Consider the following 70,301-nt stretch of genomic DNA (forward strand, 5'->3'; position numbering starts at 1 on the left):
CTTGTTTAAATATTGGCTAAAGTTAGCACTACAGCACAGCTAGCTAAAACAGGAAGTTAGAAAGGTAGATGTAATTATTTTGCTTAATCATGGCGTGTTCAGGAATTTTTCATTTTAGTTGCTCTTAGGAGGCTGGTATAATGTTAACAATGAATAAATACCAAGAATAATATTTTCTTACATTTTATTACTAGCAGATTTTTCTGACTCCAACCTGCGGTTAGCTTGAACCTTACTAGGTATTATTCTGCCTTGGATCACTGGTAATTAGACGGCCAATACCTGGTACTTTGACATCGACAAACTGTTAGGTTGAGCATTACAAGCTATAGACTGACTATGACTAATTGAATGTCATTGTTGTTGCTTAATTTGACAATGAAAAGACATGAACAGAAGCAAGTCTGCCTCCACCACGACCCAAGACAGCTACAGTACTCCCAGGTAATGCTAGACCTGCTTTGATCACCGCGGAGCAGATTAGCTGAACCATTTCAATTTTGGCTATTCTTTATTCCATATGAATGGTAGTTTCCCATTTTCTTCCTCATTTTTCTGATTTTGGTGTGCATTTAGCTTTTGATATGGTTTCCCTTTCCAAAATAAGTATGCTGCTACTCTGAACAATGTCTATAATCACCCATTTTACTCAGGCTTTCATAGAGGAATACACTATATTTCATCATATACAATACTTGCTTGCTTCATCCTGATATAAGGACCACCTGTTTGACACCTGTGTTTTTTCCACTCTGTTATTTTAAACACATCTCTCTTAATTAATAATTAAGTTACAGAGCTGAATCGTTCAGCAGCATACACTTCTTGTCTGTTGGTTTTCTGGTACTCTACAACACCTGCTAGAAAATTATTTGCCATGTAGAAATATAGTTTCTCTCAAACACAGTGACTGATCTGGCTACTGATGTTGGACCGCTGTTGTTTTGAGCTGTATGTACTATTATAAGGACTCTAAGAAAGCTTCAATCCTCTCAATTGTCCAGGTATAAAAGCTTCATCTTCTTTTTATGAAGCAGAGAAAGCTCCACCTATCAATGGCGTTGCCCTGCCCCACCTGCCAGATCTTGGATATTTAAAGGCCAACATGCACTTTGTACATTGCCCTTTAGTTGACACCCCCTGAAAGGGCGGTAGTTTCATGTTTGAGGAAGTGAAACTCACACGGTCGTTGTTACTGAGAGCTAAAATGGCGCAGAGAGGACTTCATCTGGACAGAAATAACTTATTTTGTTCTATCTGTTTGGATCTACTGAAGGATCCAGTGACTATTCCCTGTGGACACAGCTACTGTATGAACTGTATTAAAGAACACTGGGATGGAGAAGATCAGAGGAGAATCCACAGCTGCCCTCAGTGCAGGAAAACGTTCAGACAAAGGCCTGCCCTGTTGAAGAATATCATGTTACCAGAGTTGGTGGAGGATCTGAAGAAGACTGTACTCCAAGCTGCTCCAACTTATCACTGCTATGCCAAACCTAAAGATGTGGCCTGTGATGTCTGCACTGGCAGGAAGCGGAAAGCTGTCAAGTTCTGTTTGATCTGTTTGGCCTCTTATTGTGATAGTCACCTCCAAACTCATTACAGTGCTCCTCCTTTAAAGAAGCACAAGCTGGTGAACCCTTCCAAGGACCTCCAGGAGAACATCTGCTCTCGTCATGATGAGGTGATGATGATCTTCTGTCGTACTGATCAGCAGTGTATCTGTTATCTCTGCTCTATGGATGAACATAAAGGTCATGAAACAGTCTCAGCTGCAGCAGAAAAGACTGAGAAGCAGAAGGAGCTCCAGGTGAGTCGACAACAAATCCAGCAGAGAATCCAGGACCAAGAGAAAGATCTGAAGCTGCTTCAACAGGAGGTGGAGGCCATCAATGTTTCTGCTGATAGAGCAGTGAAGGACAGTGAGAAGATCTTCACTGAGATGATTAGTCTCATCCAGAAAAGAAGGTCTGATGTGAAGCAGCAGATCGGATCCCAGCAGAAAACTGAAGTGAGTCGAGTCAAAGATCTTCAGGAGAAGCTGGAGCAGGAGATCACTGAGCTGAAGAGAAAAGATGCTGAGATGAAGCAGCTCTCAAAGACAGAGGATCACAACCAGTTTCTCTCAACTACCCCTCACTGTCAGCACTCAGTGAGTCTACACACTCATCCAGCATCAATATTCGTCCTCTGAGATACTTTGAGGATGTGACAGCAGCTGTGTCAGAGCTCAGAGATAAACTACAGGACATCCTGAGAGACACATGGACAAACATCTCACTGACAATCACTGAAGTTGATGTCTTGCTGTTAAGACCAAAACCAAAAACCAGAGCTGACTTCTTGAAATATTTTCAACACATCACTCTGGATCCACATACAGCATATAAACATCTATTTCTGTCTGAGGAGAACAGAAGAGCTGCATTGATGAAACAACAACAGTCTTATCCTGATCACCCAGAAAGATTCATTGATTCTAAACAGGTTCTGAGTAGAGAGAGTCTGACTGGACGTTGTTACTGGGAAGTGGAGTGGAAAGGGGGAGGCGTCAAAGTGGCAGTTTCATATCACAATATCAGCAGAGCAGGTAACTCGCACAAATGTGCATTTGGATTCAATGACAAATCCTGGGCATTACATTGTGATAGCAACAGTTACACATTTTATCACAACAACATTAAAACCCCAGTATCAGGTCCAGTTTCCTCCAGAATAGGAGTGTATCTGGACCACAGAGCAGGTATTCTGTCTTTCTACAGCGTCTCTGAAACCATGACTCTCCTCCACAGAGTCCAGACCACATTCACTCAGCCTCTACATGCTGGGATTCAGTTCTTTTACTACTTTTACTACTATTTTTACTATTCAGGAGGAGACACAGCTGAGTTCATCAAACTTTAATAGGACTAGTTGGTTTAATTGTGTAATTAGTTCCATATGTTTTGCTGTGAGATCATTGTTTTACTATGTCCTCATTACTGAAAGTTCAACTGTCAATCATTCTTCATGGGAGGTACTTTGAAATTTGATTTATTTTGTTTTTGTTTAGGTTTATTTATGGAACAGGATGCTAGGCTATAGATACTGTAAAATAACATATATCCACATGAACTAATTACTTTTGTAAATTTTACCAGACCAATGCAATGTTTGATTTATTGATTCGTGTAACCTAAATTGATTTTATGTCGTTTTACTTTGTACATAAATTACATTAATAAAGCTGTTTTACCTTGGCCAAACCTCTGTATTATATAACATTATGCATCTATATCTCTGCAACACACTAAAATAGAAAAATTGCTACAACTGCCACATAAAGATTAGCACATTTGTTGGAAAATAACTCAAAATAAAATGTAAAAAGCATTATTATTATTATTATTATTATTATTGAGCAAAAATGAAAAGAATTAAAATGGCTGGAGGAAAAAAATCAGTTGAATGTCCTTGTTTAAATATTGGCTAAAGTTAGCACTACAGCACAGCTAGCTAAAACAGGAAGTTAGAAAGGTAGATGTAATTATTTTGCTTAATCATGGCGTGTTCAGGAATTTTTCATTTTAGTTGCTCTTAGGAGGCTGGTATAATGTTAACAATGAATAAATACCAAGAATAATATTTTCTTACATTTTATTACTAGCAGATTTTTCTGACTCCAACCTGCGGTTAGCTTGAACCTTACTAGGTATTATTCTGCCTTGGATCACTGGTAATTAGACGGCCAATACCTGGTACTTTGACATCGACAAACTGTTAGGTTGAGCATTACAAGCTATAGACTGACTATGACTAATTGAATGTCATTGTTGTTGCTTAATTTGACAATGAAAAGACATGAACAGAAGCAAGTCTGCCTCCACCACGACCCAAGACAGCTACAGTACTCCCAGGTAATGCTAGACCTGCTTTGATCACCGCGGAGCAGATTAGCTGAACCATTTCAATTTTGGCTATTCTTTATTCCATATGAATGGTAGTTTCCCATTTTCTTCCTCATTTTTCTGATTTTGGTGTGCATTTAGCTTTTGATATGGTTTCCCTTTCCAAAATAAGTATGCTGCTACTCTGAACAATGTCTATAATCACCCATTTTACTCAGGCTTTCATAGAGGAATACACTATATTTCATCATATACAATACTTGCTTGCTTCATCCTGATATAAGGACCACCTGTTTGACACCTGTGTTTTTTCCACTCTGTTATTTTAAACACATCTCTCTTAATTAATAATTAAGTTACAGAGCTGAATCGTTCAGCAGCATACACTTCTTGTCTGTTGGTTTTCTGGTACTCTACAACACCTGCTAGAAAATTATTTGCCATGTAGAAATATAGTTTCTCTCAAACACAGTGACTGATCTGGCTACTGATGTTGGACCGCTGTTGTTTTGAGCTGTATGTACTATTATAAGGACTCTAAGAAAGCTTCAATCCTCTCAATTGTCCAGGTATAAAGCTTCATCTTCTTTTATGAAGCAGAGAAAGCTCCACCTATCAATGGCGTTGCCCTGCCCCACCTGCCAGATCTTGGATATTTAAAGGCCAACATGCACTTTGTACATTGCCCTTTAGTTGACACCCCTTGAAAGGGCGGTAGTTTCATGTTTGAGGAAGTGAAACTCACACGGTCGTTGTTACTGAGAGCTAAAATGGCGCAGAGAGGACTTCATCTGGACAGAAATAACTTATTTTGTTCTATCTGTTTGGATCTACTGAAGGATCCAGTGACTATTCCCTGTGGACACAGCTACTGTATGAACTGTATTAAAGAACACTGGGATGGAGAAGATCAGAGGAGAATCCAAAGCTGCCCTCAGTGCAGGAAAACGTTCAGACAAAGGCCTGCCCTGTTGAAGAATATCATGTTACCAGAGTTGGTGGAGGATCTGAAGAAGACTGTACTCCAAGCTGCTCCAACTTATCACTGCTATGCCAAACCTAAAGATGTGGCCTGTGATGTCTGCACTGGCAGGAAGCGGAAAGCTGTCAAGTTCTGTTTGATCTGTTTGGCCTCTTATTGTGATAGTCACCTCCAAACTCATTACAGTGCTCCTCCTTTAAAGAAGCACAAGCTGGTGAACCCTTCCAAGGACCTCCAGGAGAACATCTGCTCTCGTCATGATGAGGTGATGAAGATCTTCTGTCGTACTGATCAGCAGTGTATCTGTTATCTCTGCTCTATGGATGAACATAAAGGTCATGAAACAGTCCCAGCTGCAGCAGAAAAGACTGAGAAGCAGAAGGAGCTCCAGGTGAGTCGACAACAAATCCAGCAGAGAATCCAGGACCAAGAGAAAGATCTGAAGCTGCTTCAACAGGAGGTGGAGGCCATCAATGTTTCTGCTGATAGAGCAGTGAAGGACAGTGAGAAGATCTTCACTGAGATGATTCGTCTCATCCAGAAAAGAAGGTCTGATGTGAAGCAGCAGATCAGATCCCAGCAGGAAACTGAAGTGAGTCGAGTCAAAGATCTTCAGGAGAAGCTGGAGCAGGAGATCACTGAGCTGAAGAGAAAAGATGCTGAGATGAAGCAGCTCTCAAAGACAGAGGATCACAACCAGTTTTTCCACAACTACCCCTCACTGTCAGCACTCAGTGAGTCTACACACTCATCCAGCATCAATATTCGTCCTCTGAGATACTTTGAGGATGTGACAGCAGCTGTGTCAGAGCTCAGAGATAAACTACAGGACATCCTGAGAGACACATGGACAAACATCTCACTGACAATCACTGAAGTTGATGTCTTGCTGTTAAGACCAAAACCAAAAACCAGAGCTGACTTCTTGAAATATTTTCAACACATCACTCTGGATCCACATACAGCATATAAACATCTATTTCTGTCTGAGGAGAACAGAAGAGCTAGCATTGATGAAACAACAACAGTCTTATCCTGATCACCCAGAAAGATTCATTGATTCTAAACAGGTTCTGAGTAGAGAGAGTCTGACTGGACGTTGTTACTGGGAAGTGGAGTGGAAAGGGGGAGGCGTCAAAGTGGCAGTTTCATATCACAATATCAGCAGAGCAGGTAACTCGCACAAATGTGCATTTGGATTCAATGACAAATCCTGGGCATTACATTGTGATAGCAACAGTTACACATTTTATCACAACAACATTAAAACCCCAGTATCAGGTCCAGTTTCCTCCAGAATAGGAGTGTATCTGGACCACAGAGCAGGTATTCTGTCTTTCTACAGCGTCTCTGAAACCATGACTCTCCTCCACAGAGTCCAGACCACATTCACTCAGCCTCTACATGCTGGGATTCAGTTCTTTTACTACTACTATTTTTACTATTCAGGAGGAGACACAGCTGAGTTCATCAAACTTTAATAGGACTAGTTGGTTTAATTGTGTAATTAGTTCCATATGTTTTGCTGTGAGATCATTGTTTTACTATGTCCTCATTACTGAAAGTTCAACTGTCAATCATTCTTCATGGGAGGTACTTTGAAATTTGATTTATCTTGTTTTTGTTTAGGTTTATTTATGGAACAGGATGCTAGGCTATAGATACTGTAAAATAACATATATCCACATGAACTAATTCATTTTGTAAATTTTACCAGACCAATGCAATGTTTGATTTATTGATTTGTGTAACCTAAATTGATTTTATGTCATTTTACTTTGTACATAAGTTACATTAATAAAGCTGTTTTACCTTGGCCAAACCTCTGTATTATATAACATTATGCATCTATATCTCTGCAACACACTAAAATAGAAAAATTGCTACAACTGCCACGTAAAGATTAGCACATTTGTTGGAAAATAACTCAAAATAAAATGTAAAAAGCATTATTATTATTATTATTATTATTATTGAGCAAAAATGAAAAGAATTAAAATGGCTGGAGGAAAAAAATCAGTTGAATGTCCTTGTTTAAATATTGGCTAAAGTTAGCACTACAGCACAGCTAGCTAAAACAGGAAGTTAGAAAGGTAGATGTAATTATTTTGCTTAATCATGGCGTGTTCAGGAATTTTTCATTTTAGTTGCTCTTAGGAGGCTGGTATAATGTTAACAATGAATAAATACCAAGAATAATATTTTCTTACATTTTATTACTAGCAGATTTTTCTGACTCCAACCTGCGGTTAGCTTGAACCTTACTAGGTATTATTCTGCCTTGGATCACTGGTAATTAGACGGCCAATACCTGGTACTTTGACATCGACAAACTGTTAGGTTGAGCATTACAAGCTATAGACTGACTATGACTAATTGAATGTCATTGTTGTTGCTTAATTTGACAATGAAAAGACATGAACAGAAGCAAGTCTGCCTCCACCACGACCCAAGACAGCTACAGTACTCCCAGGTAATGCTAGACCTGCTTTGATCACCGCGGAGCAGATTAGCTGAACCATTTCAATTTTGGCTATTCTTTATTCCATATGAATGGTAGTTTCCCATTTTCTTCCTCATTTTTCTGATTTTGGTGTGCATTTAGCTTTTGATATGGTTTCCCTTTCCAAAATAAGTATGCTGCTACTCTGAACAATGTCTATAATCACCCATTTTACTCAGGCTTTCATAGAGGAATACACTATATTTCATCATATACAATACTTGCTTGCTTCAGTCCTGATATAAGGACCACCTGTTTGACACCTGTGTTTTTTCCACTCTGTTATTTTAAACACATCTCTCTTAATTAATAATTAAGTTACAGAGCTGAATCGTTCAGCAGCATACACTTCTTGTCTGTTGGTTTTCTGGTACTCTACAACACCTGCTAGAAAATTATTTGCCATGTAGAAATATAGTTTCTCTCAAACACAGTGACTGATCTGGCTACTGATGTTGGACCGCTGTTGTTTTGAGCTGTATGTACTATTATAAGGACTCTAAGAAAGCTTCAATCCTCTCAATTGTCCAGGTATAAAAGCTTCATCTTCTTTTTATGAAGCAGAGAAAGCTCCACCTATCAATGGCGTTGCCCTGCCCCACCTGCCAGATCTTGGATATTTAAAGGCCAACATGCACTTTGTACATTGCCCTTTAGTTGACACCCCCTGAAAGGGCGGTAGTTTCATGTTTGAGGAAGTGAAACTCACACGGTCGTTGTTACTGAGAGCTAAAATGGCGCAGAGAGGACTTCATCTGGACAGAAATAACTTATTTTGTTCTATCTGTTTGGATCTACTGAAGGATCCAGTGACTATTCCCTGTGGACACAGCTACTGTATGAACTGTATTAAAGAACACTGGGATGGAGAAGATCAGAGGAGAATCCAAAGCTGCCCTCAGTGCAGGAAAACGTTCAGACAAAGGCCTGCCCTGTTGAAGAACATCATGTTACCAGAATTGGTGGAGGATCTGAAGAAGACTGTACTCCAAGCTGCTCCAACTTATCACTGCTATGCCAAACCTAAAGATGTGGCCTGTGATGTCTGCACTGGCAGGAAGCGGAAAGCTGTCAAGTTCTGTTTGATCTGTTTGGCCTCTTATTGTGATAGTCACCTCCAAACTCATTACAGTGCTCCTCCTTTAAAGAAGCACAAGCTGGTGAACCCTTCCAAGGACCTCCAGGAGAACATCTGCTCTCGTCATGATGAGGTGATGAAGATCTTCTGTCGTACTGATCAGCAGTGTATCTGTTATCTCTGCTCTATGGATGAACATAAAGGTCATGAAACAGTCCCAGCTGCAGCAGAAAAGACTGAGAAGCAGAAGGAGCTCCAGGTGAGTCGACAACAAATCCAGCAGAGAATCCAGGACCAAGAGAAAGATCTGAAGCTGCTTCAACAGGAGGTGGAGGCCATCAATGTTTCTGCTGATAGAGCAGTGAAGGACAGTGAGAAGATCTTCACTGAGATGATTCGTCTCATCCAGAAAAGAAGGTCTGATGTGAAGCAGCAGATCAGATCCCAGCAGGAAACTGAAGTGAGTCGAGTCAAAGATCTTCAGGAGAAGCTGGAGCAGGAGATCACTGAGCTGAAGAGAAAAGATGCTGAGATGAAGCAGCTCTCAAAGACAGAGGATCACAACCAGTTTTTCCACAACTACCCCTCACTGTCAGCACTCAGTGAGTCTACACACTCATCCAGCATCAATATTCGTCCTCTGAGATACTTTGAGGATGTGACAGCAGCTGTGTCAGAGCTCAGAGATAAACTACAGGACATCCTGAGAGACACATGGACAAACATCTCACTGACAATCACTGAAGTTGATGTCTTGCTGTTAAGACCAAAACCAAAAACCAGAGCTGACTTCTTGAAATATTTTCAACACATCACTCTGGATCCACATACAGCATATAAACATCTATTTCTGTCTGAGGAGAACAGAAGAGCTGCATTGATGAAACAACAACAGTCTTATCCTGATCACCCAGAAAGATTCATTGATTCTAAACAGGTTCTGAGTAGAGAGAGTCTGACTGGACGTTGTTACTGGGAAGTGGAGTGGAAAGGGGGAGGCGTCAAAGTGGCAGTTTCATATCACAATATCAGCAGAGCAGGTAACTCGCACAAATGTGCATTTGGATTCAATGACAAATCCTGGGCATTACATTGTGATAGCAACAGTTACACATTTTATCACAACAACATTAAAACCCCAGTATCAGGTCCAGTTTCCTCCAGAATAGGAGTGTATCTGGACCACAGAGCAGGTATTCTGTCTTTCTACAGCGTCTCTGAAACCATGACTCTCCTCCACAGAGTCCAGACTACATTCACTCAGCCTCTACATGCTGGGATTCAGTTCTTTTACTACTATTTTTACTATTCAGGAGGAGACACAGCTGAGTTCATCAAACTTTAATAGGACTAGTTGGTTTAATTGTGTAATTAGTTCCATATGTTTTGCTGTGAGATCATTGTTTTACTATGTCCTCATTACTGAAAGTTCAACTGTCAATCATTCTTCATGGGAGGTACTTTGAAATTTGATTTATCTTGTTTTTGTTTAGGTTTATTTATGGAACAGGATGCTAGGCTATAGATACTGTAAAATAACATATATCCACATGAACTAATTCATTTTGTAAATTTTACCAGACCAATGCAATGTTTGATTTATTGATTTGTGTAACCTAAATTGATTTTATGTCATTTTACTTTGTACATAAGTTACATTAATAAAGCTGTTTTACCTTGGCCAAACCTCTGTATTATATAACATTATGCATCTATATCTCTGCAACACACTAAAATAGAAAAATTGCTACAACTGCCACGTAAAGATTAGCACATTTGTTGGAAAATAACTCAAAATAAAATGTAAAAAGCATTATTATTATTATTATTATTATTATTGAGCAAAAATGAAAAGAATTAAAATGGCTGGAGGAAAAAAATCAGTTGAATGTCCGTGTTTAAATATTGGCTAAAGTTAGCACTACAGCACAGCTAGCTAAAACAGGAAGTTAGAAAGGTAGGTGTAATTATTTTGCTTAATCATGGCGTGTTCAGGAATTTTCTGTATCTGAGGAAACTGGTGTAATGTTAACAGTTAATGAACCAGGAATATTTCCCTAATTACTATTACGTTCTGATTCTAACAAGCTGTTAGCTTGACCCTTACTAGCTTTTATCTTGCATTGGACTCACTGGTAATTAGACGGTCAATACCTGGTACTTGACAAGCTGTTAGCTTAACTCTCATTAGCTGTTAGTCCCATGAGTAGCTGTTAACTTGACTGAGTAATTAATTTACTATTGTTAGTGCTCAATTTGACCATGAACAGACAAGCTGTTAGCATGATTCTTACATGCTGTTAGTTGACAATTGACTTGCTGTTAGCTTGAGCTTTGACAATGACTTTGACTCTGAGTCATTGTAAGCTTGACTCAGACTACCTGCTAACTATACTCTGTTCTGTTAGCATGGTTCAGAGTAGCTCTTAGCATGACTTAATAGTAGTTAGTCCTACTTTTACAGAATCACTGATCAGAAATGTATTATGCATTTTCGCCGCTACGTCTATGCGTGTAAGTCCTAAATCAACTTTGCCCTTTATATTTAATTTACTTTTACAGAAAAAACAGTCTAAAGCCTATACATTTTTTACTTTTCGGGAAAGACCATCCAATATGAAGCTCAATTTGTCCTTTAATCCTTTTTTAAAACATGTTATGCTGGTGTTCTTGATGTGGTATTGCGTTGCGTTGTAAATATATTAGTGTGTATCAGATGTATAATTTAAAACAGAACCACCTATTGAAGATACAGATAAAAGAAACACAAAAAAGGCTTCATAAAAAGCATTGCCTTCGATGTGTTGTTTTCCTGTGTACTGCTTAGGCTCAGAGGTTTTCCTTATTTTATTTTCATCCCATATAGAAATACACACCAGCCTGCCCCACTATGCTGTGTGCAACCCATATTTTATATTTCTAGTGCATACTGAGGGCTGATTGATTATGTATGTTGAAGTCATAGCACTGCGCTGTGTTTATCTTGGCCCGTTTCATCTCCTCCATCTCTTCAAACCTCAAAGAAAACACTATGTAGGCTGGTCTGTAAATATGTAACAAATGATAAAATAAACACCTGCTCTGTGTAAGGAAGCACACCCAACTGTGTGAGTCCCTCCAGAGCTTTGTGCTGAACAAAATCCTGATATGTTGTGATCGTAAAACCAAGCAGAGCCGTGCTTTTAGTCAGATGAAACTTGGTGTGCGTTTTACAGCAATCACATTAACAGGATAAAAACACAAACGCAGCTAATTGTGTGAGGAGCCTTTGTGATATAAAACATCTACCGTCCGTGATCTGATCTGCTGTGAATCTAAATCTAAAGCAAGGAAATTGAAGTAATTAAACCCATCGTGGTTCTCTTAGTGCTTGAAGTTGATACGTTTGTTGTTCTGTGTTGTTCGCCTGATTTTAAAGAACTAACCACTGGTTCTCAATGAGACATTGTGAAGTGGTACTCCATTGTGCTGGAAAAAACACAGATAATCACCAAATTGTTCCATGATTGCTGGAAGAAGTTGGTCCTGGAGGACATTGTAATCCCAGTCTTGTATTTATGCCATTGTTTTTGAATTTTATCAGGATGCTTTCATATCAGGGAAATACTTGACTTATGCTGGCTCTCATAGTTTTTTCCTCTGGACAAATGGTTTCCCAGATATCTCTAGTAAACAATCAAAATAAGAGTTCATCCAAGAAAACTATTTTGTGCCAGCCCATCTTTTCACACAAGGGCTCTTGACTTCATTTTGCACCCAAATGTTGTCATATTCATTTTCTACTGATTTCGAGCAAGCTCTGCAATGGTGGCATCATGAATAGGTTGCACATTACTCATGAAGAAATAGCCTTCTTCACTGCATCTGAACCGCTCTCCTTGAAGTTCTTGGTGATTCAGAAAATGGTTCTCTCAGTTATAGTATTGTTTGTTGCAGTTTTCCTGGATGTGAGGCTGTTTCGATATAAAGAGATGCTGGTTACCACTGGGAAAACACAAGAAGACCACACATTCAAGCACATCTATCCTTTTTCTATATAAATCTTTCTTAATTAGATTAAATTGGTGATTTCAGCTTGACTCTGCCTCACCTTTACATTTATACTGCAATGGGGCTAGTAGATCAGTTTTATTAGCTTTGAGCTAATAATGCTGCTAGCAATGACTTAATATGCATCTGATAATTGCATAATAATATGAAACAAAAAGAGATCTATTTATACAAAACCACAAACACTAGGCGTTTACTTCCCAGCTGCCCTTTTCCTTGTTGATGCACAGGACACAAACAAAAACAGGGACTCATTTAGAACTGGGATGTGTCATGATTGTGGGTTTGGTGGCAGGACCAGAATGCAGAACACGGCGAGCAGGTCGCATGGTGAGTAGATTAAGTATTTAATATGAAGGTAGAAGGACTTACAGGCAGGTAAGCAGTGTACAAAGTTCAGGCAGGTGGTCCAAAGCATATATTCGGGAGGCAAACAGAAACTAAACCACAAGGAGGAACTCGGGAGGTCAACAAGGGTAGCGAGGTAAAATAACATGAGGAACCAGTGAGGAACAATGAAAACTAGAGAGCTTATAAGCTGAGGGAAGTGGAGTATCGTTCAATGAGACAGGGAGGCAGGTAATCAGAGGAAACATGAAACAGGTTGGACCAGGCTGCAGGGAACTGAGGGAAAATGTTACTATGGAAACGGGAGCTAGAAAATGCAGAGACTGGAAGAGAGAACTAAACTAAACTAGAGACAACTAGGGAAAAGAAACCTAAACATTAAACTAACATAAATAATAATTCTAGGAAGAACTAAATAGGGGGGGAAAGCTAAACTAATGGAAAACAGACCTAAGGAAACCTATATAAATAAAAACCCTCACATAAAACACAAAACTAAATCCGGAAGAAGCACCAACTAGACAAAGCAGGGACATGAAGAACTATACTAAAGAGCAAGGATGGGAAAGAACAACTAATCTTAAGGGGAACAAGCAACTGGGTAAATAATAACAAAAAGGGGTCTTAGGCCAAAGGGGAACTAATAAACTAGAAGAATGCAGCAAGAACAAATAACCTAACAGTAAACAAGCACAGAAACACTAACCGAGAAACTAAACTAGAAAAACCCAAAGAAGCAAAGAGAACTGTTCTAATAATAATAATAATAATAAAAATAATAATAATAACCAGAGGAGAAAAACATTCTAAGTAATGAATAAATGAGAAAGCAACCACCAAGGGAACTATGGGCGAGGGGAGAAAGAACTACTAAAACTAGGGGACAGGAGAGAGAACAAAACTATCAGGATGACAGAAGGAATAAACAAACATAACTACTAAACCCAAAGGAATAGAAACACCTGAGAAAGTAAACAAACCCAAAACCCAAAATGGCAAATCCTGACAGGATATACTCATGATATTTTGGGATACGGAGGACAACGGTTAAGCTTCTGGTGGCTCTTCATTTTCATTTCTAAGGTATAATGTAGAATGAACCATTTTTCTAATACAAGAATATCTGAACCTTTTTTATTTTCATTCTACTGTTTTATACATGTTGGATATCCTGTATGCACATTATTTCTAGGTAGTTTTGAGCCTCTGAGTTAAGTTAATGGAGACTCACACATCAGTGCAATTCAATATGGAGCAACGTTCCTGGTTGTGACAAACCCAGTAAGCTCAGAAAACGGACCCGTCAGACCAAACCCAGAGAGAGAAGCCTAGAGAGACTGGTGGTCTCTCTAGGCTTCTCTGGCTCTCTCTAGTGGACAAATGGCAGTAATCAGAGGTATTTTAACTTCACAGCCACTCGGACATGAACCCTAAAGAAAAAGTATTCAGCAACATGTGGTTATTTTATGACTTCCTTCAGGGTAAGACTTTCTTGTAATCAATTAAAGTGGTCTAGATCAATTGGTGTTGAAGCTGAATTGAAAATGAGTTCTAAAGCAGATGACATCCTAAGAAAAACTTTGAAAGACCTACAGAAATACTTGAGGACCAACAATGAAAACCATTTTAAGAAATTACAAGAAAGTCTGGCTGCTTGAAAGCACAATGTGAAGCATGAAGGCTGAATCAAGGCATTTTCACAGCACTGAATGTATCATGTTTGATTCTTCTTGCACGTACTGCTTTAAGTAACTTGTTGAAGCCTTGCAGGGACCAAATAAAGGTTCCCTGCTTTGTTTGGTCCTCCCTGACAACCATTCTCCTGATTTAACACATTGGCCCCAACTTACTCCTCCAGTTTTCATGGATTAATGTACAGGCAATCCTCTAGAACCTGAACCACGAACAGAAGACTCGAGGTCCCTTAAAAGTTTCGATCTATTCTCTGCTTATCTGAGACCGGGTCACTGAAGGTTGGAGAGTAAAGCCCAAACATTGTCCGCTACACTCTCCAGTTTGATTTATGTGATTCCACGGTGCTCCAAAGCTAGAAAGATATATACAGTATGGTAAATCCTGCAAGTTCTGGGTCTGTTCTGGGGTTTCCTCCTACTGGACCAAGCCTGAATGGGAGACATCTTAACTGACTCCTTTCAATGCAGAGGAGCAGTGGTCCACCCCGGATTGTAGAGGTCTTCATCTCTTCACTGAGCCCACCCCCACGGAGAAGCAAATTTGAGCTGCTTGTGTCAGGTTGTTCTTCTGGTCATGATCCAGATCACATGACCACAGGTGAGGGTCAGACATAGATACAGAGATACTTGAACTGCTCCGACTGAGGAAGACAGTGACAATTTAAACTAATAAGTGTATATTACTGATGAATGCTAGGACCACGTTCAGGCTTTTGTTGCATGTATCGCAACAACAAAAAAATAAGAATTCAAAATTGACGAGGAAAGGAAAACACATCTGTAAATCCCAAGAAAGCATGTTCCAAGGAATTTAATTAGATTAAGCACAGCATTTGAATCGTCATTTAAACATTTGTATGACAAACTATATTACTGCTTTGTCCTTAATAATGTTAAAACAAATTCCCTATTTAAGGTTGCACAAAAACCCGGAAACCTGGAGGACCTTTCTGGCGAGAAGGAACACAGTGTGTCAGGAATTATACGTCTGGCTATGTGAATTGTTATATACAGGGTTTGGACAATGAAACTGAAACACCTGGTTTTAGACCACAATAATTATTAGTATGGTGTAGGGCCTCCTTTTGTGGCCATTACAGCATCAATTTGTCTTGGGAATGACATATACAAGTCCTGCACAGTGGTCAGAGGGATTTTAAGCCATTCTTCTTGCAGGATAGTGGCCAGGTCACTACGTGATACTGGTGGAGGAAAACGTTTCCTGACTCGCTCCTCCAAAACACCCCAAAGTGACTCAATAATATTTAGATATGGTGACTGTGCAGGCCATGGGAGATGTTCAACTTCACTTTCATGTTCATCAAACCAATCTTTCACCAGTCTTGCTGTGTTTATTGGTGCATTGTCATCCTGATACACAGCACCGCCTTCAGGATACAATGTTTGAACCATTGGATGCACATGGTCCTCAAGAATGGTTCGGTAGTCCTTGGCAGTGACGCGCCCATCTAGCACAAGTATTGGGCCAAGGGAATGCCATGATATGGCAGCCCAAACCATCACTGATCCACTCCCATGCTTCACTCTGGGCATGCAACAGTCTGGGTGGTACGCTTCTTTGGGGCTTCTCCACACCGTAACTCTCCTGGATGTGGGGAAAACAGTAAAGGTGGACTCATCAGAGAACAATACATGTTTCACATTGTCCACAGCCCAAGATTTGCGCTCCTTGCACCATTGAAACTGACGTTTGGCATTGGCATGAGTGACCAAAGGTTTGGCTATAGCAGCCCGGCCGTGTATATTGACCCTGTGGAGCTCCTGACGGACAGTTCTGGTGGAAACAGGAGAGTTGAGGTGCACATTTAATTCTGCCGTGATTTGGGCAGCCGTGGTTTTATGTTTTTTGGATACAATCCAGGTTAGCACCCGAACATCCCTTTCAGACAGCTTCCTCTTGCGTCCACAGTTAATCCTGTTGGATGTGGTTCGTCCTTCTTGGTGGTATGCTGACATTACCCTGGATACCGTGGCTCTTGATACATCACAAAGACTTGCTGTCTTGGTCACAGATGCGCCAGCAAGACGTGCACCAACAATTTGTCCTCTTTTGAACTCTGGTAAGTCACCCATAATGTTGTGTGCATTTCAATATTTTGAGCAAAACTGTGCTCTTACCCTGCTAATAGAACCTTCACACTCTGCTCTTACTGGTGCAATGTGCAATCAATGAAGACTGGCTACCAGGCTGGTCCAATTTAGCCATGAAACCTCCCACATTAAAATGACAGGTGTTTCAGTTTCATTGTCCAACCCCTGTAGTTGAATCTGAACTGTCTAGCAAAGGTATTTATGCCTCTTTTTCCATATTTTGTCATATTGCTAGCACAGACTTCAATGTATTTTAGTGGGATTCTTTGTGACAGACCAACAAACAGTAACACATAATTGTGAAGTGGAAGGAGAATGCATGCACATTTTTTCAGCCCCAAGTCTTTTAAAATGTTGACAACCAACCATGATTTTCACTGGTGATCTGCTCAGGATCTACTGATCTCACCCACTGACTGCAGAAGAAAAGAACTGACCTTCCTGTGAAACACCAAGGATTAAGTGGGTTTAGAAAATGGACGGGGAATCTTCCTTCCGCTTCACAATTATGCGCCCTTATTTATCACATATAATAAAGTTTTGCAGTTTCAACATGACAAATTAATTAAGTTTCAAAGGCATGAATGCTTTTGCAAAGTAATATAAATCATGTCGTAGCTTACTAACTCAACTGGATCAGAGAATTGGACCTGTGGACTGGTTCTGTGACTTCCCAGAAAAGGAACCAAACCTATTCTCTGTTGATCTGACACCTGAGGGTATAAACCTCAAAATAATTCACTTATTAAAGAGTCACATTTTGTTTTGAAAATATTTATTTCACAGTTATAAAACAAATGCAGAGGAATTGTTGGCACAAGGGTTTTATTCATAACCCAGTTTGAGTCCCTTATTAAAGTAACTTTAAATATTGGCAACTTGAAATCTCCCAACTGAATGATACCCAGTGTGAAGCTGATCGATTAAACCAATCGATCAATCAGAATCGTCTCACAGTCTTTTAAAAAAGCAGCTCCGTCATCTTTCCTCTCATCTGTGATTCCCAAACCTTCCGGATCAGCCCCCTCGAATCACCTGATGGTGCGGTACATCATGAAGTCCACCGTGGTGCATCGTGGGAACTTGCCGATGGAGCTCTCCTCCACAGGCGTGTACACCTTGATCTGGCGCATGTGAGTGTCTCTGCCGTTCTGGTGGTTGGCGAGCACGGCAATCTGGATCATGAAGGTGCTGATCGGCTCGTTTGTTCGCTAGAAAAACGAAAAATGTATATCAACCAGGATAAATTTAAACTACAATGTACAACATGGCAATTAATACAGCGATGCATCATATTTGCCTTTAATTTGTGCCATAATGAAAAACTATCTAAATTATTAATATATAACAATTATCATTACTATAATGATATCTAAAGCTATCAAAGAAGCTACCAAAGACCGGGTCTTCGGTAGCTTTGTGCTGCAGAACATTGGTCCTGTTGAAGGTGGTTTAGACAACACTGCCCCCAGGTGGTGAAACCTGAAACTGCATCTGTATGCCTTCATTCTCATGCAGCACAGAGCTTTAAAGGAATAAATAAATGCACAAATATTTACTGGAAAGAAAAAAAACTGGGAGCATATTTAAAGGCCGTTAAAAATTTTGACAGCAGAAAATGATGAAGGACAAACTGTTTCAGGATGAACTGAGATAAAATAATCATAGATGATTTATGATATTAAAACTGATCAAAATAGAGTTTGTTCTAGATATTCTGACATTTAAACATATAATTCAACCTTTTTCAGTCAAAGATAATGTGTGTAAATAAGAGTACCTCTTACTGGTGTCATAACAGGCAGCAAATACAATTAATTTTCTAACCTCTTCATTATCATTTCTTTGAATGAAAGAACCAGAGGAGGCATCTGGGAAAAACAAAAGCAACTTCTTTTTTTTTATGTTTTTTGCAGCACTAGAAGCCATTATTCTATTTTTCTGACAGCCAGCAGACAGAAAATTAGGGCAGAGAGAGGGGAATGACATGTCACCAGCGCCGCGTCCACTTCCTTTTACCTGATTTAAAAGCGAGATATGAATCCAGCCGCTGGGCTCTACCATCTCCAGCTGCTGCAGAGACGAAGGTAACAACGAAGGTTTAATGTGAAACATCTGGCAGCTGTGGGAGCTTCACAATGAAAAAAAATAAATCTGAGAGTTACCCGAATCTCTTGAAGATTGTGGAAGTTGTTGCCCACTCTAACGGAGATCTTACTCGGTGTGTAACTCTCGTCTGATTTATAATCGGCGTAAATACACAACATCCTTACTGTCGTCCTCCTCCTACAGACAATCAGGGGATCGTTCAGGAGCAAATGATCTTCACCAAAACAAGACTACTTACACAGAAATCTGAATCTTAACATGAGCCAATGAAAGCACAAAACTGCTCTAAAATCCACGTTTCCCTGAAATTCAGAGAAAAGATATGTTGTAAAGAAGGTCTCTGAAATCACTAGCACTTAAAAGCTGCTCGTAGCTTCTGTTCAAATCTGATAAACTGCAACATTTTTTATTTCTGCCAAACAATTGTCACATAAACCCACAAATTGTAATGTACATTTCGGGGATGTTATATTACAGACACAAAGTAGCAAATAGTTGTGAAATGAATTTAAAAAATATGTTTTTACATTAAGTTTTTACATTCTTTTCTAAGAAAAAATTGGATTTAAAAAGGAACTGCTTTACTGTCTCAATATAATGTGGGATTAACGTGAACAAGCAAATAAAGGTAAATCGTTTTGTTTTTTTTCACAAATACCTGAACTGAATGTTGACCAGGTGAGGCTGGGATCCATCTGACTGCCAGTAGGTCTCCAGGTTGTCATCCCTCAGCTGATCCACTCCAAAACCTGCGCACAGGACACGCGTTTTCAAGCGACATCCCCCAGACCTGTGTACAGATTTAATTCTGCAGGTTTTACCTGGTTTACATGAGGACAGGGACCACACCGCCTGGGAGCCGATCTCTCGGACCGTCCCGGTTCGCTCGAGCTGCTTCGGGTCGGCTCCGGGTGGGGTCTTGCTCGGAGTGGCCATCCTGTAACGATGGAGACGAATAAACCCACTGACAACTGTTATTTAGTTCACAGCGTTAAGGCGGAAATTGATCTTAGTACATTTTTAGATTTATTTACTCATAAACTAATGTAAACAGGTTAAAAGGTCTTTTTCGGGATCACAGTACGTTTATCAGGACCTAATGAAAAATTCGGCATGTCACAAGCATAACTACTACCCTCTTATTTTGACAGAAAGAGCAACTGAACATTTAAAAAACGCTGCAGCTTGCTGCTAGCAGCTAAACTTTTCATACTACAAACTCCTTTAAAGCTACTAAAACTTACTTTTGAACAGAACTATGAAAGCTGAACTCACAATATGCGGTAGAACAACCTTCTAATGACACTGGTTTAACACATGAGAAAGAAGTTTGGCTTAAGAACTTAAAAAAAGACAGAGGAACTGTTATTTTCTGTCGCTGCTCTCTTGCCTCTGCTCTACGTCGCTTCTTATCGACGTCACAGCAGCGCTGTGTCGCCGGAATATTTGCGTCCCTCCCGCCATCTTTCCAGCCGGCTTCAAGTGAAACACGTTGCTGGAAAAAAAACAAGTTTTGCTCCCGAATATTTGTTTCTAAACGCCAGTTCTAGTTTATTTTCACCGAAGGCGCGTTACGGGAGCCGAAGAGGGGTAAGTTTTTAACCTGCCATTCAGGGTTTTGCTCCGTTTTCTGTGTTTGTTGCCATAGAAATGAGCAGCTGTCACGATGCGGGCCTACAGCTAGCTGCTAACTGTTAGCGTCCTGCTGACTGCATTTGGCGACAGTGTCTAACTTCCAATGTTAGGCTTTTTAAATTGAACGATTGTTCATCTGAATACTCATATTAGGACTTATCGGTTAGCTGAAAACATAGTTGTCATCCGAGAGTTTATTTGGGACTCGGGGATCTGAACATATCCTTATATTCCCTTCAACGGGAGGATAATAACCTGAACGGCGTTTGGGTTTCAATTAAATTATCATTGTATCCACAGTTAACACCTTACCAGCTATTTTAAAACATATATCTCTGTGTTTTGTCAGTTATGTGGATCCGTTGATGAATTCGGCATCTGATTAATTTGAAGGTTTTGAATGAATTAAGAAGAAAATCCGCGTTAAGTGCAGCTCGCCACCGCCCGTCACGTTTCATTTGGTCGTCCACACCTGAATACGTCCTCACCGGTTTAGAGTTAATGTTGGTAAATTATGATGTGTGCTTGTGGGTAGTTGGAGGCCTAATCGCACCTGGTTTGTAGGTTCAGATACCAGACATGGCACCGCCATGTTTGGAGGCTGAGAATCCTGATGATGAAGTCTGAAAAATAACATTTTTCTCTTATCAGGATCTGATAGAAAAAACCGGTTGTTTCTTGTCCCACCATCTGCCTCCCAGCACTGTTAACTAATTTCTATTTTTTCCCCTTAATCCACCAGTCTTTGCTTCTCATTTTCTCCCCAAAAAGCGCATTTTGTTTCAATAAATTTGAGGATGTACGACCCGCTGCAACATAAAATGGAACCAAAGGTTTACAGTTTAAAAGTATAATATATATGTATAAAGTGCTACCTCAGTAATAGAAAAAAAAAAAACGAATACATTTTAATGTATTTAAAATGAAATAAATCTTAAACCAGAAAACATAAAAAGGCCTCAGCTCGGTCATAAGTGGAACCCCAAAGGAAAAATAATGTTTCTTTTACCTTTATTTAAAACGTCATAATAAAGACTAACATCCATGTACCTTTTATACATTCATCAGGTGTTTGACATTTTATTCATTTATATATCGACATTATCAACGCTATTAAATGTGAATAAAACAAGTAAAGTTAATGTTTTTATGGTGTCCAAAACCTGCACATTAACAGCAGTTACAGCTTCAATTGATCAAACGTGGGTCTAATTATATCTTCAGACCCTAATTTAACGAAGAACTCAGCAGACAGATAATGTCAGATAATTCATATATCACATTCAGCTTCCTAAAGAAACATGTGGTGACTTTGTTCTTTCACCTCATCATTTGCCTGTGGGTGCCCTGTCTTTAGCTGCTCATCATGCTTGCTGCTTGTGATGCTGTGGTATACAGCTCTGACAGAAGAACCCCACTGTTTCTGATATAAATACTCCCCCGGTTGTTGAGAAACATTTACAACCAGGCCCATTTGACGGTGAATCGGGCTGTTTATCTGCCGGGTTTGCGCAGCCGACCAATCGCTGAAGCCGAACTCAATGTCGCATGCATCGCACAGACTCACAAGGACTCCTGCAGCAAGGGGCCTTCCTACCACCTTGCTTCTTAAAGGGAAAAAAAATGTGTCAATATTTGTCAATGCAGCCGATTAGAATTGAATCTACAATCAGAATAACAACAAAGGTTATGTCGCGGTGAAAGAATCTGACGTGGAAGGAAATCTGAGGCAGAAACTGCTGGAGCTTGAACACTTCCTTCCAGTCTGGACTGAACAGCCATGCTCCTTCCTGTAGGCCTGTTTTATTTCTTTGATTTCGTTTTCTGTTCTGTCAGTGTTGCTTAAACATAAGCAGACCTGTTTCATACCAGTGTCTTCCAGTTAGCTGTTGGTTTATGGGTTCATCAGATGAACGGTTTATTAAATCATTTAAACTAAGTAGAAACATTTTAGAGAAAGTCTGACTTTAGAAACCACAGAGACCCTGAATCAGTTAAATAAATTCACTGGTTCTGTCTCTGCTGCAGTATTGGGTCCAGTCCAGTTGATCCGGGCCGTTGGATGTTAATCAGGAGCTTCTCATTGAACAGGCTCTAGGTTGTTTTTGTTCAGAAATGAATGTGCTGCTTCAGCAGAGCTCACATGGAGACGTATTCGGTTTTGGACATGAGAAAATCACTTCTTCTGTTGTTTCTTCTTTAACTTCTGTTCTGCAGTCAGAATAAAGATTCAAGGTTTTATTCTTTGTTTCTCTCCTCGTCTTTTCCTGCCGGATTAAACCCCCGGAGTAACGCATCCTCCTCTCTCTTCTGTCTGCCTCCTCTAGCTCTGTAGGCGCAAGCGTCCGTCATTTCAGCCCTCCGTCATGGCGGATAAGAACACCAGGATCGCCATCGTCAACCATGACAAGTGCAAGCCTAAAAAATGCCGTCAGGAGTGCAAAAAGAGCTGCCCGGTGGTCCGCATGGGTGAGTGTTTGGACAGCAGAGCAGAGACGCTGATTGGACTGCAGAAAGCTCACTGTGTGTGTTTGCAGGGAAGCTGTGCATCGAGGTGACTCCTCAGAGTAAGATCGTTTGGATCTCGGAGTCCCTGTGCATAGGCTGCGGCATCTGCATCAAGGTAACAGCGCCCGCAGGCAGGATCATGACTTTTCTGTTGAATCTGTTTTTCCTCACCACCTGTTCTCGTTATAGAAATGTCCGTTTGGAGCACTGTCCATCGTCAACCTTCCCAGCAACCTGGAGAAAGAAACTACTCACAGATATTGTGCCAACTCCTTCAAACTGCACAGGTATGCAGCTTTAGATCCCCACCTGATGGTTCAACCTCGAGGCGCCTGAGTGAGCTTAGATCACATGCATGAAACCTTCTGCAATAAAGGGTTGCAGTTTCAAACTGAGGATTGGGAGGTTTTTGCTTAAACGTGGAAAAGTCTCGCCCCCACCTTGGCAGCATGACCTCCCTCTCACAGGGTTCCTACGCAGCCTGGAGAGGTATAGAAAAATATTTGTATTGTCAGACTATTCCAGTGTCCAAATGTTGTCTTTCCTTCTTGTTACATGCCTGCTTTCATTTCATGTCTTTCCCATTTTCCTTCCCTTCCTGCTTTTCTTGTCTTGATTTTTCTTTCCTGTCTTGTGGCTTTACTATGTATCTTTCCTTCCTTGTCCTTCTTTTCTTGTTTCCTACCTCTGTCCCTTCCTTATTTTTCTTCCTTCCATCTGTCCTTTCCTCTTATCCTTTCCTCAACCATTCGGTTTGTCCTTCTTTGCTTGTGTCCTTATTTCTTTCCATCTTTCTTGTTTCCTTCATTCGTGTAAATGTAGAGGTTAGTGTTGAGGTCAAATGTAACTTTGGAGAAAATCAGATCTTGAAGGAAATGAATCGGTGATCAGACATGAATGGTAAACAACATAACTTTCTCACCAACATGCTTCAGGGGTTACTCCGATTCTTCAGCTTTTCCTTACAGGAAGAGTGTGAGGTTGATCTGTGGTACTGAAGCGTTTCTGCTTGTTTTTGTGTTGCAGGCTGCCGATTCCCAGACCCGGAGAGGTTCTGGGGCTGGTGGGGACCAACGGTATCGGAAAGTCCACAGCTCTGAAGATCTTGGCTGGAAAACAGAAACCCAACCTGGGAAAGTTTGATGTGAGTTTTCACATTGTTACTGTGTTCCTGCGTGACTCGTTGGATTCAGTTTGCTCCTGCTGAGGAGAAGAGGACCTGGGTAGAGGTGCCTTTCCTTCTGCCTGTTGTTTAAGATAAGCTTCGTGTTTTCCTGTCTGGAAGTAAAAATGCAACTTGAATTAATAGGGATGGTATAGATATATAATCCAATGTGTAGGATGTGTCACCTCAGCAACTTTTGCGCTTAATTGTGTTTATTTTCCAGTGGTTTTAGTTTTAGGAGCAAAACATGTTGATTTTTAGGCTCATCTGCATGTTGAGTCGAACTTATAGATGCAGCCGTTAGATTAGTTTTAATCAAGTTTACAGTCCCGTTGCTATAAATGACCTGATGTTTATTTGTGACTTCAGTTGGAGCTGTTACCTGTTTTTGCCTGAACTTGTCTCTAAACCTTCCATAAAGTTGTTCTTTCTTTTAGTTTCATCTCTTTTTTTGTCTGTCTCAGAACCCTCCAGACTGGCAGGAGATACTGACCTACTTCAGAGGTTCTGAGCTGCAGAACTACTTCACCAAAATCCTGGAAGACGACCTGAGGGCCATCGTCAAGCCGCAGTACGTCGATCAGATCCCAAAAACTGTCAAGGTTGGTGTCCCCAGCAGGAGCTTTAATCCAAGCATCTGGGTCAGTTTGCTTCTAGACTTGTTGTAATTGTTCATCTCTGCCTACAGGGGTCAGTAGGGTCCATCCTGAGCAGGAAAGACGACACAGACACACAGGACATCATCTGCGACCAGCTAGGTAGAAACCTTTTATTTGAAAATGAGGCCTTCTCCTGGTTATTTTCCCTCATCAAATGAGTGAAACTCCAAACCTTGATGTGTTTGCGTGCAGATCTGAGTCACCTGCGGGAGAGGAACGTGGAGGACTTGTCTGGAGGAGAGCTGCAGAGGTTTGCCTGCGCTGTGGTTTGCATCCAGAGGGCCGACATGTGAGTCCGACTTGGGTTTTAACGGGACCTTAGAGTTGAGCCCAGAGGCTGACTGATCTTTTTTCTGCTCCTCTGCTGCAGTTTCATGTTTGACGAACCATCCAGTTACCTGGATGTTAAACAGCGGTTGAAGGCTGCCATCACTATCCGTTCGCTCATTACCCCCGACAGGTGAGGGCTCTCCCTGTGTTCGTTGGCTTCCGTCAGCGTCGGATGTTGTGGATTATGTCTGTTTGTTTCAGGTACATCATCGTGGTGGAGCACGACCTGAGCGTGTTGGACTACCTGTCGGATTTCATCTGCTGCCTGTATGGAGTCCCCAGCGCTTACGGAGTCGTCACTATGCCCTTCAGCGTCCGAGAAGGTGAAACTAAAACCTCCTTAAAATACATTACACACGGGTGATCAATGCTGTCACTCAGTGTGAGTCATGATAGAAAAAGAGCAGATTAAGCTACTATCCAAAGCACTCCACACCAAATTAATGCAAGAATGGTTGATAGGAGGTTGAAAACCCACCTGCATGTTTTCAGTCAGCAGCGTGAAGAGTTACATTTTCTTAGCCTGTTTTTTTCCTGACGAAGAGCTATGAGGCATATATAGCAAGACCATTGGCCATTTAACAGACTTATGGCAAGCCATTTATTTATTCTTTCTCTTTTTTGCATTTGAACTTGAGGCCCAATTAAGTGAACAAATGGTTTACCTTCATAAAAACAAAAATATCTGTTTTTCTGTTTGACCTCTGGCCTGTAGTTTTTCAAAGTGTAGCGTAAATTAAAAAATATATTTATGTTTAGAAACAATATCATTCAAAAATAATTTCAGTCTATTTAAAAAGTTTATTTTCTCCCAATTAGTCCCTGCTACTTTAAGCAATTCACTGGTTATGTAAATCTGGAAAATTAAGGCATAAATAAAAAACCAACAAAACCAGTATTTTCTGATAAAATGAGCACAAAATGTATTCTTAAACCCTTCAGTGGGATTTCTGGTCTAACAATGAGGTCTATGCCACCAAAGCTTAATCCCTGTCTTCTTCTTCTTTTTAATCTTCTAGGTATCAACATCTTCCTGGATGGTTACGTTCCCACGGAGAATCTCAGGTTTCGGGAGACCTCATTGGTCTTCAAAGTGGCTGAAACGGCCAACGAGGAGGAGGTGAAGAGGTTCAGGCACTACCAGGTATGTATTTGCTTTGGTGTATACAAATATTTCTGTTTCTTACTGTCTGTCCACTTCCATTGAATTTTTACTGTTCGTTAATGTGTAACTTTCCTGTTAAAGGCCTTGATGTGGATCCTGGACAAACCCCCAATTGTTTAAGACAAATGTCTGAATGGGCCCTAATTATTGTATGTTTTTATGTGTTCATCGATTGTTTCCTTTTTATTTTTATTTTTTTTTATCTTTTCACCTCCTTGTTGATATTTTCTCTCAGCAGATTTGATCTTTTTGTCATTTTGTGGCTTACTCAGAAAACAGAGGTTGTCAGGCATGCTTAACAAAGGTCTATTTGTGCTGATTTTCAGTACCCAGACATGGGAAAGACCATGGGCGAGTTCACTTTGGACATCAAAGGAGGAGAGTTCACAGACTCTGAGATCATGGTGATGCTGGGAGAGAACGGTAAGCAGCTGGTTCGGGTCTCAGTCCTGAACCAGGTCCTGGCAGAGCAGCAATCTGAAAGACTCGTCCTACGTTTAGAAAAAGTCTTGAGGAGAATCAGAATTGAAGCGAGCGACTGCATGTTTGTTGTTTACAGGCACAGGGAAGACGACCTTCATCAGGATGTTGGCTGGAGGACTCAAACCTGACGGAGGAGGTGAGGGTGAGGTTCTGTCTAATAACTGATAACTAAACTTTACTGAACCAGATGCGTGACCTGCCTTCTGTCTTCCAGGTGAAATTCCCATCCTGAACATCAGCTACAAACCTCAAACCATCAGCCCCAAATTTAAGGTGAAGGATTCAGCAAGGTCCACTAAAAATGAAGGTTATTGTTATTATTATTTTTTTTACATTTTTGGTTAAATGTTGATCTCTGTGCCTGCAGGGTAGCGTCAGAGCTCTGCTCCACGAGAAGATCAGAGATGCCTACACACACCCACAGTTCATCACCGACGTCATGAAGCCGATGCAGATCGAGAGCATCATCGACCAGGACGTAAGAATAAAGTTTTAACTACTGAGCTTCACTATTGTGCATCTTTCTCTGCTCGTTATTATGACTATGAATAATTTTATTATCAGTGAGCCTTATTAATTAAAAGGGCTGTTTATGAGAAGCAATACAGCAACAAAAAGTAGTAAAATGTGGCTGACAACAACAAGGAGAGATAGAAGCATCATAATCACAGCTGTCTTAAATAACTGTTTAAAGGCATGAATCTTCTGTCACAAAGCCTACAGACATTAGTTCCAGTGTTTCGTATAAACTCGACGAAGGCTTGGTTTAACTCTGTTTACAGAATTTGTTGACACATTCAAACGGTACATAGATTTATAAAATATAGTTCCTCCGTAAGCCATGAAACGTTGGGGCTGGTAACAAACATTTGACTTGCAGGCGTCCTTCTTGGAAGCCTGAGGAAGGCCCTGAATGCATCCTGAAATGCCACCTGCAGTTTCTTCACTCTGACTGTAATTACACCACATTCATTTTGGGCTTTTAATGATGCATTTCTATGGTTCTGTTTCCAGGATGGAACCATTTCGCAACATACGTCTGCAATGATTTTTAAAAAGAAAAAAATAATGCACAAGTTTGAATTTTAATTGTTTGCTTTCAGAAAAGTCAGAGCAAATTCAAATTTGTGAACCTAGTTTTTGTTTCTTTATAAATCAGTTGTTGTTAACTAAGCCCAACCTGAATAAAGAATAGTTAATATAAAATTAATAACATATCTGTAAATGTAACTATCTGACTATGACCTGTACATATAACTATAACATGTTCTTGGGTAATTTCTCAAATAGTTTTGGTAAAAGTTGTCTACTCTTGTGAATTTCAGGGAAAAAAGACAGAAATTTAACTAATACTCAAACGTACCTTTTTATGTTTTGCAAAGTGATTTATAAACTGAAGGTATTGCTGTTTTTTATAAGTCAAGTTTATTTATATAGCGTTTTTCAGCACCAAGGCACTCAAGGTGCTGTACATAGGATTATAAACATTATACAATATACATTATAAAGATGAAGCATCTTTATAATATTTGAACGTGCATGCTAGAGATTTGCCGATTCGATCTAGAGTACCTGAATTGACAGATGTTAAGGAGCTTCTAATACCTGTAAATCACATTTATTTTAATCTCCATGGCTTGTAAAATTGTTCTAGGTTCTGTGTAGTCTCTCTCCATTTTTTTTTAGCCTTTATGATCACATTGACAGTGAAAGGGAGACTGTATTGGCTGCAGCAGCATCCTGTTTTCAGATATGCCTCTCCTGGCTGAGCTGCACAGAAAGCAGCTGAAACACTAGTCATTCACTTTTATAACGTTTAAATTAAATTGCCATTTTCTAAAGCATGAGGACAACCTCCTCTGTTTTTTGTTTTTTTTTCCACATACCGGTACATAAATAACTCAAGACACCATGAAATACATTAGTAGCTGAAATGATCAACAAGTCGTATAAAAACATGCTAGCATTAGCCTAGCGCCACAACTAACAGGAGCAAGATGTCTGTATGCCGTAAATTGTAGCTGTATGTTTCAGTCAGATATCTTTAGAAACGAAGCAGTAAAGCTGTTGCTGCTTTAGGGGAAACTTTGTCAGAATATTCCAGATTTATTCATACATGTTTTAGGAGAGTTAACCAGTATTGCCGCAGCTTGTTAGGCTGTCCTGAAACGCCGTCTGGGACTAAATTAAAGCAAATATTTTGCACTGATTTTTCTTAACTTCACTGTAAAGGTTTGGGACTTGGAATCGGTAAAAGCCTGAACTTCTTGAATTCTTGTTGTTAGTGTAGACAGAAACTCCTGATTGTCTAAAACTGAACTCTGAAAATGTTAAATGCGGTTAAATAACAAAATGTGCGCAGAGTGCTCTAGTCCCAAACACCTAAAAATAAACAATCTATGCCTTGTATAAAAGAACACCTGATAAAGTGTTTCCTACAGGAGACGTAATGAGGACGCCATGATAAACCTCCCTCCTCTTCCTCCTTCAGGTGCAGAACTTGTCCGGTGGTGAGCTGCAGAGAGTCGCGCTCACGCTGTGTTTGGGGAAACCGGCCGACGTTTACCTGATCGACGAGCCGTCTGCCTACCTGGACTCTGAGCAGAGGTTGATGGCTGCCAGGGTCATCAAGAGGTGCTGCACAAACACTCGTCTTCTCTTTTCCTACAAAACCTCAATTCTGTTTCTCATCCTTTTCCTCCTCACCGAACCTAAAAACAAACTGAATCTTGGTGTTTATTATCCTGTTCATCTCCCTTAAGAAAGTTTTTGGAATATTTTGAGTTGCAGCTTTTATCTATTATTTATAAAGAATGAAGAAGAGCACAAAACAAAAATCTAAAAATTTCACGAAATGTGTAGCATCTTGAGACATTTTTGGTATGATTTTTAAATAAAATGAGTTGAATTAAACATTTTGCACTTCATCTATCGTTTCATACATCTGTCCTTTCATCCATCTATTCTTCTATCTGTCCTGATGTCCGGCCATCGATCCCGATGTTTTTACAGCCTCCACATTTAAAGCCCGACATGTGAATATGAGCCTGAATATTGGCCGTAAACACAAAGTGAATGTTTGTGTTTATGCTTCAGAAATGGGAGCAAGAAAGAAATGAGAACTCTGGAAATTTGAGTCAAACTTGTAGTTTCAACCCAATAATTTAAAATAAACTTTATTTGTATGTTTCTAAGGCTAAATATGTCAGCCTTCTTTCAGAGACAGGCCTTTATTTTTTATGTCCTTATTTTATTTTAAATGACGTGCTGTATTTTTCTTTGACACCATATTTTGGACTCCTCACAGTTTAGTAATACTCTCATAGTTGTGTGCAAAACTGCTTCCTGATTTATTGCTGACTGATCAGAACCAAAGTGTCCAGGAAACAAAGAAACCGACACCATAGAGCTGGATGAGCAGCGACCAAAACTAACTCCATTTTCAAACTGATCATTAAAATGATTTTTAGTATTTATCTGACAAAAAACTGCTATCAATGCGCACAATGAAATGTTTTTTGTAGTGCTCCTACATGTCTCTTCCTGCAGGGGGCGCTATGGTCTAATATTTTTGTGGTATTCAGATACATCCTTCATGCCAAGAAGACGGCGTTTGTGGTGGAGCACGACTTCATCATGGCGACGTACCTGGCCGACAGAGTTATCGTGTTCGACGGGATTCCCTCCAGGATAACCTCGGCTAACACGTAAGCCCCGCCCCCAAATGTTTAGAGCACCATACAGTTTTTTTGTTGTTTTAAACATCGATTGTTCTCGTTTAGGCCTCAGAGTCTGCTGGCCGGGATGAACCGCTTCCTTTCCCTGCTGGAGATCACGTTCAGGAGAGACCCGAATAACTTCAGGCCCAGAATCAACAAGCTCAACTCCATCAAGGTACAGCGGATCATAACGCCTCTCTTTATGCAGACGACACTGCGCTAAAGATGTGATGCTGAAAATAAACACGTCTGCCTCGTCTCTTCCAGGACACGGAGCAGAAGAAGAGCGGGAACTACTTCTTCCTGGACGACTAAGCCGCCGCTCTGCGTGACCATCTGCGACCTCCCGGCTGCAGGCCGACGCCCGCCAACCCGTCACCTCCACGTTCACGGCCAGGCTGCATTCGCCAAACGTGAAGTAACCATATGAAGCAACAAAAATAAAACGCATCAGCCTTTCTGTACCGAGCTGCGTTTAGTATCCAGCGGTGTTGTGACGTGTAAGATAATGAAGTGCTCTACGTTGTGTGGGCGTCGCCCTGACCGTGTGGGCGGAGTTCGTGAGGCAGCAACATTGTGGAACATTCAGCAGCGTATTTTATCACTCATGCATTTACAACACATAATAAACAGATGCTTCCTGACCCGGAACCGACTTTCTAGTCTTTTCTACTCGTTTCCGATTAACAAGATTTCTATTTTAAAACTGAAAACTACAAATTTTAATGTGAGACGAGAGACTTCACATCTTAGTTGGACCAACTTTATCATTACTCTAGCTTTAGAGATGATGCAATTTCATCTATTAACACAAAGTTCCTACGCAGTCTCGAAGGTTTGCAGTTTCATTTAAGTATATTCTTCATGTGGATGACTGGGAAAAGTAAACTGAATACTTCCAGATTGTACCAGTTTGGATTGTATTTTGTATCCATTTGTCCCTCTTTAACCCTTCCTTCAGTCTTTAAAGGCTCATCTCTTCCTTCCTTACTAGCTCCAACCATCCATCCATCTAATTCTTCCTTCCTCCATTGCAGTCATGATGAACTTTTGTATTTATGATCACAAAACAGTTCCAAAACTGTCAAGTTATAGAATTTAGACATCCATGGACGGTGTAGGAACCCTGCAAATACATCTAATCTGCTAGCATGTCGTGTCAAGGTGTCATGGCGTTCTGGGAGTTCATCAGAAGGATGAGTCTGAGCAACATTGTCTGAACTCTGCAGTAAAATCATTTCAGTAGTAGGAAAAGACGAAATCATGTTAACTGTCAGACCTTCTGGCAGTTGGGTCATCGCAAAGTTCATTTTCACAAACTGTCAACTTTTACCAGAATAAGTTTCATTCAAATTTCAAGTTATTTCAAACTACTTTTAGTTTATACCGTATCCAGTAAGTCCCTTAAATTTCACCAGAAAAAAATAGTCCTCTACAAATAACCCAACGTTAGATATTTGTAAGGTACCTGACTTAAATTTTTTATAACAATTTTGGACCCAGTACTGACCCCTGGGGGACACCACAACTTGATAAAAATTTTACAAGTATCCAGTCAGTGCAGTACAAGGTCCAGGTTACATCCTGGCCTAGTTTATTGATCAGAATACTATGATTGTGTCATTATGAGCTCTAGAAAACCTGCTTATAGTGTCTGATCGACAGCATTTAAGATTTACTATGTTGGTCCAATTAGTGCCAAACCGCTTGATCTGACTCCATATTACCTATGGAGGTGTTACTTATAGTTATCCAAGTTCCTTCATCAGCAGTTAAACAGTTTTTTTAGGACTTTAATCATTTGTGAAGAGTTCTCATCTGAAATAAGGTGATTTTAATGGTTCTTCCTCTCTATAAACAGCGGGTATTCTATTTTTCCATTTAATCTATATTGATGTAAAGAATACATTTCATGCTGACTCACACCGGTTACTCCGAGACTGATCACCTAAATTTGAACCTAAAAAGAAGCAACTAAAGATTTGAACCAAACTTTTCTTTATTTAACCACTAAGAAAAATCCAGGGCAGACATTCTTTGTTCTGTACAGCAGTGTTTCTCACCAAATAAAAATAGCAAACTTAAGGCACTGATTCCTCAGGGGTTAGATGATCTACAGTGAAGAAAGAAGGTGAAACCAGCAGCACAACACACACACACACACACACTCACAGCGGGCCCTGCAAACACATCCAGAATTCATGGCGCCGTCACAACTCGTGTTCCACCTTTACGACGCATTCAAGTGACAGACGACGGTCAGAAACTGGAGTTATGAAAGGAAACAGGTTTTTTTCTCAGTGAAGAGATGCAGCAGTGCTTTGCTTTAAACAAGGGAAAACAAAGACCCTAAACACATCAGAGCTCATTCTTATGATGGGTGTCCCAACATTTCACACGTTAAGTTAATGTCATGTTCCTTTTTAGACGATGAATCCCCAACCAGCCTGTGAACTCCATATTTAATTCTTACATTCAAACGTTCAGAGATGTAAACTTCAGATTGTACATGCAGAGCCAAAGCAGAACAAAAACATAGTGTTTGTGATTTTACAGACAACCAGGCATTTCTATATCCTTCTCCCTTATTGGCTAAAGCTAGTATCCTCTCTCCCGCCCCCGCCCCCTGAAAGAGGAGTTAAAAAAATTAGTCCCTGCCCCCTGGTCGCCATGTCGCCGCCTTTGGCCGCCTCTTCCTGGATCATAGCTGCTCCTCCCTCTTCCTCCTCGCCCTCTGTAGGGCTTCCGTTGCCCACTGTAGTTCATGAGGAACGCGTCCACCTCGAAGTCGTCCTCGGTGCTGCACGCCACCGACAGAGGCTCCGGCATGCCGACGGTCCCTGCCGTGAAAACCAGCTGGCTGGGATCAACAGCCCCTGGAATGACGTAGGGTTTGGTGTTGGGAAAGTGCTTGCGGCGGCCTCGGTAGTTTGATGGCGAGCCGGGGCTACTGCCGGACCTTAGGGAGGCATCTGACATGTCGGGGTCGGAAAGCACAGCGAGCTGAGACAGAAAGATGGAAGAGATTCAGAGTTGAACTGCTTTTACTACTGAAAACAAGAAGTATTTGTCACATCTGAAAACTGAGACTAATTTATTGGGGCATCGTAGGATTTGTGAAGAATTAAAGGTGCAGTGAGTTACAGCTACTAGTGTACCACATCTAGTGGTCAAAATGGTGCAAGCAGCCAGCTAAAATGTTCTGCATCAACAGCTCTTCAGACTTTCTTTGGATTGTGGCTCCTTTTTAAAATCATTTTCAATTTGTTCTTAAACAATGATAAACGTGGAAAAGAGGAGGACAACCTAAGTGCTAGGTCATGAAGCCATCTGCATAGTACGTTTAAATCACCGAGTTCTATATCTTTCAAGCATTTATTTCTGGTAATTTTGATGATTAAGGCGAACAGCTAGAAGAAATCTGGAAAATGTGAATACTACATGTGACCAATAATAGTTCAGAAATGTTTTGGACATGTAATGATCTACACAGGAAGAGTGCTGTCCAGCAGACAGTAACTATTAAACTGTCACCGCTAAACAAGTTGTCTGTACACACAGTTCTTTATCCAGGAGATGAAAGTGGAAGGTTTAGTGGAAGGAAAGACTGTGGTAGGAAAGCCTTGAAAGGACTGAAGAGTTTGGGGAAGATCTGCAAGAAGTGTACTGCGTTTACTGGTCTAATGGACTCTGGCTTTAAGAGCCACCACACAGGCGTATTGAGGACAGGGGCTACAGCTGCTACCTGCCTTGTGTTAGACACACCTGAAAAACAAATATCAAAGTGTCTCACAGGGCTGGACTGTTGCTAAGTGGTCTAGAAATATAATTTATTTTATCTGGACGTCAAGGTCCCAGAGTCTGGAGGAAACGTGGAGAGGCAGAGAAACCACGTTGCTCGAAGTCCAGGGAGATGTTTCCACAGACAGCAATAATTTCTGCTTCCATGTCATCCTATGGAAGCAAATCGTTACCATATTTCAAATGAAAAAGCATTTCCAGAAATGCTTTTTCATTTTAAGAATGTGGCTGCATTGTTTGACCCATAAATAAAATTAGTAATCAATCATCCTATTTGCATTTTCTTCTTCATGACTGCACATTTTATGCCATAATCATAAAGAAAACAAAGCAGACATTGCTTTTTCGTTTTCGTGCTCTGCCCGCAAAGTACTGCCCAGAACTCGAAAACGAAAAAGCATTCCGAGCTGCGGGCGAAGAAGAGTGACGTCAGCAGCCGCTCTTCCTCAGCTCCCTGCTGACCGAGCTACCCATCTTGTTCGGTAGGGGGCGCTGTGCACGTCTGCATTGCATTACGTTGCAAACGTGCCGAGAAATTGATTGAGCTCTGTCCTGCTGCAATTCAATTTGTGGCAGTGGCAGGAAGAACTGGTAGTTCTACCACAGTCTGCCGCACAGTGGCACGGGATTCTGCGAGGATACCAGAAGGTGCCAGACCGGCCGTAAAAACTTGCCAATGCGGTTGCCGCTGTTTTTGTGGAAGCTGATGCTGATTATCGGCAAATGGGTTGTCATTATTGTTATAGCCTGTTACCTTTAAATAATGATTTCATTATTGATTATTATTTAATAAACAGCTTTAGACCCATAACATAAGGTGATTGTATTTACTTGACATGGAAAATAAATAGCACTATGTGTATGTGTGACGTGTTGAAAGGATGACGATTTATTGCAAAAAAAAGCCAGTTTATTATAGAGCATGAGCGGCTATTCTGAATCGTCACTCACAGAAAAATATAAATAAATGCTTAAAAACACGCTGGATGTCCCAGGCCATGAGGCTGCCACCAGAACTACCAGTTCTTCCTGCCACTGCCACAAATTGAGCTCGGTCCTGCTGCAATTCAATCAATTTCTCGGCACGTTCGCAATGTAATGCAATGCAGACGTGCACAGCGCCCCCTAGCGAACAAGCTGGGTAGCTCGGTCAGCAGGGAGGTGAGGAAGAGCAGCTGCTGACGTCACTGCAGCGAAATGCTTTTTCATTTTCAAATTTTACATTTCAAATTGAATTTTGGTATCTTTTTGCTGGGGTACATTTTGAAAAATAAATCTCAAATGTCTTTTTCATTTTAATTAAGTGAAAGAATGAGCAGTCTTGAAGAAAATTAAAATGCAAATAGGATGATTGATAACTAATTTCATTTATGAGTCAAACAATGCAGCCACATTCTTAAAATGAAAAAGTATTTCTGAAAATGCTTTTTCATTTGAAATATGGTAACGATTTGCTTCCACAATCTGCTGGTATTGGTCCACTGGGTTTTCTGAAGTCCACAATCAATGTAGCCATCTAGCAGGTCATTTTAAAACACTTCATGCTTCCTTCTGCTGACAAGCTTTATGGAGAAGCCAATTTCATTTTCCAGCAGGACTCACACTGCCAAAGGTACCAATAGCTGGTCCAATGACCATGGTGTTACTGTGCTTGAATAGCCAGCGAACTGGCCTGACCAGAACCCCACATGCCCCTTATCTACCGGCTCGATTTGGCCAGCCCAGAACAGCTCTGCACGTTGTGTTGCATGTCCATAGACCTGCTTCCACCCCGCTGAAGGGGAACACCTCCTGGAGGCGCGGCTTTAAAGCATCATGCGTCGTGCTGCGTAACCGCGAATGAAACACCCAATCGCCAATGTAAAGAAGAAAAGACCGAAACACGTAACAAAAACGAGAAGTAACACGTCTATTACCTGAGGATTAAATCTGTTGACTGCATTGACAATCAGATTTGATGAGTAGGATTTTGACATCCGTTTTAATATTATTAAAGATTTCATTTTCCCTTTAAGAGACTTGGAAAGATTTGAATTAGGTCCCATTTTATTTCTAATAGTTGTTGCTTATATATTTATTCAGCTGCCGTTGAATATTGCAGTCTCCTGTGATCACCAGAAAAACTTTTTTTTTTTTTACGCTGGTCGACTCTTACGGCTGGTCGCGCTCACAGCCAATCAGTGAACAGCAGTTTGTTCACGTCACGTACAGTACCGACTCAGCCTCGCTTAGCCCTGCTAAGAAGGCGGTACTAAAAAAGTAGGTATCGGTTCCTCAAATAACAGTAATGGAAATGTTCGCGAAGCGAGCCGAGTGGAGCCGAGTCGGGCCAAATCGAGCCAGTGGAAAAGGGGCAATAGAGAACCTATGAAGGATTATGAAGAGGAAGATGAGAGAAACCAGACCCAAGAAGGCAGATGACCTGAAGGTTACTATCAAAGCAACCTGGGCTTCCAGTACACCTCAGCAGAACCACAGGCTGATCTCCATGCCATGCCGCATTGATGCAGCAATTCCAGCAAAAGGAGCCCCAACCAAGTACTGAGTACATGCTGTTCAGAAAGCCCGCCATTCTGTATTAAAATCAGTTTTCATATTTTCTGAAGTCCGGGTTTTTTATTCGCTGGACATTGAAAATTATCACTGTGTGTAATAAACCTAATGAATTTAACTTTTTAACTGATTTTAGTAAAATACTGTAATTTACTGAGATGAGTCTGTAGGAGAAAATCATCATTCAGTCGATCTTTCACTATAGATCCCGTTTCCAGTTAATACCTCTTTGGGAATTCCTATTTTGCAGCTAAACCCAGTTAATCTGTTATTTTAGGGATTTTTTTCCTAGATTTAATTAAAACAAATGGGAAAACTGTTACTATGTAAGAGAAAGCTACTGGTAAAGTTGGAAGTGTACTGTACATACTATAGGTTTGTTGTTGAGTGGTGGGTCCACCAGCAGCACTGTTCGGGTCAGACCCTCTCCGGCCTCCTTCAAAGCTGATGGGGAAAACTTTCTGTCAAAACCTGCATTGAGACATTTGCTTGTTAGCAACCCCTGGTGTCCAAACTGTGTAACTGCTTAACTTCTGGGGTTTTAAAAACTCTGTATGGTATCTTTAAATACTGACAATAAAAACTGACTACATACCATAGTTGGCAGTAACCACAATACTTCTGTTGTTGTTAGCATTAGCCATGTTAGCAGCAGGTGGAGTCTCCATAGGACCCAGGACCCTGACGTGTCCGTGGCTATGGATGGGGTCCGGGTTGGTGGGCTGAAGCTGCTCCATTGCACCCTGGCTCACCTGGAGATCTTCAGGGACTGATGAAGGCTGATATCCCACGGAGAACGCGGGGTATGGGGGTGCACCTGATGGATACAGCGAATGTACTGGGGCTTGTCCTGGGTGGTACCCCTGAGAGGAAGGTTGAGGGTTAGAGTATGGTGGAGGAGGCGAGTGATATCCAACCGGACATGTGGGGTTTCTGGGTGGAGGCACCTGTTGCCATGGCAATGAGGCACACTGCATCCTTTGGGGTGGAGGCTGGGTTAGCCCCTGGTATGGATTCTGGTTGAAGGAGGGCTCAGTCGGGGGAGTGTGGTGGTCATATTGAGGGGAGGCGGAAGGTGGAGAGCATGGGGTCAGTTGGTAAGGCTCCTGCAACTTGGTTGGCGGGCTGGGGCAGGGGTAGTGGGGAGTTGGGGAGTGGTTTGGGGGTTTGAGTTGCATGGTGTAGTACTGCTGCAGGGGGAAGAGGTATATGTAGGGGGGGAACATGGGCATGGTGTACGCCTGAAAGAGAGAGACTTTTTAAGTACTTGCAGGTTTGAAACAAAAACAAAACTTTATACACACTTAATATATTTGTGGATATATGTGTTGAATATTTACAAAGTAATCTTTGTTTAAACAGCAAAAGAGAAGCAAACTATTAGAGGTATCTGAAATAATTAAGCCCAGACTACACAGAGATACTGATCTGCTTTAAGATGGAGACTTCTCGTCTTACCTTGACGCCTAAGTTGAAGAAAAATCTCAAGATGTTAACATCTGCAGGGAACAAACAGACAACATTAAGTTAAAGAAAATCCTGTTTATACCTTGCTGAAAGTTTTTCTATTACTATGATATAAATAAACATACAAATTAACATTTCCTTCTCAGATAGAAGGAAAACAAGTAAAAATAAGAATATTTAGGTTATTCTTACCTAAATAAACAGTCATAAACATAGTATAATTACATAATGTTTTTCATGGTTGATTATTTTTAGAGATGAAACAACCTGTTCATAAATTCTTCTTCTGTTCTTCCAGTTAAGAGTCACCAGAGCAGATCATCCACCTCCATCCCCAACATCATCCTTCCTTGCATCTATGAACCTTCTGTTTCCTCTTTTTACATTGACCATCCCTCCTGTTCACGTTTCTAAACAACCTCAGTCTTGCCTCTCTCTCTCCGTTTCTAAACATCTCAACTCGAGATGTCCCTAATAAACTAATTTTTAATCCTCTTCATTTTGACCCCAACCAATGAACATCTTCAGCTCAGCCACCGTCTCATCATAGCAGTTCTCCCAACCAGGGTGTCAACATTATCACATTTAGATTTGCAGCTGTCTTTCTCACCTAAATTCCTCTCATCCACTCCAACATGTCTCCACTGTCCTCTTGAACTCCTCTATCCATTGTTTAGGACGGTTGACGGTCAGTCTCATCATCCAGTCTTACTTCTGCTGCCTTTTTCTCACCTTCTCCCCAGAACATATCTCAACCCCTCCAGGCTTCCTTTCACCTACTCTCACTACAAATCACAATATCATCTGCAAACAATGTGATCCATGAGAACTTCTGCTTGATTTTATGAGTCTTCCTGCAAAAGCAAGACGGAGCTCAGATCTCATTCCATAGTTAATCCCATCACCTTGACCTCACCGCTGTTTCGTTACTCTTCTATATCTATTAAAACATCCTCATATACTTTTCTGCCACACTTAAATTGTTCATATAGCAACATGGTTTCTCTCTTGGCATCCTATCATGTGCTTTGTAAGCAGTCAAAGACGCCTAGCAGCTTGTTCCGACCTCTATTTTCATCATAAACCTTCTCAAACCTTGTACTGTATTGCACCGACTACGCCAAAACAAATTCCTTGTATGTCCAAAAACGTACTTGGCAATAAAGCTTTTCTGATTCTGATTCTGAAAACAAACGTCAGATCTTCTAGTCCCTTTTCTCTGGGTGCTGCTCAGCGATTATTCTCTTCTTAACCCAACATCAACAGCTCCTCCCCAAAATAGTTTTGTATATTCATGTATTCCTGATTATTTCATACATTAAGACAGAAATAGTAAAAAAAATAAAAATAACTCCCAGACCGTTTATGATGGAACATTCATGGATTCCGGCCTTTTATAAGGAAGTGTTGGTTTTTGGTTAAATAATAAGTTTTAACAGATTATAAACACAAGCTCACCTTTCGGCAGGTCGTCTCCACATTTGCTCGATGAAAATGGAGGAATCTGGGCAAGCTCTCCCTTCTCTCCCTGGGGGAAGCCGGGGTACAAGGGGTCCTGGTAGAGCTGGGAAAGCTGCTGGAGGGGGACGGTCCCAGGGACAGCTTGAGGGTGAGGAAAGTGAGGGTGAAATTGTGGAAGACTGGCAGGTTGAGGAGGGTGTGACTGCTGGGAGGCAGGGGGAGGAGAATCTGACTTTTGAGGGAGAGGGTCTTCTGAACTCTGAATACTGGGGGACTGTGGGACCTGGGAGGACTGAGAGACTTCCGGAGATGGAGGTGTGGACTGAACTGCAGTGCCCTCAGACTCTGGCTGGAGAAGTGTTTGAGGGTCTGAAGCCACCTCAGAGTGGGTCTGTACTTGTTGCGGGAGGACCAAGGCCTGGGCCTCAGTCTGGATCTGGGGTGTTAGGACTTGGCTTTCTGGTAAAGAAGCTTGACTTTGGGTCTGGACCTCTGGTAAAGAGTGTTGGGCTGTTTTTTCTGCCTGGGACACTGAAGCTTCAACCAGGTTCGGAACAACTTGCGGAAGATTCTGAGAGACAGATTTCTCACTTTGTGAAGTCTGATGTGCTGGCAGACCGCCCTTAATTTCTGGCAAAGCATCTGGAAAATGCAAGAACAAATCACCATTGAGACATGAAAACATCATCTGCATAGAAGGATGTAAAATATTGAATTCATTTAACAGGACTCCTTGCAAGTGTTCAAAGATGAACCACTCAAGCTGGCCTCATTTGGAGGTGAAGTCTACTTACGTAAGTGAAGCCAGCATTGTCAAACCAGTAAATAACTTATACTGCCTCAACCTCACACCTACTCCCCAACTCAGCTGTGTGACCATCTGCCTCGGCAGCTCACAAAAAACTAATCAGACATTTTTCCCCATAAATCAAAACTTGGTCTTCTTCCTGACTCAAACCTCCAAAAGGTCTCAAAACACTTTGATAGATTAACTGGATAAAATGATGGATGGAAAAAACTATGGATGAATGGATGGTTCAAGACACGGATGAAAAACCGAACTGATGGACAGATGGAAAAACAAAAGGAATGGACATCGATGGACCGCATTTACACAAAGGAAGTCTGGTAGAGCAAAAATGTTCATACTAATCCAAACAAAGAGTTCTGAAAATCAAACCCCACACTTTTCCAGACAGCACACGAACTCTGATCATGGATCAGTAGACAGATCCCAGAGACTGAGAAAACCAGTCAAGTCTCTCAGTTGGGAACTTCTGACGAAAAGATGAAGTAATGATATAAATAGCCCTCCAATGGATCATTCTGGGATGCTTGATGTAATTTTATCTGCACTGACTGGAGAAATGTCAATGGTAATTTTTTGTTAGTCATTGTAAATTTTTATTCAGTTATTTTTCCCTCAGATTTATCCTTCTACTGGTACCACAATAAAAGAATCAAATGCTAAATGCTGGTTTATTTTAAAACAGAAAACGACCTTATCATAAAAAGCTAAAAAAAAAAAAAAAAAAAAAGGTTTGTCCTAACCACGTTATTATATGACTTTTGGGCTTGCCACATACTTGTGGTTGTTACTCCTTTGCTGCCATATCACTGAAAACCAGAACTCTGCACACTGCTGGTTAAAAACAAGCAGCCTGGTCTTCTACTTCCTGTGCAACATCATGTCCTGCTGTTCTTGCATTAGTTCGGTGTGGAGTGTTTACATAGTAGCTTAACCTCAGTTTCTGTCATGCAATAAACAAAAAAGCAATAAAACCACATGTGCCTCTTCCGAATGACAGTGTGACGATTGCATGAAGCAACCGTCTTGCTCATGTTTGTACTTCACACAACTTTAAACTTACTTCTCTGGGCTGGTGGCGCTTCTTTGACTTGTGCGGGAGGTGGGATCATTGTGGAGGAGGAAGAGGAAGGACTGGAGGAGCGAGGCAGAGAGGTAAGTGGGGAGAAGGGGCGTGTGAAGCCCTGAGCAGCTGTTGGACTCGGAGCGATGGGAGCGATGAAAGTTGGAGCAGCAGCCAAGGAAAATGGTGGAGGAGATGCAGTAGATGAAGGTGGAACAGGAGCTGATGAAGCAGGAGGGAGAACAGGAGTGATGAAGGAGAAGAGGCTGGCAGAGGATGGGGCAGGTGGCTTTATGCCCGGTGGAGGAGAAACAGGCACAGCTGCAGCGGAGGCATAGGACTGGGTGTTTGTTTTTGCCTCTGCAGCAACACAGATGGGTGGCAGAATGGAGGCGGAGCCTGAAGCTGCAGCGGCGGCCATGTTTTCATTCAGAGCGCTCCGCCCGGCCGAGTCGGAGTTAGCAGCAGGTTTTGCAGCAGGAAGAGAGGCGTTGGTGTTAGAACTCATGCTGACTGCAGGTGCAGGCGGAGCTGCAGGAGGCGGGGTGGAGGATTTCGGTCTCTCGCCTGCAGAGGGCGACGGCGCTCTGATGTCTTCAACTGGATTCTTCATTAAAAAATAATGAATTTAATGAAATTAACAGGTTAAAAACATTAAAAAACAGATATCGATGTCCAGCACTGCCCATGATATTAACTAAACGGAGCCTTTAAATAAATTAATTCCCGGAAAATCTGAATTTGTCAATAGTGGCCTAATTTATGAAGAGGCAGCCATGTTGGCCTACCTCTGCTGATATCAACTCACCGTCTTGTTTCTCTGAGACCGCCTCTTCTCTCCCCCCTTCTTCCTCCCTGGTTCAGCCTGCAGCACAGCCTGACTCTGAGGGGGGACAAAGTTTTATGCCACAACCGTAAACCAACTGTAATGGGTTTTTCAAGTATTTAGAACATTAAAATACATTGTGTGAGGATTCTAAAATGCATGAAAAAACTGGATTTTCATTATAATTGGAGAATAAACCTCTATTAGCAAAAACTGAGAACTCACCCCGAGGGCAGGGAAGCTCTGCTCGTCTCTGAGCTGGATCTCCACCAGCGCAACGTTCAACTCCTCCTCTTCTTTGGCCAAACGTTCCTTCTCGGTTAAACCGAAGGAAGGCTCTGCTGAGCTCAGAGACTTCCTGCAGAGAAAAGCATCAAACCACCTCTTAAAGCTGTAAAATAATCCACCACATTTTTAATAATATCAAAATGTCTTTATTTTCAGGACTCTTTTTTTTTTTTTAATCTCATTACTAAACGTTTAAATGTTAATTCACTATAAATTAATGATGGATATTTCTTGAGTTTTCAGGCTTTAGAGATGGAATTAAAACCACCAACACTGTTCAGTTTCCACAACTGACCTGTTGGAGGCAGCATTGAGCCTAAAATGCTACTAGACCACTTCTTCTGCTGAGTTGAACAAAAGTTAAACAGTTTTATATCAAGTAGAGAAGAAGAGACGGTGGGAGTTCCACGACGAGCTCCAACCACCAGTTTATGTTTTGTTATCGGCAGCGGGCGCTCGACAGGATCAAACACGACTTCTGTGAAGTTTCATATTTAGTTTGAAGTAATTTTCTCTTCATTCATGTGAGGTGTGAGGAAATGTGGTTATGTGACTTCTGCAGGAGGTGGTTCAGCGTTATTTAACCAGGGGTCATATTTTCAGACAGGTCAGCCGGTCCGAATGAGGACAGGAACAAACTTAATCAATGAATAGAATATATAAGTGAATTATAAATAAGATTTCAGCATTTGCATGAATATTTAGCTCCATTATTCATCAAAAACACTCAGCTACCAACCCAAACACACTAATCAACAATAAATGATACACAAATATCATTTGATTGTTTACTTTTGTTCTATTAACTCAAATATTACTAAAGGAACGTCTAAAACATAAAGCAGCCTGTAAAATCTTTCAGTTTTCTTCCACCATCCACAGGGACCAGCTGGAAAAACACCCTGACGGATCTGGAACAACCACACACGAGGGAGGAAGGGGCATGAATGGATGAAAGACAAAGCTTCAGACAAAGGGAATAAAAACCTTAAGAACGGTGATCATTTGGTGACTTTTAAACGAAGGTTATCGGCTCACAAAAGATCTACCGTATTTTCCGCACTATAAGGCGCACTTAAAAATCTTTAATTTTCTCAAAAAATGACAGTGCGCCTTGTAATCCGGAGCGCCTTATATATGGATCAATTGGTTAATTGGTTGATCCATACTGGTTGTACACGGCGCTCTGTCAAAATGTTTCAGTACGACTGGTAAACTACAAAGCCGCACCGCTTGCAGCATTACGGCAACCGTAGTCAGGGGCGTCGCCGAAGTAATAGCGGTAAACACCTGTACTGTGCTTACTCCTAGTCCAACACCACTTGTGTGTGTATAACGACCCCAAAACTGCACCTTTCAAGAGACACGCTTACGATGCTGAGTTCAAACTCAAGGCTGTCAGCTACGCAGTCGAACATGGGAATAGAGCAGCAGCGAGAGAATTCAACAGTTAACGCTACTATATTGTGAATGTACTAACGTTTGATTTAGTGCATCAAACTGTTTCTTTTACGTGTTTACTGAATCAGGGAAAAGTTCCCTTTCACGTTTTAACTAACGTTTGATTTCAACTTCAACTTCATAGACTCCAATGATTCCTAACGTGCGGTTGGCTCTATTCAATAGATTTCTATGTAGAGGAGACCTTACCATGAGAGTGAATGGAGTTATCAGAACGTTGGTTTGTAGTTTATTAATAAAGTTTGACTGACTGACTTATCTGACTGTTTTGTTGACATTTTCTTTAGCACAGCTCCATCTAGTGGATGCATAACGCAACCCCAGTCAAACGTTTGACTGCAGTAGCTTCTATTCTATGCGCCTTATAACCCGATGCGCCTTATAGTGCGGAAAATACGGTACTTTTGTCCACTTGTTAAAGACACACTGCAGAATATACTGCCAAGGCCGGGTTAAGTACAGGGCAAAAACTAAGTTTCTTGTACTCACTTCTGTCAGTCTGCCCCAGGGCAGCTGTGGCTACAATGTAGCTCCCCACTGTCAGTGTGTGAATGGGTGGATGAATGGGTGGATGAATGGGTGGATGAATGGGTGAATGAATGGGTGGATGACTTAATGTAGTGTGAAGCGCTATACAAGTACAAGCCATTTGTAAAGTGTTACGAAACGAGTGGGGTTAAAACTTTTGCACATTACTGTGGAGTGTTATCAACAAGAGGCGGTATAGTTAAATTAGTGAAGTAAGTTTCCAAATCATAACTGCTTTTCTGCAATCTACACAAAATAATGACAAAAGAAAAGTGGGTGAGGTGCTGTCAACACACACTGACCTGCTGGACTTCCCCCCTCCCTGCTCCTCTACGGTGGCCTGAGGGGGCCATGAGTGCTGCTTCGACACGCGCCCGCTGGCGCCGACAGCTGTTGCCTGGGAAACAGAGGAGGAGGATGCTGGGTTGGGCTTCCCTCTTCCTCTCCCTTTTCCCCTCCCCTCCCAGTCTGAAAGAGTCGGACAACCTCATTAGTCCGAAGAGAAAACTCCTCAGTTGTAGTTTCACACGCAGATCCAACAACCATCCAGGACACAGAAACAAGCGGTTCTGGGATGTCAGGAGTGTAACGGTGCAGGTGTTCCTACACATGTGTTCCCTAACAGTGTTGCTTTAAACCTGTTCACATGAAGACAGTCTATGGGTGGAACTAAAGTGCAGGGTTCTACGTTCCCCCTGTGCTTCTTAAAAAGCAGCACCAAAACAAAACGGAGTATAAGGAGAGGACATGTCTCCAAACAGGTTGTCCTCCATGATGCATTCAAGTACATCTCGTTCACCAGATTATCTACTTTTTAAATAACTCATTTATCTAAAATGAGGTTTTATCTAAAATAAAACCTGATCAGACTCTGGTGGTCATCATGTCTGACCAGATGAGGTTTCGCTCTGTTCTAAAAACTCTAAATAACTAAATAAATATTAAATACAGTGCATCCTCAGCATTTTTAACCAGGTAGGTCATAAAATCAATGAGGTGTTTAACTGTGAAGTTGAGCAACGATTCACACACTGCTGAGCTGTTAAATGTGTGTGTTTCACCTCCGTGTCCGTTGCTCAGCCTCTTGTCGCGGTTGGTGACGGTGGTCCAGCTGTTTTCATCGTTGAGCGGTCGGAGACTCCACAGAGCGACCTGTCTGCACACCAACACATCCTGTTAGCAGCAGCGAACACCACCAGTGGCCTAGTGGGAAGTATCTGCAGCACTGTGACCTACTTCTTCCCCAGCTCTTCAATAAAAACCGTCACGGGGCCGTTGTTAGGAGGAACCTCTTTGATGGTGGCCTTATAGGTCCGTCCGTTCTCTAGGCGGACCTGAACGGTTCCAACAAATCGCACAAAAACCTTGTTTCAGTTAAAAAAACAAAAAGAACCGACATAAAGGGTACATCACACAGACCTGGCAGCGATCCCCTACAGAGAACTGCATCCCTGCAGCGATGGAGTAGTCCATCTTCTGTTGGGCTGAAGAGAAACAGACAGAAAACACTTAAATCCCAGGAATTCCTCACTTCCTGGATCAAACAGGAAAAACCGAACCCCCCATCAGGATCACAGCTTTCTACACTTAGGATGTCATCATGAAAATCCGCCGAACACGTTGATTTTTATAAACAGAAAACAAACTTTAATTAAAGCTTTTAAATTGAAAACATATCAAATCCCAAACGTGAAGCTGCGGCAGCAGTTCAACCTTAACTGCTCAGCTTCATCGGGCTGAATCCCAGTGAACCGGTTCAGCAACCAGACGGTGCACAGATGGAGCCGAGGAGTAGACACGGTATATTATTTGCCCCTGCTGCTTGTGCCGGTTTGTCCTGTTATCCTCCATCCTGAGGCTGTCAGATAAACAGCCACCTGGAGTCACAACCATGCAGTAACATGAGTTGGTTGGCAGATACTTTAAATATTGATGCAACAGGTTTCCTCGCCTGTGTGAATCATAAGCATCTTAAAAGGCCTCTTTCACATTAGAGTAGGACCTGCTTACAGTCTCCAGACTCAGACCCAATGGGTTCTCAGAACCTGGGACATAAATGCTCCCTGCCCTTCCTTCCACTATGCCACCATCACCAGTAACACACCTGCGCTGGTATATTTCTTCTCATTCTGGGATATTTCCATAATAAAACGACAGGTTTCTGCACCTCCAACATCAGTTTCAGCCAAATAAATACGTTCTGCATTTGATCTGCAGCTGGTACAACCTCCCTCAGGCTCCCAGCAACCAGCTTATGTGCAGTTTGGAGGTGTGTGCCCAACTGCCCAGCTGAAAGAACCCTTTGTAGATGAACCCAGTGCAAACAGCTCTGTGAGCAAGGGGCTCCATTGTTTCTGGCACTGAATACTGTGGGGTGTCACTTGTAGCCATCTACTGAGACCCCATCTGTTGCAGCTGTTGTGCAAAAACTGTTAACATAAATGAGGCTTTTGGAGTTCTCTAAACCACATGTGGTTGAGATTAGTTTGCAGCCTTATGATGCGTTCCATTTGTACTCGGAAGTTGGAATTTCCGACCTCCAATAGGAAATTTCAAGTGGAACGCCCCCGAAAGTCGGAATTACGAGTCAGAAACTTGAGGCAACAAGACCATACCAGACTTCCACATTCAGGATGATTGCTACTCGCAACAATAGTAGCAAATCTTTCTTGCTATGACTATTTTTAGCCGTTCTTTATTAATTATATGACATTTTATCAGTCGTACACGTACTACTAAGACAAGATGTTTCAACGCTGTTAATATGCAGGAAGTACCGCGCAGGACAGTGTTATCATTGTCATCGTTGTAAGCCTGCTGTTACAGTTGCTGGCAATACCAACAAAAACAAGCAGGAAATTAAAAAGCTACAACTCGGAGACGACATAAACTCGGATTTCCCAGTTCCGAGTTTAATGGAACGCAGCATAAGCTTGAAGCCAGCTTGGCCAGTCCTCCTTTAAAGTAGCCAGCTGGAAGTGGGCCACGCATCAGGGATAAGGTGCTACAGCTGCTACCCCATCAGACAGCATCCTGTGAAAGCACACGAGTTAAACCGTCACGGTCCAGCAGCTGTCATGGAGGCGCGCTGCGTTCTGGATGCATGCTTTCTGAGACCCAGCTGACAGCATCCACGTTCTGGACGATTCTTTGGATGGAGTCCAGTTTGAAAGAACCTCAGCCTGAACATTCTTGTGTTAACTGAAGTCTAGCCAAAGACAAAAAATAGCAGATTCTTCACCTCAGCTTGGTCTTAACGTGACAGGACAGTAAATCATTCATCAGTCTTGTTTAAATTACATTAAAAGAAATGCACCAGATGGCAGCAATTCTCTATAAAATCTAAGCTTCACACCCGGGAGGCGTTACTTCATCATTAAGTCTCAGGGAGAACTTTCCCATCAGCCTTTGGGTTAAATTGTGTTTTTTGTGGCAACTTTTTCAGTCTATTTAATTATTTTTTGTGTCTAAGTTTATTCCAAGTTGTTTTAAGGTTTTACTGCAGATCTGAGCACAAATCTGAGCGATGCGAAGGTTGAATGATCTAACGCTGACTTCATGCTACATTAAGACATCTAGTGTTTTTGCTTCTGTCACCTCTTTTGGTCTTGTGCCAGATGTCGTACTCGACGTTTCGGAGCAGAGTCGGGTTCAGGGATCTTCTCACCCTCTCAGGCAGCAGCCGGGCCCGACCTCGGCCCTGAAACAGACACATCGTTATATCCGTGTGGGTCTCCAGGTGAGCGGGGACGTGCAGGAGTTTAAAAACCAGTCGGGTGTTACCCTGTAGCTGTGGTTGCTGGGTTTCGAGAAAGACGAGCTGGTTCCATTTTCCACCCTGTATCATAAACAGACACAAGGAACAAAACCTTTAAAGTTTTACTAGAATTTAACCAAACAAACGATTTCTCAGCACTTCTGCATTTCAGAAAACTATAATGTTGTAATTTCAATGATTTCCCCACCAAAGCGGCTCTTTGGTTTCCTGGTCGGACTCGTCGCTGCTGATGCAGACGCCCATGCAGTCGTCACTCAGAAAGTCCGTCGGCCGACCGGCTCTCTGTGTCTGACCCAAACAGCTCCGCTCCACCTTAAAGACGCCTTCATACAGCAGCTCGTACAGGATGGCTGCAGGACGCAAAGTATGGACACAGTTTGTTAATAACAATATCTGGGGGGGGGACACAGGATATTACAGGGTTCCTTTATAGACTCAAGACTCAAATTCCCAGAGTTCTCAGTGCTTTACCCACATTTATGAAATAGAAAACACAAAAGTTAATGATGAACTACAGCCGCCAGGTTTTAAATGTGGAACCAGCAGAAACCAGAGACTGGAAGGAAGAAAAAGTAAGGAGGCAAGGAAGGAATGAAGGGAGGAAACAGGGAAGACGAGAAATGAACGGCACAAAGAAGGAAAGAAAGGAAGGATTTTTGGAAGGACAGGAGTTAGGAAGGAGACAATGAATAAAAAGAAAAAGGAAGGACACAAGGAAGGTTAAAATATTAGGGGACATAAAAGGAACTAAAACAACGAAGGTGAAGACAAAAGAATGGACACACGAATGGAAGAAGGGTAGGACACAAAGAAGAAAAGAAGAACATATGGGAGGAAGAAATGAAGGACAAGCAAAGAAAGACAAAGCAGGAAACAGGACAGAGCACAGGAAAGGAATGAAGGGAGGATACGGGGAAGGTGAGTGAAGAAGGACACGAGGAAAGAAACGAAAAGCCACTAAAGGATCAACAGAAGGAAGGAAAGGAGGAAAAACAAAGAAGAAAGAATGAAAAAACAAAAGGAAGGGAGGAAGAACATGATGAGTCTGAAGGAAGTTCAACTGGCTGAAAGGAAGAGAGGAAAGAAAGAAAGATGGAAGGACATGAGGTGGAGGGAAGGACCAAAGGACACAAGTAAGGACAGAAGACAGGACACTATGAAGAAAGGAAGGAAATAAGGTAAATTATGGAAATAAATTTCATAATTTTCCAGAGTGTGAAGAAAACATTCAGAATCAGCAGCAGCAGAGTTGTTCACATTAAAAATAAAATCCAAATAAAGATCCAAAAACTAAAGTAAACCAGCAACACGAGGGGAGGAAAATGGACAGAACTGACTTCTAGTTCTGGTTCTGGTCCATGTTTTCTCTCTTTTTGCAGCAGTTTTGGTGTAAATTAGTGAACTACGTTAACTAACCAACTGCCCGCATCAACCTGAGGACGTCTGCTCTGGTACATCATGAACAACTGGGTCGTCCACAGGTTAAAACAGAAACAACTGAAGGAATATTTGCCCCTGATGCTTACACTGGCAGAGAGCAGCGCTCTTAATGTGGCTGGCGGGATAAACGCTGTCGTAGTGATTTCCGTTCAGAAAACACAACTGGACCTGGAGGAGAGAGAAAACTGTTAGAGACACAGTCCTGAGGTTCTGACAAAGGCTGGAGATGTAGATCTGTCATTAGGGAGGTTAGCAGAACATTTCCCTCCTAGTAAAAGGAAACCAGATGTTGTTTTACTTAAAATAAACTAAAATGAGCCAAAATGAGCCAACGACTAACTTCTCCTTAAATAACAGTTGTGCTAATATCATTTTGTTTACATATTTAGTCCAATATTTATCAATTCGTTGTAAAGATGTTAAAGATATGCACACATCAGTTTTAATTCAAAACACAAATATCATTCAAACATTGAAAATACCGTAACAGAATCCCTCTGAATCATTTCCTGCTGCTGAAGCTTTATTTTTAAAAGCTCTTGAATGTATACAATTAGGCCCAGAAGACATGAAGCTAAACACTTCCTCCCATTAAGCTGGTCCCTCCGAGCAGGAATGTTTAATCCAAAGAACATTTCGCTCCAAAAATCAGCTGGACATTTCTTAGAGATCAATCTAGACGTTAAACAAGATCTAAACTGCATTAACAAGCTTGGAAGATGCTACATCTCAACATCAGGATGTGGTGGGTCTCACTTTGTCCTCGAAGTTGTTGTCTGTGATTTTCACAGCCGGCTTGCCGGGCTCCTGGAAGATAACAAAGTCCCTCCTAATGGAAGATAAAGAGAGACACAGAGGAATGAAATGTGGGAAAATCCTCGCACAGCGTCTTTAAACCCACTGGGTCAAGTTTCCACAGCCAGGGAGACACCAGAAACAGCCAGAGTCCAGGAAACTGACCTCAGAGCAGTTTGTAGAAAACACCAGCTTCACTGTAAATAACCACAGACTATGTACTGCAGCAATATTCAGTCAACCAGCGCCCATAATATGTTTCACTATATTCTGACATGATAGATGAGGCAAGAAAATAACATCTTTCCACCGTCCAATCAGATCCCTCCAAGTCAAACTAAGAGTTTATATCAGACACCTGAAAGCTTCGTCCCAACAGACCTGCTGGATGTAAAGCAGAGCGACTGTCCGTCGACGGTTCCTTGGACATTTCCTGCACTCCTGAGGCTGAAGGTAATATCTCAGTATGATTTTACTTTGGATCGCTTAGAAAAGTTGGAGTTATATGAACATTAACTCCCAAGTTTGTCCGTTTATGAAACCCTGTGTCTAAATAGATTTATTATATATACAGAAAACATATTTATTTTGCTCTGTGTTGCTGACCATACTTTAACCGTTTCTTCCATCCAGTTACTTCTGATTTCCAGCTTTTTGTTCCATTTGAACCTAAATAGTATATTTATCTTTAGTTATTCATTATATTAGAGCTCTAAGCTGAGATGTCAGTCTCTTTAATCCATTAAATGTAAACCCCTCTCTCTCTTAAGACAGGGCAATGATTGGGTTCATCTATGTTAATAACAACTGAAGGTGACTCTAGGTATTCCAGTCAAACTGTTTCTAACCTCCTTATGAGAGTCGAGCAGTAATAACAGGCCCAGATAGAAGATGTGATCCAACGAGGCTTGTTGTCAGGTTAAAAGGAACTTTAACCAGGTCGTTAACGTACTTTTTTTTATTGGTCTGGTGTAATAATTGAATCTTAAATGTCTTACAACATCCTCACAATTAGCTGAAATAAAGGCTTGAAAACCAGTCTGTGTGTAAATAATCTATATAATCTTTTACTTAGGGAACTGAGTTGCTGAAATAATTGACTGAATGGGTCTGGAAGCAACTAAATAATTTTTAGCAATTTATTTAATGGTAAACTTTTACTCTGAGATCGTCATAGCAACTGATCTGTTTCATTGGTCCGATACGCTGGTTTTATGACAGAAGCATTAAACTCTTTTCTTGACTGTTCTGACATGCAGCTAAAATAAAGACAGTGACTACCCATAAAATCTCTACAGAACCCCCAAACTGGACATTTATTAGAACAACGACGCAAACAATCTTTGGGACAAAAGATCTTTAGATGAAGGTGGAGACAAATCTTACTTACTTGTACATGACAGCCAGTGCATTGATCTCCACCTCTCCCACCCATTGCTGGAAACACCATCATCTCATCAGTTTACAGTTAGTCAGGTGTTACAGTGTGTTAAACAAGGAGATGTACTGATGACGCTGGGGTTTACCTGCGGGTCCTGAAGCTTGCACAGGTACTCGTCAAAGTCACCTTCAATAAACTGAAGCAGAAACAACAGTAATGAACTCAGGGTTGGACACAGGGCCCGGATAATGTATCAGCAGAACCCAGCTGCAGAGACCACAGTCACAACAACTAAAGGAAACAGATGTTTTACTCAGTTTAGAACTAAATGTGTTACAGTATTGTTTAGAAATGCACTTAAATAGTTTTACAATTCAATGGTTTTTTAACTATACACATTTTACAGTCAAATGAAAAGTCTACTTTACTTTAGTTAGGCCTTTTTCTGCCAAAAGAAGCATGATGATGACTTCAGAGTGAAATAATATGAGACACTAGAGACAGCCATTGTACCCACATTTCTTCAAAAATGTTATTGGCCATGCACATTATTGTGTTGACTAAATAAATCAGAGTGTTTATCACCCTTTACTGACAAAGACTGTATTGGCTGCTGCAGGTCCTGGTCTGCCTGTGTCATCTGACCTCCTTCCTGCTGTGCTCAGAGCAGAGACGCGCGCCATTAAATGAAATTGAGTCAAAGCAAAGCTTTAGGTTAATGAAGCACGAGAATGGCTCTTTCTGTATGCTTTAGACCAGGAACCAGGCGGAAATATGCTACAAGCCAAATTATCAACAAGTCACATGAAAACAGACTTACCAGCTAGCATTAGCCTAGCATTAGCCTAGCACTGATAGAAACTGGAGCACAAACACAAAGACATCTAGGATTGTGTGTGAATGACTCGCTCAGCCTGGGCTCGCTGAGGTTTTACCACTTCACTGTGTCACTCTGCCCGTTTCTGCAACTTATAAGCAAGAACGGGTTTGGAGGCAGAAAACCGCAGCCTACACTGTAAACCCGTTTTACGTTTGTTTAGTATGAAAACAATGCACACAGCATTAGCAGCACAGAGGTAAATGAACCGCTTCAGTAATGATTCAAAAATAAGACTTAAATGAATTGGAAAAAAATCCTAAAAATAAAAAATTGATAACTTAAGATTTTATGTTTAAATGAGTAAATAACTTAAGTTAAATATAAACTTTTACAGAGTTGAATTGTTGCTTTTTGTCTGTGGTGTCTGACACTTCAACGCCTCGTTACACTACAGCTAGCTTCACGTACTCTTATATTCTTGTAGATAATTCAACAAGAATGCTTTTATATATCCTCACTAACATCGGTATTGGCCGATGTTAGTCATTATTTAACATATCGTTATTTGTCCGATTAGTGAAATTGGGCCGATATTTCCATCTTCTTTTTGTCTGGTCATGTGACAGTGATGAAGCAAAGGATTCTGGGATGTTTAATTGAAGCGGAGAAGCTACATCAGTGGTGTGGTTGTTTTTTTCTCATGTTGATAGGGTAGGGTTATATATATATAATATCAGTAAATATCAGTTATCTGCCACAGCAGTAATATTAACATTGGATTTTGATATTGGCCCAAATTTTCATATCAGTGCATCCTTAACTTTCACTTTTAATTCCTTGGATGAAACTTGAAAAGCCATCGTTGGGGACAGAATTCAATCATAGAGAGGACTGAACGTCCAGCAAGTCTGTTTTCTGCTCTGGATCTTGAATTTTTGTCACAGAGATTACTTCTATGAAAAATAATCAAAGACAGAAAGAAAGAAAGAAAGAAAGAAGAGAAAGAAAGAAGAGAAAGAAAGAAAAATACCTCTTTAACTAGAAGTGAATGTTAGTGTTTGACAGACCTTTATCTCTTTTTGTTGTTGTTGGTGATGTTCACTAAACAAAGCAGAGTCATTTGTAAGAACCTCATCAGTTCCTCATCATGTGAAAGCACAGACCCTCTGCTGTAGAGAAACTGAATGACAGCCTTTACACCTAAGCTCTGATTTATTTTGTCTGACCTTTGTACCCCGCCTCCCGCCCATAGACTGCTGAAATAAACACCAGGTTTCCCGCGACCCACTATGGAAGAAATGGTAGAAAATGACTGACTGACTTTTATTCGGTGACATTAATGAGATCTCATAATTACCACGTTGCTTTTATCATATTGATATTTATGAATAAAGACTAAATCAAATGTTCAAATCCTCAACATTTCCTGCTTTTTGTATTAAATTGTATATTAGATTAAGCAACAATCAAACTTATTTTCTAAACAATACCTTAAAATAAATGCAGAACGGGTTTTACTCTGCATTACCGTTTAAGCTTTAAAAGAAAATCATTAAAAATAAAAGATTCAGTTTTTTTGCTTTACGTGATCTGTTCAAGCAATAATTGGAGAAATCAAAATCCCAGAATTCAGAGCAGATAAATTCCCAGGAAACTAAAATGAGGCTTACAGTAAATTTAAGTTACATATCTGTCCGTCTGCAGGCAGACGGGCCTGAAAGCTGCTGGTTCCATCCTGTTCTGCAAGAACCCGAGCAGCATTCTTGAAAATTAGTTTCCGGCACAATGATCAGATCACAGTCATAAAAACACAAACGGCTTTCGTTTTCAGTGCTGCTTTCCTTCAGGATAGAATCTGCTCTATCACCTCAGAGTCTGAATCATTAACAGGTTTTACATGTTCTCCTTTCAGGTGTTTGTAACATGAATCGCTGATAAAAAAACGCATCTTCTGCCATTTACAGAAACTTTGAAGATCTCAACGTTTGCTGGATTAAAACAATCTGGTCTCGTCTCATCGCCACTTGTTTCATAAATTGAAGTCAACGTTTGAGCTTCTGGGTCAGCCTGAAAGACGCACGAACACAACGTAACCGTCTGTTTTATGAACAAATCTCTCTTATTCTACTAAACCTGTGCAGGAGCTGCTGGATTATTGCACAACCAGCAGAAATCTGAGCAGTTTCTAAAAAAAACGAAATCTGCTCAAACTTTTAACCCCTCGGCTTCTGAGGACACAATAGAGGCCATAAAACCAGTGATGAGCTTCAACCTTTGGCTTCTGTCGTTCTCTCTGTCTGCTTCGTGTTGTGAACAAAGCCCGGAGACGCAAGGTACAGCTCACAAGATTAGAACGAGATGTTTTCATTGAGTCTAAGTTGCAGCCAGATTTCAAGCTTTTCAGAAAGTTCAGAGAGAAAAAGAACTAATGAAACGGTCCTTAAAGAAAAATGTTGGATTTCATGATGCTGTCAGAGTAACAAGAAAAAAAAATCACGAAGAATGATTTCAACAAATGCTCAAATGTAATATTTAGCTACAATGCCAGCAAATGATCACAGAAACCACAATGGCCAAAAATAGGCAGATATCAAAATATTTACCAATATTATCAACATCACAATATTGTCTAATGTCGTGCAGCCCTACATGTATATCACCCAAAACCCCGAGAAACTTCCTCAAAACGAGCTTTATGCCTGAGAAACAGCCTCCATGCAGATGTACAAGTCTGTTTCAACCTCGTCTTTATCCTCAAACCCATTCAGCCCCAGAAATGACTTCGAGAATCACCACAGACAGACGTTTCCACAGTCGTTTTCCTTGTGTTAAACCACCGCTGAACCGGAAACAATGTCTAATATTGCCGAGCGGAGGATGAGAAACCAGGTCCAACAAGTCATACATACTGAAAGCTGCTAATAAACCGGGCCATCCTACAAACCTCGGCAGTTCCACAGGCAGATGGTCTCCATGACGCGCTGCATTGATGCACTAACCCAAGCAAAAGGAGCCCCAACCAGATATTGGGTGCATACTTGGGGTTCAATAATTGTTGGTAGTTATTACGTTGGCCTTACAGTTTTCTGAGAAACACAATTCTCACTTGTTGAAACAGATAATCACCAAAAATGAACAAAAATATCCCTGTGTGTAATGATTCTATGTATTATTGTCCATTTTTGACGGAAACAAATAATTTTTCTTTAATTCAGTGAGATGCATGAATCTGTCAACACTCACACAGCATCATTGCTAAGGTATTAAAATGGAGTTAGAATATTCCCAGGTCCTTACCGCCTCATAGCTGTCCCGGTTCTGCTTCAGAAACTCCACGCATTTGGCCCGGACCTCAGGGTGGAGGCTTTGGCAGTGCAGTACCTGGTCGGGGTCAACGATCAACAGTTAAAACCGGAAGCTCACAGCTTGTGCCACACACCAAATACATGCAAACTATGCATTACACCTGAAGTTAACGCAGAGTGTGTGGAGGTATGAAACCACTCAGAGGCACGGTCTTCCCCCCCCGTTCAGGAAAGTTAAATTTAACCTCGGAGAAGTTGTTATCGCAGAGCAACACAACAAACACACCTCACCTGAGCTCCCCAAGCTAACTACAGGACAACTTCACACAAACATTTCACAGATTTCAGCAACTTCACCTGCTCGGCCACGGCTCGAAACAAACACGATCCATCTTTGGCGATCTTCTTCCGATGTAACCCGAGGGTTTTCAGGTGGTTATCCATCTGTTTTTCCGCATTTCTTTCCTCGTTACTCTGCATGTTTCCGCCGCTGTCCATGCTAGCGGGGGCTAGCCGCTAAAGCTAGCTGAGGAAAGCGACGGTTTGGACGCGCTCAGCGGGGGAAAACTTTAACACAAACTGGAAATATCACCACTGAATGTGGTCACAAAGACGCATTTGTGACCTGGAGGCCCTCCGAAAAACTATAACTACTTCTGGTTTCGTTTCCAGGGAAGTCCCGGTCTTCCAGCAGAGGGTACTCCTCAGCGGCAGAAAGTGAAACTTTAGCCTACAGTTAGCAGGCGAGCGAAAAAACTGACAACACGCCTCCTTCTGGCCGAAGGAGTGAGTCACACACAATGCTTCCTGTTTCATTTCAAAGTAAAAGCTAAACAAATGACCATAATTAAAGCGAATCCCAGTTATGTTACCACCATATATTAAAAACACCTTTAATACACGGAGTCAAAAACCAGCAATGTGTCTTTTGTGTATTTTTAAAACAAATTATTACAACATAAACGGTAGTGACAAAACGGGATTTTCAAAAGAAAACTTTCTTCACCAACCGCCCAGCTCGAGTTATTATCTATCAAAATAGAAACTCGATAACTATCGAGGGTCAAATGTTTAAAATGCATTAGAAAATTGTTCAAATATTTATTTAGGGAATATTTAAAAATGAAGGGCATACAAAATAAATTTTAATGTTATATAATTTATTAAAGTTGCATGTACTATATTTTAAAATCATCATTTGGGTATTTATTTTATTTTATATTGTTATAGTCCCGTCTTGTGTCGAGGGCAGAAAGGGCCACTATTCAAAACATAAGTGAGTTGTTAAAAAAACATTAACATAGTGGAAATTTTGAACAATTGTCAATACAAACCTTAAATAAAAAAGTATTGCTTAATAAATATTTCTAATATTTAATAATTTATTACAAACATACTTTTAATAATTAATGTTAACATATTTACCTAAAATATGTGTGCATTATATTTTAAACCATTTCATTTCATTTTAGTATTTATTTTATGTACTTATGTATTTTTTTATTTTATTTACTTAATTATTTCATAGTCAAGTCATAATTTATATTTTATCTGTCAAACTCACTGGATGCTTCTCACTGCTAGAGACAAGGTGATTGGTCTGCAGTTTAGTCGCTGTGCAGGTTAACCAATCAGATCTTAGGTTCTATTTAGTTATCCATAGATAGAACTTAAATTACATCATAATGCACTGTATAGCACAGGAAATATGAAAAAAGTAGAATGCATATTGATATGAGAGAGTATAAGTTTTAATTCCTAGTTTTGACACTTGAGGTTTTGTGAATTTAAAGTTAAAGTTATTGAAAAAATAAATGTGTTAATAGATTTTGTATTCAATTAGTGTTTACATAACACATTTACTTAATTATGACATGAAAATAATAACTTATTTATTAATTATTGATTTATTGGACAGAGGCACTTTTGGTCCTGGATGATACTCGGTCAATCATTGAAAACATACACACGCCTTCTACTACTACTACTACTATTATTACTACTATTATTATTATTTCTACTACTACTACTACAACTTATATTACTTTGAAATAAGTAATGTAAGTTGCCCTTTTTGTCATGGTGCCATAGTCCAAAAGTCTTTACTTCGCCTCGCTGCTGCCAATGCTGTAATGTAGTACCCTCATTAGAAGAAGGCTGTCCTGCTAGACTCTGTTGGACTTCCTGCAGTCTTCTTCACCGCCTATCACCTCCTGAATGTTTTTATAATCCAGAAAATTGCTCCTTTTAATGTGTGAAATTCATAACAGAAGTTTCCTTAAAAACCGCCGAAATAAATCTTGGAAAAAACTAAAGTGGTCACTACCAAAACGTTTGGCTTTACCTGTATGTTGCCTTTGAGTGCTCTGAATTTGGGGGGAAATTCCACGTGGAAGCCATAAATTCTGGGAAGGTCCATAAAAGCCACATAAAATAAAGCTCTAACGTTGTTAAATTGTTTTGTGGATAAAAAGCCTTAAAAGGCAAAAACAGCAGATCAACTAAACAGTGTTATTAAAACAAAGTAGTTTGCAGGGAGGTTCTTTCTTTACATCTCCGCAACTTCCTGTTCCTTTAAACAGTCCCTCCCTTCTCATCATCATCCTCTCCCTCGTCATCTCTTGTGGTTCCTCATTTTCCTCCACTGAGCAGCAGCAGCAGCACTGATCTTCAGCCTTCAGAGGTCAGAGTGCTGCAAGGCACACAGAGTGCTGAGGTTGCAGTGGGACTTCTGGTCAGATAGAACATATTGTTCTGTACAAGGATTCATTCATTCATTCATTCATTCATCATAGGTTTTATTTTACAAGCCATCCATTTGTCTGCCAATCATTTCAATAATTTTCCTCAGAAATTCCTACTCCTAGAAATGTTTAATACTTGTTTCCAGCACCACTGTCCAACTCATCCTGTAGGTTTTAAATTTTAAATAGGTTTAGGTAGGTTTTAAATAAATGTACGCATTTTGGCTCCAGTGTTCATCTTTTCCATGTTCTAATAAAGGAGACGTTCATTTTAATTCAACAAAGCATGTCCCATTGGTGCCCTTCTGTTGTAGATATTCTATGCAGATTTTGCATAAAACACAGAAAAGAACTGCTGAAACCACCCTTTCTCATTGCTTTTATAATTAAAGAACATTTCTTAGTTGGTTTTGTAAGAGCCGCAGGGCATGGGGCCAAAAAGCCACATGTGGCTCTGGAGCCGCAGGTTGCAGACCCCCAGTCTAGATGCCCAAGCATCCATCCATCGTGTTGTGCTCATCCGAGGTCTGGTCTCAGTGGTAAAGGTCCAGGAAGGAAACCCAGACATTCCTCCCTCCAGCAACACTCCATGTCATTCTGGGGGATCCTAAGGAGTTCCCTGACTAGAAGGGATGTATAAACCTTCCAGCAAGCTGTGGGTCTGCCTCATTCTAGTGGAACACCTTGAGAAACCTCTGAAAGGAAGCAAAGAGCATGAATCCTGATCCGATGCCTGAACCACCCAAACTATAATCAAGGGTTTACTTTTAGATCAGCTCTTTCCTTTCCACGAGAGACCAAAGCAGCACCCATATTTTATGTTCCAACCTATTTATCGAACATCTGTTTCATTTTACCATCACCCAGGAACAACAAACCAAGGTACCTGAACTCCCTGGAATGAGGCAAAGAATGACCCCTGTTCTGGAGAGGGCAGATCAGGGTCAATGACATCAATGCCTTGAGACAATAGGCTCAGTCCTGAAAGCAAAAGCTGAGATTCAAAAGTGGATTTCATGAAAAGATCCCAAAAATGTTGATAGAGTGACACCTACTGTCCAAAACCACACATAGGAATGAAACTAAATGAGTCGTTTTCTTTTTAAAACATTTAAATAAGTGGTCCTGCTACAATCACTGAGTCAGTGTGTCCATAATAAATAAGTGGATGGGTCCGAATTTGCTCCAGCTTAATGCAGATGAGACAGAAAATATCTGTTTGATCCCAGAAATTCGAGGATTGATTTCAGCGCTCAACCAGAACATGAAGCATGCGTGGAACATTGATGTAGTTTTAAATAATGAAAACCACATATTATCTGTTACTAAATTAGCTTACTGTCATCCTAAAAACATAATCAGAAACAAGACTTTGCAGAAAAAGTTCATGCCTTTATTTTCAGTGGGTAGATCAATCAGGCAGCTACAGCTCATCCATAAATGCTGCTGCCAGAGTCCTGACCAACACCAGAAAAATGGATCACAGCAGTTCTTAAATAACTGCTCAGGCTCTCTGTTTATCAAAGAAAAGATTCTGCTATTGATTCATTGAGCACCAAATGGTTTTAGGTCGAAATACATTTCTGAGTTGCTTCTTCAGTGTTTCCAGGACCAGAACTAGTTTAGTTTACGTTTCTATGCTCCTCAGCTCTGGAACAAACTCCCTGAAAACCTGAGACGTGTAGCAACTGGTGGCTTCTTTTGGATTGCCTTGTGTATGATACCTTATAAATAAACTGCTTAAGGTGAGGAATGTCCAACATTTCAAAATGTTAAACAATTTCTAAATAATTTTAAACAGTTTTTACTTATGATAAGGCACCAGGATTCATTTACAAATCCTTAAAATCATATTCTTGGTTTGGACAATTAGACTGGATGAGAGTCTTAGAGCACTTAGCTGTGCAGTGGGAGCCAATTCAAATACGTTTTTATGCCGCTGGGTTGTTTAATCTATAATTTATTAGGTCAGCAGGGGATCGGTAATGAGGATATGCTGCAGGCTGAACATATGGAAACAGTGTCTGGAAAAGTTTTTACCAGTTTAACAAATGGTACGAAGAAGAGACGCAAGGATGTTTCTGGGAGACGTATCAATATACATTTCCCATCAAGCTGAAAAAGCCAAGGTGCCATATATACAGCTGTATATATTATATAATAATTAAAACTACAAGGATTCAAAAAGACCAGGATCTGATTCATTTGTGTGTTTGTTTAAACGTTTCAGTCATTTTAAGATTCATTAACAAAATTCTAATTTCATTGCTTGCCTTTCCACCCTTAATAAATGAAATCATCATTTGAAAACTGCCTTTCATATTTACTCAGGTTGTATTTGTCTGTTATTAAAATGTGTTTGATGATCTGAAACATCTAAGAGTGGCAGAAAAAAATCTCTAAGGGGGCAAATCCTCTTTCACAGCTCTGCAGGTCACATCTGTCCAGTGTTCCACCTTCCATATTCCAGTAGGATTTTACTCACGTTTTAGACTTTTGAACAGGAAAACCATCCCTGATATGAGGCAGTTCTTCATCCTGCTCACGTCATTCTCCACCTTCCTCCACACCACCTCCCAGCTCCTCTTCTTTCTGCTCTGTTGCCATTTACTCAAATCTAATAATGACCTTTGTGCGCGGCAGAGTGCGGCCTTAGCACTGCACGACGATTTGCCGAGTCCAGAGCTGCTCCCGCTCGCTGCGGCGGGGAGCTACAGCATGCCAGGTAGCCATGGCAACGGGTGAGGAGGGGACAGGACCCATGGCGGCTGACACTTATCCTCCCACTCGCGTGGTGAGTGTGGTGCATGACCTTCATCCCTTGTTTCTCTCTGAAATGATCAGTTTTTCTCTGCTGTAAAACAATCTGGAGCGATTTTCTGTTTCTGCCTTACATCTCTGTGGTGTCACCCAGGAGCTCATCTTATGAAATCACTGCAGCAGTGAGCAGACAACGCTGCTTTTAACACCCACTTCTGCACAGTAACATGATCTTAAGTCATGTGCACCTGAGTATATTTGAGGAGGGAAGACCCGGGAGCAGAGGTGAGTCAGATGAAATTAAAATTTATTAATCATCGCAGCAGCAAACAGTTACAGGATACAGCAGAGAAAACCAGGAAATGAAAGGTGAGCCACAGACAGGGATCTTCAAAGGGGGGCATTTTTACTATTTCATGCATCTGTGAGTGAAAATAAAGTGTTAAAAAGAGACGTGCAGGCAGAACTCTGCTCTCGGGCTCTGCAGAGTCGAGCACCATTGATTCGATTTCATATTAAAACACACGTGTGCAGATTTGTCTTGTAACCGCAACTTTAAAGGGAAGCGGTTAGTCTTGTCACTACACTACATCCCTCCTGCAGGCTTGAGAAAATCACAGTCATCAACACATATCGCTGCTGCACATGCTTACTGTGCAACAAAAACATGAACAAATAAAAAGCTTAAAAATAATCAGATTGCATGTCATGAATCTGCAGCAAACCACAACATAAGCAGTAAAATGTGTTCACCAGCTGAGTGTTTGCTAAACACTCAGCTGGTGTGCTGAAACATGTTAGGCTCACATTCATATAATCACATCCTGTTTTCAGTGAAAAAGAAAGGCGGTTTCTGTTTAAAGGTGAGAATTATATTCATTAAAAACCGGGTTTTAAGACATGCTGGTTCACTGTCCCAATAAACAGACAAAGAATAATTACATTCAGTCTAAACAGCAGGAAAATAAGGTTAAAGAAAAAGGCGGGAAGAAGTCCAAATGAAGACGTCTCTTGATATATAGAAGTGGTCGAAAGGTGGTTGGGTTCATCCAGTGAAGTCTGACTCTCAATCTCAGGTATAACTTGTATTTGCATATTGTGCCATGAAACGTTTATGCTACTCTCTTTTTCCATTGATCACGATTCTGATTTCCGTTTAGATCTGTTGAATCTAGTAGAAAATGACAGATTATGATCAAACCAAAATAACTTCAAGCGACCTCCTGCTGATAGATACTATTTATCAGTCACATAATCTCAGTTCCGTACAGAAAACAATGAGCAGAGCATAGGAAATTACACGAAACCATCAGTTGTCAAAGCAGGTGTGAACCAGGAGAAGACCAGCTGTTTTTGTAGCTAAAATAGTTGGGTATGAATGTACCTAAGCTGCAAAAGTAGTCAATAGGGTAAAATGACCAACACCTAGCAAGACAGCATCCAAATAAACATGTAAACAAAGTATAGACCAGGTTCCTGCAGCCTTTACAATCCAAGGAGACATGTATGCCCTCAGATAAAACTCAATTACTGCTACTAATGTCGCATGCCCTGCAGAAAAACAGACAAATTATTTTTGACATCTACTTTAGTAAATTTGTTGCCATTTTCAAAGAACCATTTTATTTCTATTTTTACGTTTTAAAAGAAAAACATAAAACTTTTGCAAAAAGAGGATGGATGAAAAAGCAAATAGTTTCACATTCAATTTCAAATTCAATGCAATTATTCTATGAAAAAACTAAAAAACTACTAAAATCTTCATTTGTTACCAAATTTTTAAAAATAATGATTAGTTCTTTATGGTTTTTGCCAGTTATTAAGGATCCCTGTGAAAGGTCTAAGGAGCCACTTGCAGCCTCCGAGCCACAGGTTGCAAATCCTTGGTCTGGATATGTTCTATTTCTTTCTTTGGTGTGTAATGTTTTTTTTAATCAACATTTAACAGGCTACAGCACACGAACTCAAGTACCAAACACATCAAGATATGGCGGTGATGTTCAGGTACATTCAGGTTCTCTAAGTCTGAAGCCAAGGTTCTTAACTGGAAAAAGGTGGATGCTCCCTCTGAGTCAGATGTCTGTTCCTCCAACATATGAGATCAACTGTCAAATGATAAGAGGATGGAGTAGGAGATCAATGTATGGTGATCCATGGTAAGGAAAGAACTGAGCCTGAAGCCAAAACTTTAATTTCATTATCTATATTCCAACCTTCAGCAATGAATTATGACCAAACGAACAAGATTCCCATGAAAAAATAAATGATAGGAGTCAGCTGAGTTGGTTAGAGCATCTGATCAAGATGCCACTTGGACACTTCCCACAGGGAGGAGACCCCAGAGGAAATCCATGTATTTTCTGGAGGGACTATATATCTTATCTGGCCTAGGAACACCTTAAGTTCCTCCAGAAAGAGCTGGGATGAGTTGCTAGGGAGAGGGACCAGTAAACTCTGCAACCCAGTCTTGGGTAAGCAAACGATAATGGAAGAAGGATAGATGGACAGTACTTACTAAAACTACAGTAACAAGAAACAGGGATACTTGGCATAAGGTGAACTGTTTAAGCTTCTCAGAAGCAAAGGTTTTACTTCCAGATAAAATGGAAAGTGACAGAATTTTGGGTGATATTTATTTAACCACTTGAGGGCACTCATTGAGCATTAAAATATATTATTCCCAGATGTTCAGTTAAGCCTTTTATTTTGAGAAAGAAAAAAAGCGAGACGATGATGTAATGGAAAAGTTACGTCCTGGTCATAACACAGCGGGACACTGTGAATACCACACCAGTAATAGCCATTATATATGAACTTTTCATTAAGGAAATGTGACACACTTACATTTTAAGATGTCACAGGGCTTGATGTTCCAAAATCTCCTTTGTTTCCTTATGTTTTGTCCAACGGAACGTGCTTTTTAAAAATAGCGAGAAACTATGTGACAGCAGCTTAAGATCATGTATTGAACTAATCTGGATTCTATTAAAATGAATGAAGTTGAATGTGAATGGACTGGTGTTGAACTGGAGTAATATATTACTAACCTGAGGTGAACAGAACCTGTGTTATTTTATTATCACATGGAGTTTTACATGTGAATCAGGCTTGAAGATTAGAACCATTTAAAGCTAAGTTTTGGCTCTGACTTCAGTGATTTCGCAAAATTCCCAACACTTTTGATTATAAATGCAGTAAATTACAGAGTAAATTATAGGACTGATGATTGTTTTGCAGTTTTACTCAATAAAAAATATATTTATCTCACCTATTTTTACCTTACCAAACTGTTGAGCAATATTCTTTTAGAGCCACTGAATCCAAATGGAGTGAATATTCAAAAACAAACAAAAAATAAAAAATAAAGTTGGTCATCTGATGTGTGGTCCTTTACATTTTTCGATACAATGTAGAGTTTCAATAATACCAGGATTCTGTTTTTTTTACATGCTTCCCATAATGCACCAAGTTCCTGAAAACCATCAAGTGAATAATGTGTTTGCAGAATTTGATTTCTAAGCACATCCGAGGCGATGAAGCTCTGATTCTCTGAAGGCAGAACGTCTCTCCAGCTGTGGGGTCACTCTGCTTTTTACCTTCTGTCATGTTTTGGTAATAAAGTCATAAAGGTAAATTGCACAAGCCTCCATTTTAAAGTATATGTTTTGATCAACTCTTTTGAAGGATGACAAGAGTTTATAAAGATGAAGTGTGTGTAATCATGTTTATTTATCGTGCTCTTTAAACTGCGGGTATCTTTCTGCTTCGTTTAGGCGGCGAGGAGAAAAAACGTTAACTTTATTTTTTAAATTGAGGATGTGATTCAAAAACGTATGCCCACCCATTTGTTTATGTTTCTATGATGCCCCTAATGATTCATTAAAACACATTTAAAACTGCCTCCCTGTAATGGATTAACCACTAAAACAGGATATAATGTAAGTTCCTGGGTGGGGTTTCACCTTTTAGTCTGTTTGCAATAAAACCATTAAAAAACAAAATGTGAGCGGTGCTCTAAACTGATTTCTCTCCTGTTTCAGCAAACCCAGATCATAGTGCAACCTTCAGATGTTTTGGACTCATTTGAGCCTCATGTAGTTATGTAAACACAAATACATCATCAATATACAACACAGGTATTAGAAAATTCATCAACGCCCTCCAGAAACCATGAATCCTTAAAAATCCTTAAATTACAAAGAGAAGGCTATGGACTGACGCTCCTCCAGAAGGCTGAGAGACTGTAGGAGAACTCGATTATAAAATGAAAATAAAAACCTTTGTTGGTTTTTCAGGTTGTTGTGATGAACTGCTGATATTAAAAACGTAAAATAGAATTTCTAAAAGATGTTAGAATTTCTGGTCTGGACTTAAAATACCAGACAAAGACCTGGAGGAAGACCTCTAGCTCATTTCTTCCCTAAGATAAGAAAAACATGCAGCTTTTGGTGATAGAAGTGAGAAAAATTTGAAAGATTTGAAGTTAAAAATGAGGCAGCTGGATTGGTTGAGATCCATTCCCAGCAGACCTGTACTTCACACAGAAATAAATATTTTTCAGACTAAAGGAGACAAAAACAAACAGCAAGTTGGTAGACATTTTAGAAACCTAAATACAGTTATGGTATAAAGAAAGTACACCCTCCTTCAGTCCTAGCCTTTTTATGTATCAGGACATAAAACGATCTGTTCCTTACTTAGTTATAAAATCATAAATATCTAACCTCAAACGTACCAAAAGGAAGGCAGATTCCTAAAGCTAAAAAGGAGATAATCATAAGAGAGTAGCAGCCAGGCATGTGACCTCAGGTGTTTGCTAACACAATGCCAGGGCAGTAAGATATCAGCAATGAAGCAACTCGTGTGGGTTATAAGACTGTTTCCAAACTATTTCAAGTCCATCATTTGAGACTGAGAACGGTTATTAAGACAAATAACAGAGCGGCACAGCGGTAGCTTTGTTAGCACTGTTGCCTTGCAGCCAGGACATCCTGGGAACCAATCCTAGTCTGGGGTCTTCCTGCATGGAATGTGCATGTTCTCTTCAATCTAAAAACGTGTTAGGTTAATTGGTCTTTCTAGATTGCTCTTTGGTGCATGGTTGCCTGTCCCGTGTGTCTCTGTGTTGCCCTGTGATGGACTGTCAATCTGTCCAGGTTGTACCTCACCTCTCGCCCAATGGCTGCTGAAAATAGGCATCAGATTTATAACATTTTACAACTACTAGGAAAACATTTGATTATGTCCTGTTATGAAAAACACTAGAAAAGAGGGGGTATATTCTTTTTATCATGACTGTTTGGGTTCTCCGTAGCAAAAATCTAATTTTTGTTTGAATTTGTTCATTTCAAAATGCTCAGGTTTTTGTAAACAAACAGCTGCTTATCCTAAAAGGCTGATATTAATTTATTTTTCTTACTGATGTCATTATGAGGTTGTCTGACTGCTGAAGTTTTATCCCAAGGAGCTGTTGTGTTAGTGCAGCTAACTTCATGAGGGCTTCTTCTTCCCCGAAAGATGAATTTAAGAAATGCTGCTCAGCTTAATTTCACTGTAAGTTGAAACTATCTCATCTCTACTCTGTCTGATCTTCCCTTCAGTGAGATTCTAACCGTCAGAGACAGAACCTGACTAGTTTCAGAAAGCTTTTTCAACCCTCCTTACATTGATGTTTCAGGTGTTTTTACTAAAAGAAAATACATTTTAAATGAGGATTTTTAAGTTTAGGATTTCTGGAGGACAAAAAACAGGCAATAAATATGTCCCACGGTTACCTAGCTAAGAGTAAAGTGATTATATGAAGGAGGAAAGCAGGCAGGAACGCAGCAAAAATCACGAGCTTGATGCAAGTGCCGAATAAATAGAAAACGTTCCCTATATGAGTGCTCTGAACATGGCAGGAGCTGTTTGACATTCTCATATGTAGTGCTGGGCGACAGTACATTACAGAGCTCTACATCCATCCATTATAGTCCAGAGGACAGACAGAGGAGGAGAAGGGAGGAGGGATGAAAGGAGGTGAAAAGGAGACGAAAACTAACATTTACAAAGAAGATGTAAGGCCGAGGTAACCCAGGAAGGAGTGTTTGTTGGAGGAAGGCAGGGAGAAGGAGGAGGATGAAGGGGAGCGAGGTTTCAGGGAGATGAGTGTTGTGATGGGGAGGAGAGGAGATAAATCTCTCCATCCTGCACGGTCAGAGAGCAGGGGCTGCAGCAGAAGAGGAGGAGGATGAGAGGAGGCAGTGTGAGTGCTGGCCGGCGTATGCAGCCGCTGGACGTGTTTGTTCGAGCGCTGACCGTCTCCGTGGTGGGCGTACGTCCGGTGTGTGTGCACGTCGCCGGGCGCATCGGCGGCGGCGGTGCCATGCGTGCCGTGCTTCACCTTGCAGTGCAGCCGCAGACTGTCCCGCCGCTTGGCGCTGTAGGGGCAGAGGCCGCAGGTGAACGGCCGCTCCCCCGTGTGCACGCGCACGTGCTCCACCAGCTTGTTGGCCGTCCGCGTCAGGTGACCGCAGCGGTCGCATCGGTACTGGTTGCCTTGGCGATGACCCTGGAAGTGGACCAGTAGCTCCTGTTGCCCGGGAAACGACCTCTGGCAGATGCGGCAACGATGCTCGGAGGTGCTCTGCTCCGGCTGCGTTGCCAAGGCAACCGGCAGAGCTCTGCCGGAGGTGGCGGGAAGTGTGACCGGGCGTCTGGAAGTCAGTCATATTAACGACACAAACATGATGAGGAACACAGAGAGTGAAGAGAACATGGAGCAGAACGTACAGAGCGAAATAAAAATGATTCAACTTCATATTTTGTGACGTCACAACCCCAAACTTTAACATATTTTATTGGGATTTTAGGGTAAAATTGTGATTGGTAAAAAAAACACTTCATTTTCAGCATTTTTTACAAATAAAGATCTAACAAATGTGGTGTGCATTTATATTTAGCCCCCTTTACTCTGACATGCTTAAAGGGGACATATCATCCAAAATCCACTTTTTAGCCCTTAAATGCATTTTGTTGTGTAGTAGGAGTCTGTTGAAGTGCAAAAAAGTTGAATTTAGTGCTGTGTAGATATCTTTATATTCTATTTGGGTCATGTTTTTGAGGCCCTTTTCTCCATCATCTATTACATTTTTCCAACCGTTACCTTACAGTATTACACTATTGTGGATCTGCTAAATAAGGTCAAGGACTTCTGGATGACCAATTTCACGTATCCATCATATGTATTTCTCGCTGTTATTTTGTAGTCCAAGCTTAAGTATCCCAAAGCTGCAAGAGGATAAGTCTAAATGTTCGGTTGTTGGGTGTATTTGCCGAAAAACTTCATCTGCTTTAGGGGTCAGCTAAAATGACAGCAAATGTTATTTTAGACATGAATTTATTGTGCTGATATGACGTTCTGGCCATTGTTCTGATAGCAGCAGCATTGTGACTACTGCTCTTGCTCTGGGTCACACCCTGGCTGGAAAATGCATGGACGTCCGTTGTTGACCTCTTTTAATCCATTTGGGAATAAAACATTTCTGCGCCACTTGATAATTGTATTTCTGTTATCAAACTACAAAAATAGCCAACGGGGGTGGACAGGAAAACTCTATGACCTGGAGGAGGCTGGGGTGTGAAGTGCTTCAACAACATTTAAAGAGACGGCACCAAAACAACTTGGTCTCACACACACCTCAGAACAGGTAAAAGAGGAGCCTATGGAGCAAAGCATTGCAGTTCCCTTTTATATAGACAACAACTGACTGATTTAAGGGTGAAAAGACAGGATTTAAAAGCATGATATGTCCCCTTTGACAAAATCCAATGCAACCAACTGCCTATTTAGAAAATAGAGTTAATTTAATTCCAGTATAAATAATTTTCTGCTCAGGCGTCAGGGCTGTTTCACTGCCAGTTGTACTGGCGCTTTCACAAAGTAGGTAGAATAATAAGGAAGGAGGATTAGCTCCAAATGACTGAACTTCCCCTCAAAAATCAACAGCTAGTTGGTCGAAACTTCGGCTGAATGTTTATTATTTTAGTTTTTTAAGCTCAGTTCAAACATGTTAAGGTAAAACAGTATCTGTATATGAAATAGAATAGTTATATACAGGATCTTTGTGTTCCTTTGCTAACAGATGTTTTTCTTTTAATTTCTATGTACTTATTTATCTTAAATGCTACACAAATTTTCACTGTTTGGGTAAAATGTCAAGCCCATAAAGCTTCATGATGTGACATTAACTATAAAAACCATACAAATAACTTTAAAACCTTTTACTAATTGGTTATACAATAGTGTAATCATCTTTTATTTCCTGAAAGTGAAGTTAAAACACTATTAAGAAAACAAATGTACAAAAGACTGACTGACTGACTGATGACTAAAAAATAAAACATTAGAGACTGAACCCACCTGATTTCTCCCATATCGCCCTGTATGTGTGTTTCCACATGGGCCATCATCTCTGCCTCCTGATTAGTTGAGTGGTCGCACCTGCAGCAGTGCAGGGAGAAGGAGCCGTGTTCCCATTGGCGGTGTTCCGTCATGTGACTCTTGAAAAGGGCGTGTCCCTCGGTCTCAAAGCCGCATACGTGACACCTAAAAGG

General features: G+C 40.8%; 5 protein-coding genes and 2 pseudogenes across 12 annotated transcripts in view; 4 read left to right on the top strand and 3 right to left on the bottom strand.

The window, feature by feature from the left end:
- The first annotated feature begins 1,145 nt into the window (after positions 1 to 1,145).
- Positions 1,146 to 3,239, top strand: LOC124880079 (annotated as a pseudogene).
- Positions 3,240 to 4,595: 1,356 nt separating this feature from the next.
- LOC124880849 lies at positions 4,596 to 6,685 on the top strand (annotated as a pseudogene).
- A 1,364-nt stretch (positions 6,686 to 8,049) lies between these two features.
- LOC124880839 (tripartite motif-containing protein 16-like) lies at positions 8,050 to 10,130 on the top strand. Its single transcript, XM_047386210.1, has one exon. The coding sequence runs from the start codon at positions 8,059 to 8,061 to the stop codon at positions 9,793 to 9,795; it is 1,737 nt and encodes a 578-aa protein (XP_047242166.1). The 5' UTR covers positions 8,050 to 8,058; the 3' UTR covers positions 9,796 to 10,130.
- Positions 10,131 to 17,412: 7,282 nt separating this feature from the next.
- Positions 17,413 to 20,848, bottom strand: anapc10 (anaphase promoting complex subunit 10). Of its 4 annotated transcripts, none has more exons than XM_047386656.1 (6): positions 20,711 to 20,848; positions 19,585 to 19,700; positions 19,422 to 19,512; positions 18,820 to 18,940; positions 18,674 to 18,727; positions 17,413 to 17,865 (listed from the first exon to the last, which is right to left on the bottom strand). In XM_047386656.1, the coding sequence occupies exons 2-6, from the start codon at positions 19,697 to 19,699 to the stop codon at positions 17,686 to 17,688; spliced, it is 561 nt and encodes a 186-aa protein (XP_047242612.1). In that variant the 5' UTR covers position 19,700; positions 20,711 to 20,848; the 3' UTR covers positions 17,413 to 17,685. The 4 variants fall into 4 exon arrangements, with proteins under 4 accessions (XP_047242612.1, XP_047242608.1, XP_047242611.1 ...); XM_047386652.1 differs by lacking the exon at positions 20,711 to 20,848 and adding an exon at positions 20,154 to 20,281; XM_047386655.1 differs by lacking the exon at positions 20,711 to 20,848 and adding an exon at positions 20,039 to 20,175.
- abce1 (ATP-binding cassette, sub-family E (OABP), member 1) lies at positions 20,221 to 31,078 on the top strand. Of its 2 annotated transcripts, none has more exons than XM_047386651.1 (19): positions 20,221 to 20,353; positions 22,726 to 22,867; positions 22,936 to 23,021; positions 23,096 to 23,193; positions 23,933 to 24,050; positions 24,536 to 24,673; positions 24,760 to 24,829; positions 24,923 to 25,019; positions 25,101 to 25,190; positions 25,262 to 25,383; positions 26,080 to 26,204; positions 26,552 to 26,648; positions 26,785 to 26,850; positions 26,923 to 26,981; positions 27,076 to 27,186; positions 29,200 to 29,342; positions 30,293 to 30,415; positions 30,491 to 30,602; positions 30,695 to 31,078. In XM_047386651.1, exons 2-19 carry the CDS (start codon positions 22,765 to 22,767, stop codon positions 30,740 to 30,742), a joined length of 1,806 nt encoding a protein of 601 aa, XP_047242607.1. In that variant the 5' UTR covers positions 20,221 to 20,353; positions 22,726 to 22,764; the 3' UTR covers positions 30,743 to 31,078. The 2 variants fall into 2 exon arrangements, with proteins under 2 accessions (XP_047242607.1, XP_047242606.1); XM_047386650.1 differs by having other exon boundaries at positions 26,785 to 26,844.
- A 1,330-nt stretch (positions 31,079 to 32,408) lies between these two features.
- Positions 32,409 to 57,123, bottom strand: otud4 (OTU deubiquitinase 4). 2 transcript variants are annotated; one of them, XM_047386213.1, is made up of 21 exons: positions 56,560 to 57,123; positions 56,195 to 56,278; positions 52,223 to 52,273; positions 52,087 to 52,133; positions 50,658 to 50,730; positions 49,988 to 50,069; positions 48,649 to 48,811; positions 48,467 to 48,521; positions 48,281 to 48,383; positions 46,103 to 46,167; positions 45,920 to 46,017; positions 45,745 to 45,839; positions 44,986 to 45,151; positions 42,632 to 42,764; positions 42,389 to 42,463; positions 41,581 to 42,187; positions 39,707 to 40,351; positions 38,240 to 38,280; positions 37,377 to 38,022; positions 37,152 to 37,225; positions 32,409 to 33,430 (listed from the first exon to the last, which is right to left on the bottom strand). In XM_047386213.1, exons 1-21 carry the CDS (start codon positions 56,698 to 56,700, stop codon positions 33,026 to 33,028), a joined length of 3,849 nt encoding a protein of 1,282 aa, XP_047242169.1. In that variant the 5' UTR covers positions 56,701 to 57,123; the 3' UTR covers positions 32,409 to 33,025. The 2 variants fall into 2 exon arrangements, with proteins under 2 accessions (XP_047242169.1, XP_047242168.1); XM_047386212.1 differs by having other exon boundaries at positions 37,152 to 37,252; positions 56,560 to 57,122.
- An 8,290-nt stretch (positions 57,124 to 65,413) lies between these two features.
- The window catches only part of LOC124880904, a 22,913-nt gene continuing 18,025 nt past the window's right edge, over positions 65,414 to 70,301 (bottom strand). For all 3 annotated transcript variants that reach the window (XM_047386314.1, XM_047386315.1, XM_047386316.1), the window contains exons 8-9: positions 70,108 to 70,293; positions 65,414 to 68,401 (exon numbers count right to left, since the gene is read on the bottom strand). In XM_047386314.1, coding sequence (XP_047242270.1) covers positions 67,750 to 68,401; positions 70,108 to 70,293 — 838 coding nt within the window. In that variant the 3' untranslated portion in view covers positions 65,414 to 67,749. The remainder of the gene's footprint in view (positions 68,402 to 70,107; positions 70,294 to 70,301) is intronic.

This window comes from Girardinichthys multiradiatus, chromosome 14 (genome assembly GCF_021462225.1).
Source record: "Girardinichthys multiradiatus isolate DD_20200921_A chromosome 14, DD_fGirMul_XY1, whole genome shotgun sequence".
Classification (NCBI taxonomy): Eukaryota; Metazoa; Chordata; class Actinopteri; order Cyprinodontiformes; family Goodeidae; genus Girardinichthys; species Girardinichthys multiradiatus.

Excerpts from the sequence above, each read along its gene's own strand:
- LOC124880839 (XM_047386210.1), top strand. The coding sequence starts at position 8,059 with ATGTTTGAGGAAGTGAAACTCACACGGTCGTTGTTACTGAGAGCTAAA.
- anapc10 (XM_047386652.1), bottom strand. The coding sequence starts at position 20,227 with ATGGCGGGAGGGACGCAAATATTCCGGCGACACAGCGCTGCTGTGACG. Across the intron at positions 18,941-19,421 it reads CTGGTCAACATTCAGTTCAG|GAGGAGGACGACAGTAAGGA; the intron begins GTATTTGTGAAA and ends GATTGTCTGTAG. Across the intron at positions 17,866-18,673 it reads ATATCTCGCTTTTAAATCAG|CGAACAAACGAGCCGATCAG; the intron begins GTAAAAGGAAGT and ends TCGTTTTTCTAG.
- abce1 (XM_047386651.1), top strand. The coding sequence starts at position 22,765 with ATGGCGGATAAGAACACCAGGATCGCCATCGTCAACCATGACAAGTGC. Across the intron at positions 27,187-29,199 it reads AGAGCATCATCGACCAGGAC|GTGCAGAACTTGTCCGGTGG; the intron begins GTAAGAATAAAG and ends TTCCTCCTTCAG. Across the intron at positions 30,416-30,490 it reads AGGATAACCTCGGCTAACAC|GCCTCAGAGTCTGCTGGCCG; the intron begins GTAAGCCCCGCC and ends GTTCTCGTTTAG.
- otud4 (XM_047386212.1), bottom strand. The coding sequence starts at position 56,700 with ATGGACAGCGGCGGAAACATGCAGAGTAACGAGGAAAGAAATGCGGAA. Across the intron at positions 52,134-52,222 it reads GCAAGCTTCAGGACCCGCAG|CAATGGGTGGGAGAGGTGGA; the intron begins GTAAACCCCAGC and ends TGGTGTTTCCAG. Across the intron at positions 37,253-37,376 it reads TGTGGTTACTGCCAACTATG|GTTTTGACAGAAAGTTTTCC; the intron begins GTATGTAGTCAG and ends GTCTCAATGCAG.